We start from the raw sequence: 60,327 nt of genomic DNA on the forward strand, positions 1-60,327 counted from the left end.
TGGCATTGCAGTTTAAACCGTAAAACATCTGATGATAGTGGTCAGCTCCGTTATTGTAAAGTGGTGATACAGACATCGGGCATATATCATTGCGTCGAACGCCAGTGATGTTCCACTCAACGTGATGCTTGCTATACATATTCATCAACAACAAGGTTTGAACGGACTCAGGTTTCATGGCAAAAGCAGACGCTTTGATATAATGGGGGAAAGTGGCATACAACACTTGGGATTTGCCGGTCATTGCAGACTGAATTACAAGTACAAAGAACTGTGAAGCACAAAAAAAACAAAAAAACCTAAACCACACTGACGACATTATGTGCGTAATGGTCTTTGTCAAACAATTTGTGATGGGACTGCTATACTGAAGTATGCTGGGTATCATTCAATGGTACTGATAGACCTGAAATGCGCTCATGATCTGTATTCTCCCTTTTCCCTTTCTCTCAATGTTCATCTCTACTCCAACAGTTGTTCCTTCGGCTACAAAATCTAAGGCACATGTTTTCTGAATAATAACTAGAAGCCATAATATTTCTCCACATGCTGTATATCCCTTTCAGCTCCTTGTAGATTTGCATCCTCATCGCAATTTTCGTCTCTGGATATCCAGAGGATCAACCTAGAATGTCTTCATACCGGGGAACATTCTCCTAGTCCTCATTCCCTCTGCTACATCAGCACCAGCAAGACCAGCCTCCAGACCCTGCTTCTGTGCATCCAAGGCCATCCACCACCACTCCATCACCGTTAGCGCTGTGCCCTCATACTGCTGTCCGAGGATGCCCAACTGCTCGGCCCAGTTGATGATCAACTCAGCCTCGAACGGCATGATCGCGGGCTTGAGCGTCTTGCACAATTCCTCGGGACCCATGGCGCCCTTGGAAGCGATTGTGACAAGTACGACACACAAATAGCGAAGCCAGCGAGTTGCGTCAATCCGGCCAAACACATCGCACCAAATAGGCGTTGCGCCATCCGGCCCCATATTAGGAGGCGGTGCTGACATGACTCGCTTGCGGAAATCTTCCAGCTCCTGATCATCGTCGTAGCGGTAGGTATCAGTAGGGATGACATCGATGCGGAAGTGAAGGTATTTCTTGGTGTACTTTCTTGTCTCGTAGTTGCCAGGCTCGAAACCCATAGACACATATGGCTGGCCGGTGGTCTCAATGCGGACGCGCTGGTGGGCTTGCATGTTGAGCAGAGCCATAATCATTCCGTCGTTAGTGACGTATGTGACACGCTTCTTCTCACCAGCCCGGAAGGCTTTGTCGAGTTCCCGCTTGTAGGCGAGGGCTTGAGCGAGTCTTTCCTCGTGTGAGACCTTGTCAAGCAGGTCGGTGATGCGGTTGGCAATGCGCCAACGCCAGCCATTCTGGAACCGGGAGTTAGATTTGGAGATGATGCCCTCACGTTGGAGCTGATCAACGCCCTTCACCATAAGACCCTCAACCTCTGCCCTAGAGAGGGTGGGGAATAAGCTGTTGCGTTGCTTGCTGATGTGCTCCTTTGAGTAAGTCTCGACTGGCGTCACGCATAGTGAGCGCATAAATGCCATGGCAAGTGCCAGCTCTCTTCTTCTGACGTTGTTTTGTTCTTTGATATCGTCTTCGTCGATTGACAGTGCCATTGCTTCCGAAGTTGCGTCTTGGAACTTGTTAAAGACCGAGCGCTGCGGATGATTGTATGTCTCCCGCCACTCACGGTCCTCAATTCCTATTCCGGTCACGTTGTAGTCTCTCTTGAGAGCATTCCTGGATCCCGGTATGTCGGCATGACGGAACTCGTCAAGGTTAGAAGCCCACTTGATGAGCCACTTCCAGTCGTATTCGAGGATATTGTCGAAGTTGATCTTCGGTACGCCTACTCCATAGGCTTTGAGGAAAGCACGTCTGAACTTATCAGTCAGGTTTACAATGCTTGACATACGGTCCTTCTTCAAAGAACCCCAAGTATGCCTGAGCTGGCTAAGCGTCATATCGGGAAAGAGTCTCATCATCAGACCCCAATCAACCACCCTGTCAACACCACCCAGCAATGTAGTGACGACAACAAACGCGGTAACCTTGACGTTGTCACTGCTCCAATCCAGCTCCTGCGTCCGGTCACCGGAAACCCGCAAGAAGTCATTGTCTGTGGTTGGATAAGCTGTGTGCTCACGCTCCGTCTTGATGGCAGGAAGCTTGATCTTGGGAGGCCGGCCTCCTGCGCCTTTTCGTCCAGGTTTGTTCGGTTCAGTTTTGCGGATCGTGCGAGTGGCCCGAACAGGCCGTATGAAGACTCTGTCGGGGCTACCACCGTCATACGGTAGCGACTCATCGTCTGCTACCTGAACAACGTCATCATACGGCAAGGTATCCAAGTCGAACTGTCGATCCTCTGACCATTTGAGCGTCAAGTTCTTCATACTAGCCTTGGTCGTCGATGAAGAGACGTTGATTAAAATGGGCTTCGACGACACGATGTTGGCTGTGAGCAAGGCGGTACCGGGTGAAGAGCGCTCCCACGCCGCGCACTTGTCGATAAGGGTGGTGACTCTCCCGTATTCTGGATCCTTCCAACTATCGGGGTTGAATGTGATTCCTGGGCCCTTGGCCATCGCTTCAGCACTGCGAGGAAGGTTCTCCTCAGTAAGAGAGTCGAGATCTGGCATCCAACCCTTGACAGCAAAACTGCCATTGTGGTTCTCGAAGAATTGCCACCCCTTTGAAGCCCAAGAACCCCGTGATTCGTCTTGAATCGTAGTACAAGGCGCGAACTGAAAGACCACGGGTTTCTGGGCTCCCTCGGCCTTTTCGTTATTCGATGTGGTATCATCGCCAGCTGTGGAGCCCTCGCCCTTTGATAAGATTGACTTCTCGGCTTGCTTCGGCTGCTCTTGTGCTGTGGAAGCACCGGGCCCGTGGATGTCGAGATTAGGTTCCAAAAATTGGACCTCAACAACGCGTTTATCGATAGTTCGTTGGCGGCTGTCAAAGAACCAAGGCGGCAAGCTGCTTAAGCCTGGATTCCTCATCTTACCAACATGCGGAAGCAGTTTGTGCAACTTTCTGAGCGCCGCTTCCTTCTTCTTACTGCCGTACTTAGCCGGTAATAGACCGTATGCCTTGATCGCCTCGGCGACTGAAGGTGGTTCTATGTTCTCGTCCTGGTCGGTGACATGTTTCGTGTACGTTGGTGCGAAAAGCTTCGCGGGGCGTCCCCTCCTCCTGGGGCCTGTATGGTAGGGGGATGGGTGATCCGGCTCCCACACGGAACCATCTGAATCGTCATGATGCGCGCCGAAACGTTTGCTGGGTGTACCTTGCTCATCTAATCTTGCCCTCTTTTCTGGGTGGCCATCCGGAAGCTCATCCATCGCTGGGCGCTTGTTGTAGGAGCTGACCTTTTCGGATTCCAATACCCAGAGAGGATCCGTAGAGTCGCGGACTTTCTCTTCGTTGTGCTGGGTGTAAAAAGGTGCGTTGAAGACTTCGACTTCATCAATCTTTCTCCTGCTCCTAAACTTTTGGCCATTTGCATTGACCTTCCGCTCTTCCTTGCCATTACCAGCAGGTTTCTCATACAACTCCTCCAAAGTGGTTAATTCTTCCTGTGTCGGGGAAAACGCTGTGGGAATATAGAGGCTTGGATACTTCTCCTTCATCCTTTTCTTCACCTTCATTGGCATGGGATCGTTGGTCTTGACTCCGGTCTTCAAAATCAGGGAAAGTTCGATGAACCTGCCAGCCTCTGTCCTCAGCATGTGGGTGTGAAGAACAGCTAGGTGACGAGTTTCTAGCGCCTTGATCGCGGCCTGATGATTCTTCCAGGTTGGGGGAGATTGGTGTCTGAACGCCCGAAGATACACCTTGGTCAGGGCATAGAATAATGACTTGCCACCAGGAAAAACGCCAAAATTGTTGTCCAGAAGGTAGAGAATGATGTCACGAGCCTGAGCGGTCCTTTTCTTGGCCTCGGTGGAAAACCGATTGTAGTCTTTTGAAGGAATAAACGGCACCACTTGAGCCTGGACTTGGTTGGCAGGCTGTTGATGCTGCTGAATGCTGGCGGGGTACGGTTCCGGGTATGTCTCGCTAGCTGTGTGACTATCCAGTGCATGGCCGTATTCTTGTGAATACGGTGAGGGTTGTGGGGGTGATGAATATAAAGCAACATAAGCATCCTGGTGGCTTTGCACAAAATGACTTCGGTTAGAGTGTAGGCCCGGGGCTGCGTAGGAGGGTTGGATATTGCTAGGATCGGGATACAGCGAGCTCTGAGGAATTCCAGGAAAAGGCGAAGCGATATCAGAGGCATAACCGGCGGTACCAATTTGACGACTCTGTTGGTACGGGATTTCAGTGTATGCCGATGGATGGACTGAGCGAGCCGATGGATGGACTGAGCGAGCCGGTTTTCTTTGCTGAACTGGAGATCCGAGATCAGTATCAACTCCGGCATTGAGGTGGTGTCCATCTCGAGGACTATATGGCTGTACACGCTGGGGTGTTTGTTGTGGGTCGATAACATGCTGAATCTTCATCGGATCATGTTGGCTGTGTGGGTTGCTAGGTGTTGGAAGGGTATCGTCTTCCTTGGAGAAGTTACTGATGATTCCTCCAAATTTGGGCTTAGGTGCAACATGGGTGACATGAGAGGACAGAGGCCCGCCGGCTGCTTGATGGTGCTGATGAATTGATAACTGAGCAGCATCTTCTACGCTCTCGACAACATTGCTGGCATTCAACCCACGGAAAGTCATTTCGGCATTTTGGATCGCTCTAACACCGGCTCTGACAGTGGCGCGTGAGCGAGCTGATGATTTTCGCATTTTGCGCCCGTCCTTCTCCGGTTGATTACCAACTGGTGCGTTTTGGTTATCTCCAGCACCTGAAGCCACAGAAGCAGCATCTGGCTCCGGTGACATAAGCTTTCGCCTCTTTCTTCCGCGTTCTGCGACAGTAGAAGGGTCGAAGTTCGGATTGCAGGGCGTTTGGGCCTTCGTCTGATGATACTTGAGTCCAATGTCGTTCTTCCAAGCACCACCACAAGTTTCACATTTGTAAGGCTTTGGGTCGTTGGCAAGCATCTGCGCCCTACGGCCTCCTCGGATCCGGGTGCTTCCTCCGCGACCACGGCCACCACGGCCACCGCGGCCACCGCGAACAGCCCCACCTCTTGTTGGGGCCAGATCATCTGCAATGCTCTGAGGGGTTGATGGTTCAGCAACCACGAACTGGCTGGTGCTTTGATCTGTTTTGAGTGTTGCAATCTCTTTCTGGATTGCCAGGGCCTTTTGATTGTTCTCCTCCGTGTCGTCAAAAACGAACACGAAGGTCCAGGAAGGATTGCCGTCACTACTTTCCTTGGTCACAATAACCAAACTCTTGCCATCTGCCCCAGGGACGTCCCGTACAGCCGGATCATCCAGCATATCGTCAAGTTTGATAGCAAGAGGCTCTTTGCCAGCTTCTTTGGAGTCCCTGTCAAATGTAACCGCCCGACTTGCAGCAGAAATTGTTAACGTTCCGGCAATACCATTATACCTCGCACTGAGTACGGTGCTCGAATGGTCGGTAACTCCCAAAACTGATGAAGCGGGTGATGGGTCCGCATCGGACACCCGAGGAGTACCCAAGAAGTTGGGGTCCTTCAACTTATCTGATCGGAACACCATGACGATGGACTTTCTGGGTCGTCCAATAAAATGTGGATTTGGATTGAGTGACCCAGGGATACCTCTATAGGCACCCGGTGGCCTCTCTTCCACAAGTTCAGGAGACGCGGCCTTTGTGTGGTTTGCGAGGTCTTCGTGGGTGGCATCATCTCCATTGACACTCTGGTCTATTGGCGTGATAGGCTCAAAATTCGGTTGTCCCGACATGACAACATCGTCTGGAGTTTTGGATGCCTCGGCCTCAGTTTGTGACATGGCTTCAAGTTTGCTCAGATGGCGGCCTTTTCGCTTTGCCATCGAGCGAGGCTTCTTGGCCAACCGGCAGATTTCCGTAAGGGATAGGTCTGATGTTTCGGGGAACGATTTTGCTCGTACTTGACCAAAGCCATACGCACTAGCACCGGTCGCAGCGGCTGGGCTGTCCCTGGCATCATCTTGAGCAGCAGGGTTTGTCACGGAAAACATGTAGGCAGAAGTCTTTCCCTTCCGCTCCAGTCTACTTACGACTTGGAAATGCTTGAGGTGCGATGGTTGCTGCGTTTCAGCGACCTTGGTCAAGTGGCTTGCCATGTACCGACGAAAGGCGTACCCGACCGTGGCAACGCTGACCTGAGGATTCGAGGCTCCTGCTGGGCCTGCGCTTTGAATCACTTCAAACACGTTTTGAGCAAGCGGCTTTTCTGGAGTCCAGCCAGGAAAGATGCGGCGACGCTTGGGCTTGGGCTCATTTTTCGCCGCCTCGTCGGCTTTGGCGGCTTTTCCGAAGAGGGCAAGCGCGTTAGGTTTTGGCTCACGATGGCGCGTAGCGTCCGAGTAGAGTGATGTCTTCTTGCCTGTGGCAAGAAACTTTTCCCATTCCTCGTCCGTTGGGTCTCTTATGAACTTGAGACAGTCCTTGAAGACTTTACGTGCGCCAGGAAAGGTGGCAGCAGTGTACTTCAAAACACCCAAGTCGACGATGCGTTGACAGTTCTTGGCAAGGGTCTTCATCTGCCAGTGCTTCCCCACGACGCCCATCTTGGACCTCAAATCGGCATAGCGAATGACTTGCCATGCCTTGACGACGCCGACGAAGGTCCGAGCGAAAGCCTCCATGTCGATGTTATCCCTAGTCCACCGATCATGCCAGGTAACAGGCTCCAGGTCCTTGGTAAGCGTCTCGACCGACAAATCAAGTCCACCAGTCTCAGTCTCCAGAATGGGAGGCGCGAAGTCGATAAGCCAGAGCTTGCTAGTTTTCATCTTCGACACCACGATTGTCCGCTTTGCGATGTAGCCTTTTCTGGCGAGGGAATCGGTTCGCTTGGGAAGGGAACGCTTGTCCTGGTCCACCAATCTTCGAAGATCGCTCTGCAGAATGCCTTTGTCTCTAACAGAGGCAATACCAAGAAGACACTTCCATTCAAGAACAGGGACTCTCTTGTAGTCCACACCATGGCGAGTGAGAGTCTGCCAAACAAGGTCTTCGGCAGGGTAGATTCGAGGCCGAACAGTAAGTGCGGCCTTCTTGGATTTCGGTTTTGAGGCTTTCTTCTGAGAGGCAGCTGCTTTGATGGGTTTGGACGCCGCCTTTTTCGCTTTTGGTGCGGCTTCTTTCTCTTTGGGAATGTCGGCAGGGCCGTCATCAACTTCTGCTCCATTGCTCTCAGCAGCTTCGGGTAAGGCGAGAACTTCTTGTAGCTCAAGCTTGTTGTAGCGCTTGTTCTTGTTGATCAGAATTTGTGGTCGGGTACGCAGCCAGTCCCAAGCCCAGCGAGCTGAGACCATCTCAGCGGGCGAGAATGAGCTTTCATCGAGCTTCTCTTCATCTTTCTGTGTGATCTGCGCCGCCACAGCAGCGATGTCTTCTCCTGAAGTTGCATCTTGTCGTGCATCGAGAGTGTTGTGATACTGACGGACGATTTTGAGTAGTGCAGAGACAGACACGCCTTTGTAAAATCAAACTAAGTCAGTATCTAAGTTCATTTCAAAGATGCATCACTTTGTGTTTTCTGCAGTCTGCGACAAGGCACCCTGGACTTGACTGCAAACAAGAGTAGCGCAAGCTGAGTAGCAAATCTCATAATGTTTGTTGCCAAGGAGACGATGATGCAGCGAGATGTTGGGTGTAAGAGGATCAAGATTGTTGGCTTGGGGGATTGATGCGCATGATAATAATAAACGCAGAATGAAAAAAAAAAGATGAAAAAAAGAAAAGAAAAAAAAAACTCACCTTTTTCTCCAGAATATGCGATCTCGGGAATGAGACCCTCGAGCAAAACCTCGAGACCAACGCCGCTCATAATGAGTGAGAACCGTGGTACATGACGGTTGGCATGAAACGATAAAAAAGGATGGTGGAAAGTTTGATGCTGGGACTCGAACCGAAGATCTCTCGCGATGCAATTTTTTTTCGTTGGGTAGTAGTGGCAAGCGGTTGTAAGCCGACTGGGCGGACTGGGTTAATTGTTGGAGGTTTTCGCTTGTTGGGGCCCAGGGAAAGGATCTCGGTTCGAGTGCGACCGGAGCAGGAAATTTTTTGTGGTTATCGACCTGGACCGTGCAAAAGAAATGCCGCTGTTTCTGATTTCTCGCTGCCCACTGCAGTCGGTACAAGTGAATGGAGGGGGACGAGCAGCAGATGAAGATAAGATGGCAGGCGCAGACGAGGGGCAATTGTTAAGGTTTGACGGACCGGCACATGCGACGAGGGCAATGGAAAATTTGTTAGAGCAATGAGCACTTTCCGTTTCGCAACTTCCACTTTGGCCAGGTCCAGGTCCGTCCGCTGTGTGGGGGATTGAGGATTTTTTTTATGGGGTGGGGTGCAATTGGAGGAAGCTCCCGTCGTCTCAGAATCGCAATGGAAGTGCTCTTTCCATTTCCTGATTGCGAGTGTCGATGACGAATGACGAGTGCAGTGGTGCTCAGTTCACCTTCTTATCACTGACACCGACAGGTTTGGAAGGTGCCTGCACCGATTGGGATGCCATGGCGCTCGGCAACCATGATGTGCACTATCACCAAAGGATTGACCTCTGTATTCAAAGCCAGCAATGAGCGAGCAGTTGTTTATTATCACTTCAGGTTATAGCATTACCCTGCAAAGAATTCGATTACGCTCCTTGTAAAAACATTATCAGATGCGTGCCAGCCTTTTGATTGCCGCCATACAAAACTCCATTGAAATGCAATCCATCACCCAATCCGCCTAGCTAAACAAGCGTATTGGGTCTCCTCTCCGCCATAAGCTTGCGGTATTGTGCCACCACGTCTTCGCGGACCTTTTGTAGCTCCTCACGCTGCCGCAAACTTCCCGCCGACTTGGGAATCCCATCAACATCGACCATCGCTCCCTTGACAAGCAGCTTCTTGCTGGGAATCTTCAACTCGGGAGGGGCGTCCGCCACTTCGTTGAGACCAATCTTGGCCTCACCTCGCTTCTTCTTGATTTCCTCCCAAGGGTCATCCTCCTTGTCCTTAGACTCGCCAAGGTACCTCGAGCCCTTCTTGCCCTTCTTTTTCTTCCCCGCTTCCTGGTTCAGCTTCCATGTGACGCCCATGGCCTCCTCCTCCATCTCCTTCTCTTCTAGCTCTTCGAGCTCTTCCTCCCTCTTCTCCTTGATCTTGGCGTCCTGTACCCTCCATTCGTCATAGAGTTTGTGCATCTTCATCTCCTTCCTTGTTCGCCAAATCTTGAGGCCAAGCGGGTCCTTGCCATTCTTGGCCTTGTTGTTCACCAAGCCACTGATGGGTAGCGCGGCGTCTACACGCTGGCTGAACTCTGAAAGCTTCTCGCCTGGTCGGATCTTGAGTTCGGGGTTTGATTCGGTTTCTTTCTCTTTCTCGGGAGCGGGCGTCTCGTTGGAAGCGGCGGCAGCGGCGGCGGCAGCAGCCTTTTTCTTGGCCTTCTTGCTGGGTGGCGGTGCGCCATTGTCGAGCCCGGAGCGCGGCTTCCTTCCTTCGGCAAAAGCCATTAGACGCTTGAAGGCGCGCGGCGCATCCTGAGTTTCAGGCGCTCGTTTCCTTTTAGACGAAGTCTTCTGGATACCATCGTTCTTCTTGTTTTGTGCGGGCGCCTTTTTCTTCGAGATAGTCGTGGGCGGGAGCGGCTTCGCTATTTGGGTTGGGGGAAGGTCGAAGCTGTGTCGCAAGTCAGACCTCCATCCAATTGAGCGTGATGATGCGCCTTTGTTTACTTACGTCGACAAATCCTTCTCGCGACGAGTATGTTTGTGAGGCATCGTGAACGTTTCAGGCTTGCTGTTGAACTGTCTCCAGGCTGTGCTTCAGCCGATGTCCAGTCAAGGTCAAATGATGCTGGTCCCTGATGGATTGAGTGTTCGTTGTTGCAAAAAAATTCCCCACAACTCCGATAAGATAAGGCAATTGTACCCACTTAGCTGATGGGGCTCGTGCGTCCAACGGGCTGTTCCATGACAGGATCCACCAGTGGAGGATGCAGCTTGAGACCCACCTCAAGATTGATCCACTGCTGCAACCCCACATACGACACAACCTTAACAATCCCCATTTCTGCCAATTCCACCCAGTGCGCAACATTGAATGTTTTGGTCGTGATCACAGAGCCGCCCCTCACCTGTTACAGTTCACCGTCGCAATCATCCGCCTCTTTCATTTGAGCAAAGATCTCCTTCTGCGATATAATAGCAAGCTGGAACTTGGGACAAAAGACGAGCATATCATTTTTCTGTGGTATCGTTTTGTCTTCATAAACCTGGCCGTGGTTGTCAAGGCAACGCAGCGGTCTCAACCTCCATTGCATTTCGCGAAAGGTTGTGAGGATGCCTAAGTGCTACTGTTGTGCACTACGGTAACTCTGCGCCTTGTTAGGCGGTGTCGGCAGTCGCTTTCTGATCGCCCGCTGTTGACTTGTTCCCCCGATCGATTATTTACATTCTGGTCATCATCGTCTCGGGCCACTTTGGTTTCCTATTTGGATCACGTTCCCGAGTCTCCGGCATTTCTCCGACGGCACTACCTCAACCAGCCAAGGAGAAGAGGAGAGGCGGGGCGCGGGGTATGATCCTCTCGGCGATTGGTACGGCATAGTATTCCCCTCTGCCCCCTCTCGGCTGTGTTATTCATGACCTTCAGTCGATGGTCAGCCAGCGTTCCAGTTGAAGAGGTCTACTGCCTTGATATAAAATAAACAAGAGCCATTCATTGTGTTGTAACTGGGCACTCTGATTACTTCAACTATCTTCTTTACTGACTTCAAGACTGATTTACACGGTTCACCGATATCAAACACCATATGCCTGAACAACAGAGACTCGCTACCCTCGATGTACGATATTCTTTTAATCCCTCCTAGACATGTGACGCTAAATGATGAGGCAAACAGAGTTCTATCGTCAGCCGCCTCCCGGCCTACTCCCAATCCCTCTTTGAGGCCAAGACACAAAAGGGCTTGACCTTCGAGGCCATTGCCCAGCATCTGGGCCGGAGTGAAGTTGCCGTTGCCGGTTTGTTCTACGGCCAAGTCCAGGCCTCAGCTGAGGATGTCGACAAGCTCTCTGAATTGCTCAGTGTTCCCAAGGAAGCCATTGCTGCGCAGATGATGGGATTCCCTGATCGCGGGCGGGCAGGCCCCATGCCTCCAGTTGAGCCCTTGATCTACCGTCTGTACGAAATCGTCCAGAACTATGGCTATGCCTTCAAGGCTGTCATGAATGAGAAGTTCGGCGACGGAATCATGAGCGCGATCTGCTTCAACACTACTGTTGACAAAGAAGTCGACGAGACTGGTGCCGCGTGGGTGGTCATCACCCTCAAGGGAAAGTGGTATGTCAAATTGTGTTCCTGTCGCCGCCGCACGTTAGCTGACAAGAGCAGGCTTCCCTTTACTCGGTTTTAAATGGATGGAAACGGACTCGAACTGCTTGCCGCCGGATTCCTTGGTCTCCCTTCGTTAAAAGAATCATGGCCAGCCTCGCATCACCAACCTCAGCGGTTCACCGCGAGTCTGCGATAGACGGCGATTTCCGAGGAGGACTATGCACACGCAACACCGTATCACAATTTCTTCATCGGCATACATAAAGGTTTCGGGGCCGAAGAAAGAAGGGTCCACATGCATTGTTGGGATGATTGACGTTGTCGGTGTCGAGTTGACGTCGAGTCCTTTTTTGGTGGGGCGGAGGAACAATAGGAAGGAGGAACAATACTAAGCGCCACACATCACCAGCCAAACAAACCCCTGAGTAGCTGCCACAAATCTACGCAAAGCGGTATGCGTAAACAACAATAGCAAGAAGCAAAAATAATATTAACTTCGATCATGCACAAGGACGTTGCATTCTAGAACCTTATCGGGCTTGTGTACACGCGAGTGCCACGTGCAAGTGTTGCCTTACATCTCTTGACATCCTCCAGTGGCATGTCTCCATTTTAAGCGAAGGGATGAAAGATGGCAAAGATAGTCCCTTGTTCGTCGAGAACAATCTCAAGATGCGCACAATACTAAGCGCTCAGCTCATGATGGAATAGGACAGCCCGTCGAAGCCGTCGTTTGTTTGCCATTGAAGTCACCTTCATTCTGTCAAACAAGTCTGCGTGATGGCAAGTCTGGTGGTGCAGTGTCATTCTTCATCCCCTGGTCCAAGATCGATAATAGCAAGGCAAGATTGGAGGAGATAGCTTCAGACTGACAGTTCGTTAGGAGATTCAGCGCAGTGGAAAATCTATAAGAACGTCAGTCTCCTCCTGCCCAACTCTGGATTTCCTTTTCCTCCTCATCCCACAACAGCCTTTGAATCCATTTATCAAACAACCCTAAAACCATCAACATGCCTTCCACCGCTGCTTCCACCAAGGTCCCCCAGACCACCATGAACTTCAACGGCTACTGCGTTGTTATGTAAATAACCTCACAGTTGTCTTGAAGGGCAACGAGAGCATTGAGAGGTGGATTCCAACCAGCTTTCCTCCAGCAATCTTCCGACAAACCACCAATATCACTCACCGAGATCCACGGGAGAATCGGTATCTCGCCTCTCAACGTCAGACCAGCAACCTTCTTTTCCCCTCTCTCTCGGGAAAGCCCAACTCTTGTTTCGCCACAACAGCAACCTCGCCTAGGAAGTTTCTTGTTCTGCTTTCATGGTGGCGCTCTGCACAATGGGAGCACAACCACTCGACAACACCAGAGCGGTGAGGATCTTTCCTTGATGGGAATGGAAAAGAAACTTTCGTCAACCGGGGATATACATCCGACACATGTCACACACCATCCTTCATACACGATCTTCGCTTCTTTTTGTTGGGGATAACTTCACACGGGACCATTTTCGTCCACACGGAGCCTTCACCTTCTTCACCTTTTGACACTCGGGCAACAACTTCATCACCCTTTTCTTTCTTTTCGTCGTTGATTCAATCATCAAACACTCTTCGCAAACTGAGGAAATCGCCGGCGGGAAAACGATACAGCAACTTCTTTTCGGTACTCAACTTTCGGCAAACTACACTCCTGTGAGTCGGCGGACTCGGACCTCCAGTCTCGACTTGTTTTCATCAGCTGGAAGGGAGCTATTTCGCGACATGCTTCTCTCTTTTCTCGGTGGAGCTGGAAGGGGTTGGTTTCGGCGCTTGGTTCACCACTCTCTTCTCTTTGCGCTTTTCTTGAGAATTTTCTTTGGATAGGATTGTGAAGTGGGAAAATCTTCCTCCCTCACTCGGGATGGTGGAAGGACTCGCGGGATGGAGCTTCTGGAGGTGGAGGACCATTATGGGGGGACTTTGTTGTATCTTTCTACTCTCGGTTTGCGAAGGGGATGGATTGCGGGGGTGAGGGGACTCGAGTGGAGGATTTGAAGAGTGTTAGTTCTTTTGATAAAAAACCGCCCGGTTGACACCATGTCTTTGCATCTATCCTTGACTGTGATTGTGATTGTGGCTTTTCTGCTATCAAATGCTTTATGTTCTACATGGTACTCTTCTGAACAATTCCTTTCAGCGATAGAGCTGTGAAGGAATCTGCAAGAAAGCAAGTTACTTTGACGACTGCCATTTGCGCCAGAATGCCAGACTGAACGCCATGGCAAAGACTCCAATCACGCTTCAAACATGCCTAATCACTTCTTGTTTAGCTTGGGCTTTGTTTTGTGATGTTTGCAGGACAAGACCGTTTTCCAGTTAATATTTCCGAAGTCTGTCATGAAACCACATCAACAGATATCGACAAAGCAAAAATAAATAGGCGAAGGACTATCTTATGGTAGTTGGTCTTTTCATCTATGCAAATCACCCAGAGAAAACGCAGAGTATCATGAACATCGCCGTCAATACCGGCCCAGCAGAGGATATAAGGGTTAGGGTTTGAAGTCCCAGGTTCGCAGAGAATGTGAAGGGGACTTCCAGGGGCTAGACTGTGGGTACACTGGGCGCCAAGAAAGCCGCCGACCCACCAAGCTTATCTTATCGGGCAATGGCAGCCATGTCAAAAAAAAGTTTCCAGAACTGCAGGCGCTGCCGCTTCTCGAGCTCATCATCCAAATCAATTGTACAGCAACCCCACATTATTCACAATGCCGCGACAGTCCACCCGCACAAAAAAGCCGGCCACCAAGGCTGCCGAGCCTGAAAAGGTCGAGAAGGTCGTTGAGGAGAAGCCCCAGAAGGAGCAGAAGAAGCGTGGCAGAAAGCCCAAGCAGGTCGTCGAGGAGACCCCCGTAGAGGACAAGATGGAGGTCGAGGAGGAGCAGAATGAGGAGGAAACTACCACTCAGACCAAGGCCGACAAGCAGCAACCAGAGCAACAAGAGGAGACCGGTTCAGATTCCGAGGACGGTAGCGACGACGAGGAGGAGAACGATCTCGATCTTAATGCACTTGACGAATCCGATTCCGACTCAGAATTCGAGCGCGACCTGAACGAGAAGCAATCTGCCGCCGGCATCCAGGCGAACAAGTACCAGAACGCCGCCGAGGAGGAGTCTAGCGACGAGGAGGATGAGGATGAGATCGACATTGACGACCTCGATGCCGAGGGAGAGGAGGGAGAGGAGATCAAGGCCATCTCGCAGGCGCGCCAAACAATAAACAACAAGCAAGGTCTCCTGACGGCGCTCAAGCGCTTCGCCCTCGGCACAAGCGACAAGGTCCCCTTCGCCTTCCACCAGTCCGTCGTCTCCAAGAAGGTGACGGAAGAGTCCATCCCCGCGATCGATGACGACCTGGCCCGCGAGCTGGCCTTCATGAACCAGGCGCTCGAGGCCGCCCGCGTCGGCCGCGCCCTTCTCCGCAAGGAGGGTGTCCCCTTCACCCGCCCTACCGACTACTTCGCCGAGACGCTGCGCAGCGACGAGACCATGGAGAAGGTCAAGGCCAAGCTTATCGAGGAGGCCACGGCCAAGAAGGCCTCGGCCGAGGCGCGCAAGCAGCGTGACCTCAAGAAGTTCGGCAAGCAGGTGCAGGTGGCCAAGCAGCAGGAGCGTGCCAAGCAGAAGCGTGATACCCTCGAGAAGATCGAGCTTCTCAAGAAGAGTACGTGTTTTCCTCCCATTCATCCCCTTCCTTTCGCTTCCATATCCTCCATTTCACCCAAGACAATCATCCCACTAACCTCCCCTTTTCCCCCTCAACAGAGAGAAAGGACGGCAGTGGCCCCTCCGGCGCCACCGAAGCCGAGGACCTCTTCGACGTCGCCGTCGACAACGAGCTCAAGGGCAAGCCCGGCAGCAAGGACAACAGCAAGAAGCGCGGCCGCGACGGCAAGGAGTCTGGTGGGCCCAACGCCAAGAGGCAACGGAAGAACGACAAGTTCGGCTTCGGCGGCAAGAAGAAGTACACCAAATCCAACGACGCGCTCTCGTCGGGCGACGTGAGCGGGTTCAGCGCAAGGAAGATGAAATCGGGCGGCGGAGAGGGTGGTCGCGCCGGCGGTCCAGGAGGCGGCAGCAAGCCCAAGAAGTTCAAGCCTGCGCCTAGGCCTGGCAAGGCCAGGAGGGCGGCGTCGGCTGGAAGGAGGTGAAGTGCTTGTTGAATGGGTGAAGTAGCAAGGAGAAGCAGCAGCAGCAGCAGGAGAAGAAGTGAGATAGCGGTGTCGGTGTCATGATGGGTAATCTGTTTCAAGCCTAGTCCAAACATTAAGCAAGTTCAGCACGGCAGGCTGATTAGTGGAAGGTGGTAGTAGCGTGTGTATGAGTATACATCATCATGGGACCGGTCCTACACAACAAACATTGAAGGATCAGATTAAGCAAGTAGTCACTTACCTTTACCTAGATACCTAAAGAGTTCTTTTTCATGCCTTAAGATCATCTGCTCATCCGTTATGTCTTTCAAGGACATACGTGTCATACTGAGCCAGGTCAACCGAAGTGATGATTATCTCAAAGATCCACGATGTTCAAAAACAGTTGTACGTTTTACCATCACGTTTACTGATGCTTTGAACCCTCAAAATACTTCCTTTATTTCGATGTTATTGATAGCTTCGTCGGACAATTGATGCCTTCGCCTTCATTGTGGAAAACTAGTTGGACCTCATGTCATCGAACAGGCAACTCTCGATCACTGAAACTTTGACAACGACAAATTATCATGGAGGAGCCTAGTAAAGGCCCTCGCTGCAAGATTACTACAATGTAGCTAGTACATGAGACATCCCTCTTTCACTCCCCAAACCCTTATGATAAGGGGCGTAATGCGCAACACCATCGTAACGCCCGCTTGCTGCTGCTGACCGCGAGGCCTAGACTCGACCCTGACTGACCTGATAGACCTATTCTAAACCACCAACGCCGAACATGAACCGTTACCCTGAATCCACAAGCAAAGAGAAAACCATCAAAAGCCCACAGGCCACAAAAGAACCTCCTGTTTAGCCTTTCAGTGGTATGGCGTAAGCTCCGGGAAGAACTGAGCGATCTTATTCGGATTTCCAAACTCAGACCGGCCCGGCTCCGGAGTCAGGGGACTCGTTGCTGTGTCTGTGCTAATCATGCTACTGGTCGTGCTATTGTTCGTCAAGGTGGAGGTGAGGCTGTAGCCTATGCTGGCTGCCGAGTAAGGCTCTCCCAAAGCGGCGCTCAACGAGGCACGCTTCTTCTTGATGTTTCCTTGGGTGGGCGGTTGCTGGGATCCTGCCCGCAGTAGCTGCGGAGGCGCCGTGATGTTACGGACATCAGGTACGTTAGACGAGCTGCTAGCTGTCTCGACGTTTGCTAGCGGGGTCCGGCCTCGGACTCCAGCGGGATCTGTAGTTGTTCGGCCCCGGTTGGGGGTGAATGATGGTATTATCGGACCCAAAAACTTCTTCTGGGCGTGTTGTTGGGGACTTTCAATCTCGATGGATGGCATGAGAGTTGCGGCAGCGCCGCGTGATGACGTCTTCTCGTTCGCGGCCAAGCCCTTCGAACTGACGAAAGCCGTAGAACGACGTTGTTGCGGATCCTGCTCATAGTACTGGTCCTTGATAGGATGTACTAGAACAGTTTGGTTGTGAATGGTCAAGATCGAGTTGGTAGGCACGTTTACCCAGTTTTCTATACGGCTTGTTAGCTCCGTCCCATGAAGTTGATTTCCCATTAGTTGGTTAAACATACCCCTTTCAAAGGACAACGGCTCACTCGCGACCAGCACGACGTCAGCCCCCTTGTCGCTCCGCTCCATCTGGTAGTCCCGGTTCGCAGGATCCGCCTCCCTCGTCTCCCACAACGTTCCGGAGGAGTAGTATAGGCTAGCAGCCTCGTCTGTCGAACTACCGACGTATCTGGTGCAAATGATCGAGTGCCCGTCTGTAAGGGCGAAGTTCAAAAGACTGCGGGTGTCGATATTTTCCGAGTGGACCAGACTCTCCGGGATACCGTCGATCAGCTCATTGATGATGTCAATTGTCCTGAGCATAGCCTTTCGCAAAACGATCGGTCCAAAACCACCCTCCGGCTGCGAGCTTGGGTCAAAGCCCATGCGCTCCAGTGTATCGAGGAACAGAGCAAAGGCCCATTCGCTGTCGGTTCCGCCCGCCACACCTAGGTACCACTTATCGGCAAGGCGCTCGCCAAGTCTTCTCTTGATGTACTTCCATCCCCCCAATCCACCGTTGTGCATCCACATAAGACTTCCATGGCAGAAAGGGTGGCAGTTGTCCTCGCTCAAAGTGCCCTCGGTGGTGGCTCGGACATGGGCGAACACGAGATGTGAGGCGGTCTTGGAGGCAAGGCGTTGTAGGTTCTGGCAGTTCCAGGCGGGAGTTGTCGAAGTAAACAAGCAAGGGGCGGAACCGAGCTTGGGGTCTGTGTAGAATCCTATGCCGAAGCCATCTGCATTGTTTTGGCCGCGACGGGTGTCCTATTCGATGGGATAATGGTGAGTCACTATCGCTCGAGGAGGAAAGGGCCACAAAGAGCGAACACAGGGGAATCGCATACCAGTCGCAATCGAGAATCGAAGGATTGCTTGAGAATCGAGTGGGCGGGGTCGAGGACCAGCTTGGAGAGCAAGATCTCGTCGCTTCCCTTGTATACCTGTTGAAGCACCGGTTAGTCAACATTCATGACGCGATAACGGGATCGAGGGTGGTTGTCGTCTTACCAAGAACCGACACATGGCCGAACGGTGTAGACTGAGGATGAAGCTAAGGTGTGACGATGCCGGCAATTGCTCGTCTGCAGCAGCGTGGGAGCGTCGTACTAATTGCTACCGTGTCGTTGAATTGAGGCGTACTGTTTGCTGCTGAATGCGCTAGGCTGACGTCGCCAGGTCGGGCTGGCTTCCAGGATCGGAGAGGATCGTATTGTTTGTTGTCTTCTAGAAGCGCAATGACGAAGGGGACAAGCAGCGAGGATGTCGACGGGACTTTAAAGGGCCAAGCGAGTCTATGACCAACAAGGACTGGGCCGATACAAAGGGTTCAAATATGAGTCCTATCCTGGAGAAGAAAGGTGGAATGCGGGATTGGGTAATTGGGCCCTTTTGGGCAAAGACCGAGACGCGGAGCTGAATGGAAAGACGGTAAGATGGGATTAAATCTAGGGTCTAGTGCAAGGTTGCCGCAGCGCGTCCAGTCATGCCAGTCCCGCCCATTCAGGGCTGACGGCATCGCCTGCGAGAATGGCGGAATGCAAGGCGCAACAGCCGGGACCCACCCATTTCTTGGGGCATTTTGCAGTCTTTCCCAGGATCTCCAGGCTTGCCACACTGCGACAGGCGCGACTGGCACATTCTCAGCACTGCAGGCGCACGATTCAGATTGATGTCGGGTCGATGTCGACGGGAAGCACTGGCCGGGGAACGGCGGACGGGGCGGCATCGACGGAAGCGCGGCCGTTTCTTTTTTTGTCTGACGTTTTCTACATGTTTCATCCAACAACCTCAACACTCTGATGCCCTATTCATGTCTCGCGCTCTTCCAGTCGGACAAAAAAGTCCCTGGCGCGAACAAAGACCCTCGCAACTGACCAGTAGAACTACTGTAACAAACAGTTCAACTGCCCAGGGTTCCATGTATCTTGATTGTAGCCGAGCCTGTATTGCCATCACACTGGGAGATATGTGTGGGTTTCTTTTGCTGCTGTCTAAGCATAGAATATACAAATTCCCCGGGGATATCGGGCAAAATATCAGCCTCTTTATACGAGATGGTCCAAGGTTTTCCAATGTGAATTACCCGAGTCACAAACATGGCGACACCCTCCGGAGCAAATGGGTGCTTAAACTCCGCGGCTGTTTCGCTTGTTTGCAACGGGACGGACCATCATTGTGCACTTGCTGTGTACACAATCACACCAACTCATTGTTCCTAGCCTTGGCAACAATGGAAGATCTGGTTTCATGTCAGCTACCCACACTCTCATATCAGGGGCAATGCCTATGTACAGACTACAGAAAATCCCAAAATCCCAAGATCCCTTCCCATCGTGGGCGAAGCGACTGAGGGATCTCAGGGTCTTGGCTTACAGTTAGTGACTTCAATAGGATTTGGCAACCTAGATATGATTTGGCAGTAACCAACCCTAGAGCACTAACAGCTAAAGCCCCACTTCATGGCAGTCGTAACCTGAACCAGGTCCCGTCGTCTGTTCGATCCAATCCCGCCCACGGTCCCAGTTTTTGTGAGTGGGGTGAGTTTGGCGGGCTGGCGCGGCTCCAAGAATCCCGTTCGGCTCCCTGAGCATCAATGAACAACTGACGACAACACTACCCGATCTCGACTCCGCGATCACGCCCGGACTTCTTTTTATCCGACTCAAAGGGTCCTGCGCCCTCTGAGACCGACATACGACACCGACGACGACGTTGACGCCGACAACTACGACCACGACCCTCGCTCTTTGATCGACGCCTAGATGCCTTGCCTGATTGCATGATCCGAGACAGGCACCGCTCCGTCGTTTCTCCATCATGAGCGCACAGCTTCGCGCTGCCGGGGCTCTGGGCCCCGTCGCCCGGCGTGTTACTCTCCGAGCTATTCGCCCATACCATAGCCAGCTCCCTACCGGCGGCCTTCAACGAACCGAGCATGCCTCGCGAGCATTGAGGCGCTCGATGCGCTTCCCCGCCAACTCCTACCATAACGCCGTCATCGTTCGGAATGCCTCCTTTATCCGCCTTCTCCCCAAGTTAGCCCTCAAGTTTGCGCGCATCCCTGCATTGTTCGGCACCGTGATGATTGGAGGTGTCGCATGGATCCAGTACCAGGCCATCCGTAAGCAACTTGCTGCCCGAGTCTGCTGGTAGCCGAGGACCCACGCTAACAGACACACAGAGGTGAGCAACTCGGCCCAAGAAGTCTTTGGCAACGTCAAAAATACCGTCACCACAACCGCCTCCGGTCTATGGGGCAGCGCCGTCGATATTGCCGAACAGACCAAGCGAGGTTGGGACAACACAAAGGAAGAACTCGAGCTGCCTGAATGGCTAGGGAACCTTTTCAAATCAGAAGGCGGACAGGAAGGTGGCAACAACAATGGTTCTGGGCCTGGAGGACCCGAGCCCCCTAAGAAAGCAAGGATGGGCGCCGCCGTTGGTGCTTCAGCAGCTGCTTATGGTTACGATGATGCGGCCGAGGAGGACGACCGGACTCCTGAGGAGATCTCCAAAGACGATCAGATGATGTACATGACCAAGATGATGATCGAGATTCGAAACCTACTCCAGAAGGTTGGCCAGTCGAGCACCGTCACCCTGCCCTCCATCGTTGTCATCGGTTCTCAATCGTCAGGAAAGAGCTCCGTTCTCGAAGCTATTGTCGGTCATGAGTTCCTGCCCAAGGGCAACAACATGATCACTCGCCGACCGATCGAGTTAACGCTGGTGAACGACCCCAAGGTCAGCGCCGATTACGCTGAATTTCCGGACCTCGGCCTTCACAGAATTACCGACTTCTCCCTGGTCCAAAAGAACCTTACCGAGCTTAACCAGTCCGTCCCCGAACACCAGTGTGTCTCGGACGACCCAATCCGTCTTACCATCCACTCGCCCCGAGTTCCGGACCTGTCTTTGATCGATCTGCCCGGGTACATCCAGGTTGCTGGAGAGAACCAACCCCGGGAGCTCAAGCGCAAGATTTCGGAACTTTGCGACAAGTATATCCGAGGACCCAACATCATTCTCGCCATTTCTGCTGCCGATGTCGATCTGGCCAACTCGACCGCCTTGCAGGCAAGCCGTAGGGTTGACCCAAGGGGAGAGCGGACGATTGGTGTCATTACCAAGATGGATTTGGTTGATCCGGAAAAGGGTGCTGCAATTCTGAGCGACAAGCAATATCCTCTACGCCTGGGTTACGTTGGTGTGATTTCCAGAGCTCCTCAGCAAACAGGACTGTTCAAACGGGATACCGGTGCTCTCCTGAGACAGATCAGTAAAAACGAAAAGTCTTACTTCAGCACTCATCCCGAATTCGGCCCAGACTCTGGTGTCAACCTCGGCACCGTAACACTACGCAAGAAGCTCATGCATGTCTTAGAACAGCAGATGTCATCGAAGCTACAGGATACAACAGCGGCCATTCAACGCGAACTCGAAGAGACTTCCTACCAGTTTAAGGTTCAGTACAATGAGGAGCCCATGACCGCAGAGGCCTATCTCGCCGCGAGTCTAGACGATTTCAAGCACGCCTTCAAGAGGTTTGCTTCCAGCTTTGGCCGTCCCCAGATGCAGCAATTGCTGAAGGAAGCCCTCGATCAGCGGGTTCTCGATCAGTTGGCAGCCAAGTATTGGAACAAGCCTATCGAGGATCTCTCCCCTGCTCCGTTTGAGCCGGAGAACATTGCCGACCTTCCCAAGGCCGACCCTAACTCGCAGTTTTGGCATATGCAGCTCGATACCGCCACTTCGGCATTGACCAGGCTGGGTGTCGGTCGTTTGGCCGCTACCGTTGTCGCCAACGCCATCCAGGCCAACGTGGACAAGCTCGTCAACAAGTCGACCTTCGCCAAGCACCCCTCTGCGCGCCAGGTCATCAACGAAGCTGCGGCCACCGTCCTCGCCGATCGCTCATACACCACCAGCGACGGTATCGAGTTCTCTCTCAAGCCTTACAAGTACGAAGTCGATATCCAGCCACAGGAATGGTCGCAAGGACGGGATCACGTTGCCGGTGTCCTGAAGATGGAACTGGACCAGTGCCAGAGAGCCATGGGTAACCTGGAGAACTCCGTCGGAGGCAAGAGGAAGCTGAAGGAGGTCATGAACTTTGTCGATAAGGCCCGCAAGTGTGAGATTGTCGTCGAGGGAGAGACCAGGAACGGCGCCGGTGGATTCAGCGCTGCTTTGCTCCAGAAGGGTATGTTTCTTTCCCTTCCTTCATCCCCTTTCCAAAACATATAAACTAACAACAAAAAAGGCCGCGAAGCCGTCTTCCTCCGCGACCGCGCCGACATCATCAACATGCGCATCATGGCCGTCAAGTCGCGCCAGTGCAAGTCGCTCGAGAACAAATACTACTGCCCCGAGGTCTTCCTCGACGCCGTCGCCACCAAGCTCACCCAGACGTCGGTGCTATTCCTCAACGTCGAGATGCTCAACGACTTTTACGCCCGCTTCCCGCGCGAGGTCGAGTCCAAGCTGGGCGAGCAGATGCTCGGCGGTGGGCTCGAGCGCTTCGCTTCCGAGGACCCCCGCATCCGGAGACACCTGGATCTGATCCGCCGCAAGGAGCTCCTCGAGCTCGTGCTGTCCAAGATTGAGGGGCTCAGGAGGTTTAACAGGAGCGATGATGATGTTGATTCTCATAACTATCATGGGCATGGGCATAGGGCTTATAACGGGAACTTGGGTAAGAAGAACTCGTCGAGAGAGGGGTCGGGGTCTTCGAGGGGGAGGTTTGGGTTTTAAGCAAGCAAGCAGAGAGAGTGTGATGGATAGGAAAGGGAAGGGAGGGTAAGGGCGTGAAATTGACTCTAGAAGAGAGAAGAAGAAGAAGAAGGAGGAGGAGGAGGAGGAGGAAGAAACAACAGATTTTCTTGTTGCAAAGGATTGGGAGGATTCTGTCTATTTATAGGCCAGTCAGTCAGTAAGGAAGGGATCGGAGGTAGAAGGGCGTTCGTGTGCTTGCTTGAGAATTCTCATTTTTGATTAGGTTCCTTGGTTGGGGGTTTTTGTCAGTTATTCGCATGGAGGAAGCGAGTTGGTCTTATTACTACTACTGGTGTTTGATACCGCAAAGGCAGGCAGGCAAATCAGGGAATTGATTAGCGTCGTCATATCAAAAAAGGGTGCTTCATATACTAGTTTTACTGTGTTCAGTTTCATCCGTTTTGTTCACATTACGTGTTCTTGCCTCTACTGGTGGACGAAAGAATGAGAGATTAACATGATCACTGTGAACTGACATGGGACTTGGATTACGACAAGTACGTTGTAGGAAGGAACGCTTCTTGTTCTGATATCAACAAGACTTTCTTTCCATTGCCTCTTCTCGCTTGCTAAATAAACACGCGGTGGTAAAATACCTAACAAAACTACCACCATCGTTACGAAAAACACCATACCCCTTTTCCAATTGTCTTATCACAAAAAAACATCCCGTCCATTATCAACATATGTAAAATCCCTTCTTTACGGCGTAAATTACGTAGAATCAGTACTCATCTGCACTGTAACCTCCCATCTCAAATTCGACCCCCTTCCATACCCCTCACCCAGCCGATTCTGCACCAACCTCGTCAACCTGCTCCTCAGTTGCGCCAGGGCGCCATCGTCCAAGCTCTTGGTAGCCAGACAAACCTTCAGGTTGGCCATGGCCAGGCCGTAGTGCACTTGCCAGAACTGAGCCTCCTCGACGCGCTTGATTTGAGGTTCGGATTCGATCTCACGGACGACAGCCGAGACTTGGCTGTTGTTACTGCTTTCTGTCCCTGAATTATCCGTTTTCTTATCCATGGCAGACGAGGAAGAGGATGATGGTGCAGATGGCATGTCTCTTGGCCCAGAGTAACTCATCAACAACATCAGCCCCTGCGCAATCGCCAACCGGGTGCCCAACACAAACATGCTGACGGCTATCGACGCGCAGATGAGCCGGTCGAGCCAGACAAAGTACGAGACGCTAAGTAGCGGGAGGAGCAGCATGACGCAGGCGAAGAACGTGGTCAGCAGGTGGAAGGGGTTGGACAGGATGCCTGCGTGCGGCAGGAGCTTGCGCAGGTACGGCAGGGGCACGCGCATAACGCGGCCGATGCGGCTGTGGTTGCGCAGGCCATAGGCGCTGATCAGCGTGCTGAGAATGGCGGCTAAGCTGGCGAAATCGACGGCGCCGGCCGAAACCCGCGGAGTAGTGACGTCGTGGGCATGGATGTGCGCTATCGGTGTCGAAGGGGCCATGCTCGCGCTCATGTCGTCCAAGGTATCGGGTAGAGGGTGGTGAGGCGCATGTTCGCCTACGTTTTCCAAAGCATGCTTGATGTTGTGCGAGAGCAGGTCGAAGCCGCCAAACACGAGGAAGACGGACATGGCAAAGCCGGCCAGGACCTCGGCGCGCTGGAGACCAAAGGGGTGTCGGATGCTGGAGCGACGCCAGACTTCGAAGTTGCCGAGGACGTCGACGGCGACGCAAACGGCAGCGGAACCGACGTCAAAGGCGACCAGATGCGAGAGGGCAGTCATGGCGAGCGAGCCCTCGGCGCTAAGGAAGACATAACCGGCAATGGCGGCGTGGCAGCAGCACCACCAGAAGCGCATGCGCTGGAGCTTCTGCATGCTATGCCATGCTTCCCTGAGGTTCGGAATAGGGAGGGATGCGGGGAGAACGGGCGGTGGGCGCGGTGGGGGTTCCTGGAAGAAGGAATGCTGGGCGCTAATGGAGGAGTGTTTGTATCGATGGCCGCGGCGTTGACCGATATTCTGGGGAGAATCACTATTAACAAAAAGGAGACATAGGCGGAACAGCAACGCAACATACAGATTTCACGGGCCCCGACGAGATGACCTGGGTCTGGAAGTTGAAGGGGTTCTTTGGCGGCGCATTGAACTCGCCCGTGGTGGGAGACGCAGACCCGTCCTGGGTCGCCATTGCAAAGGGACTGGGGTCAGGCGATGGGGACCGCAGAAGGCTCAGGTTCGCGTGGTCGGGATGAAGGAAGGTATCGGACGAGAAGGTTGTTGACCGCGGGGAGATGGGGGGATTGTAGGTTGACGAGAGAAAGAGGCCCTGGCTATTGCGTTTGCTGTGTTTGTCCTGTGACGGAGACTGTGACGGAGATGAGGGCGATGGAGCGGCTAGACTGTGGGAGCCAGTATCATCCTGGTCGCGATCGTCGAGGGCCAAGGAGATGATGGTGGTCTTGATAGCGTCGCCGCCGCTATGGTTGTTATCGTGACGCCAGTTGTTCCTCGGGGCGCCTCTAGCCTCGTCTCCGTGATGATCGTCGTCGTCCACAGCAGGGTAGACAATTGCCGGCACAATGACGGTCGGACCAGTCGCCATGTGCCTGTTCGGTGGATTGTGCTGGATGGCGGTTGACAGAGCTGTGGATGTGGCCGTCGCCGTGGCCGTAGCCGTGTCTACCGCGGTGGCGCTACCGCAGTCATTGACCAGCAGCGCCAGGGGCAGAGGTGGAGGGCCAGACGGAGTGGAGGCGGGCTTGGTGAGAGTGGACCTCCGTGTCAGGGGTGAGCGGCCGTAGTCGGCATTGGGCTTAGCGCCAGTGTGGGGCTCCATTGATCTTTTGTTTGTCTTCCGTTGATGTTTTTCACCTGTCCGGACGTGCAAGGTGTGAAATTTGTACTAACGATAACCATCGTGGGAAGAAGTTGTTGAATGTTCGCCCTTCAGTCACTATCATGAAGTGTTTCCGAACCCGACAAGATGTCGTTCCATGTCACACCCGTTCATCCCTTGCATAGTACATTACTTCCTTGTGTTTCTCAAACAGACTGAGCTCGGCAGTCGTTACCGTACAGTACCACATCACAAAGGGGTTGGTCGGGACTGCCATTGATCAGCCCAGCAGGGTCCAGGGACCGACTGCCTGCCGTGACGAAGGCAATCCGGCAGGATCGCAGGAAACCTCAATTCCAACGACTGTGGGGACAAGTGGGAGAAGTGGAATCGACTTGATGGAACCCCGATCCTCCCCAAACCTAAAAACGCCGTCCCCCTGTCGATGGTAGCGGGCGGTGGCCGCGGTGGTGATGCGACTGATGGTTTGATTGGTAGCTTCGAGCGCCTTGGACGCGAACGATACTGGACGACACAAAGTAGCTGACGTCCGATCTTCGCGACTTCCACTTGATGACCGAGGGATTGACTTTTTCCCTTTGCAGTTCTCTTATTTTAACGGAAAGGGCAGCCGAGTCCGGCCGGCGCATCCCTATTCGACATCGGCGCTTGTGTTTTTGGAACAGAGGCCCGTTCCATTATTCACAGGGACGACACGATTTGCGACAGACCAGGTGTTCAAACTCGCATCGATCTTTCTCGTCGGTTTCGAGCCATCGCGCATCCACGAAGCCACGTTCGATATACGATATCCCCATCCTCAAACCCCCAGTAGATCTGAGGAAAGATCAGGAAATAAGGCCGTCGAGTAACCTCCGCGACTTTCGACCGATTCGATTGCGCCCAGTCCTTCCATTCAATTCGATAGTCAAACTCTTTCCGACCACCCACGTTCGCAAGACCAATTCATCACCAGGGTATAACAATTGTCGAGCCCACCCTCAACCCAGACAGACGGTTTCACGGTCAACACAGGGCGAGGAGTGTGTGCGCCCTTGTCCGAACCCATAAGAGACGGCGCAAAGACATTGTCTGGGCGAACCTTATCCCCGACCCATCTTCCCCACGTCCGAGCAACCGGGTTCTCGGTCAAAACCCGATAAATAGACAAGCCACATCACCCTGGTTATGGACCAGCCGATATCCGAACCTGCGGGCCCTGCTGCGGCGCCCGACGTCAACCTGAATCGTCCACCTGCAGTCGTACGCAAGCGCAGCAATTCCGGCACAGGCGGGCTGCTGTCTCGGTTTCCCTTCATGCGCGCATCGAGCGATCAGCATAGGCCTCGTGCGCGCCGTGGGACCAACGAGAACGATTCGAAGCCGTCCGCTTCCCCAACCTCGTCACCGACAACTTCGCCTCCAATACCATCTTTTCGTACGATCCCGTCCACATCGAATACCTATACCGGAAACAGCGGCGCTGGCAGTAGTTTATATGGTTCCGCACCTCCGCTCTCACATGCGGCCCTTCATCAACAAACGATATTGCAACAGAAAACGAGGCGACGTAGGGGTTCGCTGAGGAAGGTTGCTCTGTTGGGACGAGGCGCTCAGCGAGAAAGGCGGGAGAGCTACCCGCTCAGCATCAACACACAGTTCGAGCTAGATCGTTCCAATGAAAACATTGCACGCGCTTCCGGGTCGGGAAGCAACATCATCACATCAAGTCCAGGCTCCATTATCAAGGAAAATAGCAGGAACGGCGGCTTTGGGCTGGGCATCTCGGGCATTTCGTCCCAGCCCAGTGCCAGCATGGAAGAGTCGGACTCTGAAGGGACATATACGGCCAAGGGCACGAGCAGCAGCAACATCACATCACCCAGTATGATGAGCAATGGCACCGATGACCCGGCAATGACGAGCCCCACCATCAGCTACACCACCACGGACGACGAAGACGCCCTCCACATGGCCAGCTCCAGAGGGCCAGGTATCATGCATTCTCTCTCCCGCTCCTCGACCAACTCCTCCATCAGCAGCCTCAACCTCCTCCACCCGGCGCGTGCATCCGTCTCCTCTTCAACTTCCGACTCCTACTTCCAGACCATGCCTACCAGTCGTCCTACACGTGGGACCCAGAACACACCCGGTAGCAACGGCACCAGTTCAGCCACCGCCACCTCGAACTCAATCCAAGGCCGCCGCCGCAGCTCGGTTCAACAACAACGAGCCAAGTCGCCGCTAAGCCTGACGACACCGATGCCGCCCCAGGAAGCGGTTGACTACTACGACGACTACAGCGACACCGAGTTCTGGGGCTGGATCATCTTGCTCTGCACGTGGATCACGTTCGTGATTGGGATGGGCTCATGCTTCGGCGTGTGGAGCTGGGCATGGGACGTGGGGACGACGCCCTACGCGCCGCCCGAGTTCGAGGATGACCCGACACTGCCGATTGTTGGGTACTATCCTGCGCTATTCGTGTTGACGTGGATGATGGTGTGGGTGTGGGTGTCGGTGAGCTGGGTGGGGATGAAGTATTTTAGACATGCGAGGGTTGGGGGAGACTGATAAGGGGCTGTTTCAGACCCGTTGTGGGAGGTGGTTGAGGTGAAAGAAAGGATATTTTGGGTAGAAAGTCAGGAGAGAAAGGTTAAAATGTGTCATGGTAATGGAAAAGCCGAGAGATAGAATACTAATGTCTATTGTTTACTTTTGCATGTTTTTGAAAAGGGGGTAGTCGCTTGGCACTGCTCACGCCCCTTTACCACATTCTACACTGGTGAGTACACAGTAGTAAGAACTTCAGTCAACACAACCCCCAAACTTTCCCCGCGGTGTTTTCATCCTGATTTTTGGGGGGGGTTTCGTTCTAGACTCCATCCCTCAAAAGCCAAAAGCCACGTGGCGCCGGAAACGTGGCCATCCACCTCACTCATTTCATCTCGACCTTGCGGTACGGTTGGGTTCCGAACAATGAGTGAGTGAGTACGACAGAGGGAGGACAGACACGGTTTCGCCATCCATGTGGCGCACACGCCTCTTTTGCGTGCAAACTTCGCCCGTTCAAGTTTGGAGGAGGGACAGTGAGGTGTGGTGTGAACAAAGAAAATATCATGGAAAGGGATTAGAACAATAAAAGAACATTACTCCCGTCTGAGAACATGGCTTGGGAGATAAATCTCGGTCGGTATGTTCCGTTCCGTTGGGTGGCTGTTATTTGTTAGTGTACCGGTTACGGCTGAGTTGATGAGGCCGGGAAGTGTACACAATGACAGAGTACATACAGTACATAAGTACATGACAGACCGATTGAAAGGCAAGGCAAGGAATGACAGATATATAAGGCAACCATATTTGAGGTTCGGACGGACAAAGTATCGTTCATAACTATTGATCGGGGGTTTTGTGTTAATCGGTTATCTTGGATTATTTATTTTATCTTCATGGGAACAATACGACAAACATCATCATGCCGCGCTGAAATATCCAACAACAGCGCTGGTCAACCGGGAAGGTAAAATAGCATGAGAGATACAGACAGAGAGCATGGCGAAGGGCTTAAGAGAAAGAGAAAAAAATACACGCAGTGAACAAAAAGAGGACACTAGGTAACTTTGGCATCTCGACTCGAATGCGTTCTTACGGACTTTCTGTTCCTTGTCATTCATTGTGTGTCACAGCATACCTACAGCTCATATCCCGAGACCGACACTATGGTTTGTCGGCGTATTCCATATTGCCGGTGTTGTCACTCTTCCCACGATCATCGATTGCTCGTAGAGATGATGATCTTGTAATCAAAAGCCCAAATGTATCGTTCCGATCGTGTGATTGATCATCGGGGCCTTTTGGCAAGGCAGGCAGGATTTCCGGGTGCCCCAATATCTTACTGTATCCCGGGTAAGTAGTGTGTGGGATTTGTCCTTCGGGGCACCTCGATGGGCAGTCAGGTCGGGTCAGGTGTCTTGCATCCGGGGCGAGGTTGATGTCGAGGTGTCGAACTGAACTGAACTCATTGTGGCCATCAAGGTGTCTCGTTACATACCTCGTGTGGTTCAGTTGGCAAAACGTAGCCGAGCCGGATGAGCACATCATGCAAATTTCTAGAAGGGTCGGGGAATTTGTTGTACTTTCGGAAGCACAACTCAGAAGAAGCGATCGACATGAGCTTGGTTAGACATGTCAATCTTCAGGGAAGTCCCCAAAAGCCACCCCAAGCCAAGCATATCTTGCCAAGCCTTCGGGTCGTAACGAAGGGTTTGTGACTGAAATATTCGTGTAACTTCAGCAGTTCACGTTTTATGCATCCAAACTGAACCGTCGTTGTCCATATCCTCAAAAGAATTGTTTCAGGTTCAGACGGAAGACAAAATAAGCGCGCTTGACGAGGAGCCTTCAATCAACCGAAATCCCACTTGCCCGTATTACCTTTTTGTCTGCTCTTCCATTGTCGTTCTCAACTGCAAGGGCAACTAAAATCGAAGGCGGTTGCATTCGAAAGACGTGCCGAGTTGACCAATGACATCCGTCATCAACTTTATGAAAAAGTTAAGCGCTCGCGCTTGCCTCCTTCCCCTCCGCCATGTGGAAAAGGTATGTGAAATGCTTCGGCTTTTTTCTTGGCCTTTTCTTTCTTCTGGCGGCAATCTCAGCCCTGGCGGGGACCCCAGTGCGGCTTTCTTTTGTTGTTGGGAGTTGGGCATTGGAGATTTAAGCCAGGCAAGCGCTGGAGGCGTACCCGTTGGGTTCGAACACACAAACCCGTCGTTAGTTCAGTCCTGATCCTTGATGGCTACTGCCGCGTGGTCCGATGAGGTTATGTATGGGATGCCCGGTGAGGTGGCGGGGACCGGGGGAGGTGATGGTCCTGTCGAAAATGACGGATCGAAGGAGTTTCTTTCGGTGCGAATGCGTTCAGAGATTTGTAACATGAAACCTCGACTTGCCAAGTCCCAATTCAAAAGATATCTTTCCTTGCCAAAACATGCCCAAGGCTTGTGAATGTAGGACAATTCCGAGCTGCTGGTGCTCGTCCTCACACGGTTTTTGAAGCAGAAGTTCTTCATCTTGTCGGGGTTCTTTTTTCGAATGCTTCTTGTGTGAATGGTGGGAAAAATGCCAAGATCACCTGAGTGTGCAGCTCCGATGCTGATGCAGACTGTCACATCGGCACCGGCTCTCTTTGCTGTGAGTAGGGGATATGTTTCATGAAGAGGGGAAAGTCAATGTAATGGTCCCTCACACCCATACAACCGAAAATGACGAGAGCCGCTTCTTCGAGTCGATGAGCCTTGATGCATAACGAACAAATCCTGGAGAGGTGGCGGGGGGCCAAGAGCCATGCGTCGTGGTGGGTTACGGCGTGTGGTGATACAAGAGAAGGATACAACGGGGTTGATATCCTGCCATTGGATGGGAATGGGATACGGTTGGGAACAAAGCAACAGAACGGGTGTCCAAACCAGTTGATGGGCACCACAGACAACCGGACGTCTGGTACTAGACCGGTATGGAACTGTTTGACAAAGGCCAACATAAACAGAAGCTAGAGCGCTCGATTGTAGGGTGTATTGAGGCAAAAGTTCCCGTCATCTGGCTGGACCGTTCTGTGGAAGTTGTCGAAGGTTGTGTTTGGAAATATTGGCGTCAATCATTGTTGGTAATAGCTGAACAGCCCGCCCAACTTGTCCTCTGATGGATATGATGCGCAAATCCATTTCTGCGCTGTAGACAGATGCCCGGCTTCGATGGCTGGATAGCAAACGTCCATCCCCAGAATCTCGTCCACCCCCCGCACAATTCCATGTTTTGATTCCGGGTTGAACTCGACAGCTCGTTGGGTGAATTTGCCTCTTCCAGCTTCCCTTGTCCATGGACATCGTCATGTCAGCTCTGTCAGCTCATGATGCCGCATCCTCCGCCCCGGTCCGCCGTAGAAAGAGCGGGACTGTTGTGGAGTGCTCCGTGACAGCAGCTCATGTAGGCCGGTATTGTCTGGGTAATTACGGGGCACTTCGCGTCCGCCTGTCGTCTGGGCAAGCTGGAAATGAACGTAATTAATGCTAATGCAATCGGCCTTTCAGCTCCAACGGCCACCATGCCGGGTTGGTGCGAATGTAGAGATAGGAGAAGAGGGGAAGATAAACAGGATGGGAAGCTGTTTGAGAGTTGACGGAATCACAACTGATATAGATAGGATGAAAGAGTGAAGCAATTTCAAGCGGCAATGGGTTGACTCGTACTTGAAGCGGCTACCTTACCTGATGTCGCCTTGCATGTTTCCTTCCGTCTGAAAATTACGCGGAGGGAACCAGTCCATGGGCGGTAAAGCAGACGCTAGCGCACGTACCTTGAACTCCCGCTCTCAGTTATAAATTACCTGTAGCGGGTCGTCTTTAGCGTGCACTTTACCAACTGCATCTGTGCGGTGCCCTGACACTAACGAAGCAGCGTCTACAGAAAAAGAAGCCTTTGATACCTAGTCACAGCGGGCTGATCTGCTTGGACAATTTGAGCTTCAGTTGACCTGAACGTTACCTCCGTTACGCATCTTGGCGCTTGGCATTTCCGCCTGTCAGTCGGAAGCAGTGTCTTTGCTGTGTCGTCCAGCCTCCCGTCCAACACGCAGTCACCAGTCTGCAGTCTCCAGTCACCACCAAGAGAGGTCCCGTCTTTACCAATTCCACTTCCCCTCCTGGCCTCTGGCCTCTCCTTGAACTCAGAACAACCTGGAAGCGCAACAGTCCAGGCATGAGCAGGCAAGGGTCAGCGACTACGCTATAATCTCCATCAGATTTGACCCGAGGGCGGTCTCCTTGCTTCCTTTTGGTTTTCCACTTTCGTCAGCACGCTCAAAGCTTTTTTCTTCTTCCACATTTTCTTTCTTTCCCAGCTCCCACAGAGTTGAGGCATCATCTTAGGTTTCTGATTCCCCTACCTCTACCATACTATCTCGCATCACATCGCATCTTTGCAGTGGTTTCTGCACCAGATATTCTCAGCTATTTCCTCGCCAATACCCTGGATCAACTGGAAGCCTCCACCTGGCCAAGCCAATCGCCAATCTTCGGTCCCGGCCGTCCTTCCTCGCGCCCTCGTTCCGACCGCCCAGGCGCCCAATTGCCCAGACTCCCAGGGTGCACTGCAACCAAAAGGGAACCAACAAAAGGGCATTGCTAGGTTGTTTGGCAATTGCTTGGGCCCAAACCCCAACGACCGCACCGCAACGCACCGCATCGCACCGACCGGCGGACATACTCCTGTACTCCTCACGCACTCGTCTCCGTTTTCTCAGCTCCTTCCTCCGATCCCGATTTCTCGTCCGCGGCTGAGGCATTTGACCATCACCCTCGCCCATCCCATCAATCATCCTCAGACGGGGTCCTCATCCTCGCGGTGCAACTCTCAGTCGATACAGCCCGCCGAATTTGCAATCTTGGTTTCGCCCCCAGCAACCCACCCCATCCAGAATCCACTCGCATCATTTCCCCGTCTCGCCAATATCACGCTCTCACTACGACCTGCCATCTATCGCCCTCAAACCATCAACTATACATCCAAACTGTTCAATACTATATCTCGACAACATTGTGCGCGCGCTATCTCGTTCGATACCGATCCCTATCGCATACCCTTCAACCGCTTGACCACGGACTATTAGCCTCCGCGTGTCACGGTACGACCACATACAGTCTTAGACGTCCGACCGACCGTCGTCCGCAACAGACGTATCCCATCTCCATCTCCCCGTCTGGTGCCTACCTCGACACTCGTGGTGGCAAGCCAAGATGAGGGAAGTCAACTTCAGCATACCCAACGTCAACAAGGCGTCCGTGGGCATCACCACGGCTTTGTATGACCGCCGAGCGCTCGACTGCACCTCGACCCTCCCGTTGATCAACTCTCTAAACCATCTCGCCTATCTGACCACGTCATCGGCACGTATCCGAGACATTCTCACTGTCGATGGCGGTATCGAAAGACTAGTCTGCATCCTGAAGGAGGGTCGCAGCAAGGATATGATGGACATGTGGAAGTGGAACTTGGCTTTCCAGTGCGTGGTCAACATTGGTGTAAGAGGCACGGAGAATGTCCGAACCCGCGTTGTCGAGGCCGACATGGTCCCCGTCATTGCTACCATCCTCGACAATTACATCAAAGTCATCGAAAGGGTTCGTGAAAAGGCTGAAGAAGCAAAGCACAAGTCGGATCCCCATCACCGGCACAGGGTTGGTGGCAGCAGCCGGGTGCACAAATCCGCGAGCTTTTCCTCTAGGCCCACCAACGTAGACGTGGACCAACGCGCTTTCCGTCGTCAGGCTGCCCCTCAGCCTATTGATGTTTCAGCTACCTTGGCTGGTCCTTCGACGGAAGTCGCTGCGCCGGACACTGAGACAACCCCGACCGCATCCCGCTTCTCTGGCCAAACCCTTGGTGAAAGGACTCTTTTCTCCGCACACCGCTCACATCACCATCACCATGGTGGTAGAACACAGGAATCGCAGTCGGCTGTACCCTCGCCTACTCGTCATGAAATCCAGCCGCCTACATCGGCCGGGCCATCATCTGTTGAGAACATCGATGGCTTTTCCAGGGCTGTGCGGGAAGCCGATCGCCTACGGAACATGGCGCCATTTGCTCACGCGAACCTTACATCCCAGCCTGCCTCGCCAACAACTCCTTTGCCGACTAACGTCCGGCCCCCTTCGATCTTGGCCCCCAATGGCCGCTCTCGCCGTCGACCATCAATTCGTCATCAACATTCCACTGCGGCCGAGACAGACGACATGAACACCGATAGCGTAGCATCTGATGAAAATCAGGATGCCGAGATGTCGGGAACCGGAGACGTACAAAATGACGTTGAAATCCAGCAGGTGTCGGTCGAAGATGGTGACGGTATAATGACTGGTGCTGCTCTTGACCTAGCCACCCCAACGGCTTCGGAGGCTCAGGAAGCTGGAACCTTCAACATCACCCACCAAGGTGCCGTGGACGCCAGCATGGAAAATAACACAACACCCACTCAAGTCACCAACCTTCATCTGTCACCAAACAGGCCGACCATTGCGAACACCGCTCAACCGACTATGCCCAATTCGAGTGTCCCACGTTACCTGCTGGATCGCCATGTGACTCCGAACCCGCAGATGCTTGCCGCCATGCCCAGGGAGGAGGACGTGTTGATGTCATTGCAGCTGTTGGCATACGTATCAAAGTATTGCAATCTTCGCAAGTACTTCCAAAAATGCCACCTTGTCCCCAAGCTCAAAATTGGCAAGGAGATCAAACTTCTCGACGGCATTGATCCCGCCGAGTTGGAGGCCGAATTGGAGGCGGAAGACGAAGAGTGCGAAGAGGAATACCTCCTCCCCAATGATCAAAACATCTTCCCCCTCGTGGAGAAGTTTACAGTCCGGTACCACAGCACAGACATGCAATACTGGGCCGGGGTGGTTATGAGGAACCTGTGCCGCAAGGACGATACCCGGGGAGGCATCCGACAGTGTGCTTACTACCAGTGCGGCAAATGGGAAGAGTACACGAGGCAATTTGCAAAGTGCCGCCGTTGCCGGCGTACCAAATACTGCAGTAAGGAATGCCAGAAAAGTGCATGGGCTTTCCACCGCCACTGGTGCATTGCCGCCACGCCATGATTTGGACGTTTACGGAACGATATCCGTTATTGATACCCCCCGGTACACACATCCCGGGATACTTGCTGCTTGCATGGCGTTTTGCGTCTAATGTCTACTGGGAAGAGGAGTTGGGAGCTTAAAGTGGTTGGAGCGGCATTACGAAAGCAAAGCATATTCTCCTGTTGCATGGCGTTGCGCGATACATATATCCAAGGCGGTTCAACGAACATGCATCATCACACACTCATGCATTGATTTTCTTTTTACAACATCAGACACAGTCCATACGATTCCCCCTCGGTTTCAATTCCCTTTGTCTTTGCTTTACATTGATGCTTTTCCCGGCTGGGTGCACTGTCTCTGAAAGTCCATACTTTACGACTACCTCTCTTCGCTAGATCAATTCCAATTGGTTTCTTCAATTCAAAGGAATTTCGAGTTATTTCAACACTGGCAACCCTGCTTCGTACATTGAGATCCGACACGGACACTGTCGTGAAGCCAACTCGCAATGAGTGATACGAGCGGAAACGGAAAACAACGCATTGGCTTGAAAGAGAATTCGCATCGCACATCTTTCCCCTCCCCAGCAGATCTGGATCGGGATTGGGACTTTGCGTTGGCCTTGGAAGGTGGGGTGGACGGTTGGATGGTGGGAAGGCATCATCGGGTTGGCGTTCTTTCTGGTTTCCTTTATTTGCAAACATGTTGATTAGGTTGTTGCTCTTTCTTACGGTTACCTAGGCATTGATGAAAACAGAGTTAAGCGCGGGTACACACGCAATGCACACAAACACATACGTTCGCAGGGTCTTTTATTTGCGTTTCATTAAGTAACATGGTGGTCATGTGCACGCGAACAGGCAAATACGTTGTCGGCAAAAGGGACTTGAGCTAAGCATACGAATTATGGACAATAGTTATGACCTCGGTTTAGAAATATGGGATGAAAGAGGGCGAACAGTTGCCGGTGAGGAGTTACGGCTGAAGAGAGAGAACCAATGTTGGAGGACCACAAGAGAGCTCAACCAAGGGAGCTTCTCAATACTTAGCTCCAAGGGTAATTCACGCAACTGGTTGGTGCAGACCAATTCAACTCAACCATCGACACGAACAGGAGAAAACATAGGATGACCCAGGCTATATACCACAGCGAAGATACGAAACAATGCCGTGGAGTCTCGAGGGCCGAAAGACATCATTCTCGAGGTCATACAACTCCAATTCATGGTGGCCTCGCAGAATGCCATCAGACTTTCATCAAAGACATTGTGACATTGGATTTTGGTTATTCCATTTACACTTGAAGACCGCTTGAGTATCCAACGGTCGTTTGATTCTCCAGTTCCTAATCTCCAAACCGTCCAACCATCCCCTTGACTTTCACTCCTCCAATATCAGTTCAGACTTCAACTAGATATCTCCCGGCCTTTCTCTTTGACCAAGTGGTGGTGCCGAAGCAGTGATCTGGGGCAGCAATCTAGGTAGGTATGCAAAATGAATTAGTCAAACATCTCGGTATCTCCTTCCTTTTTTTTTCCTCGACTCTTTTTCCGTTCTTTCCTCATCTCATGTCTCCTCGTTCCCTCTCTCTACCTTCAGAATGTGAAGATCAACTTACATACCTAGCACGTTCCCTTCCTTCTTCGACTCGACTTGGCTCTAGCAAGTCCCATCAACCCACTGATTGCAAGTAGGTCCATAGCAATACTGGCAATAGCACTTGCCCTTGCTGCAACTGCAGAACTGAGGGCACTTTCCGGCCCGCTCTTCAAGAAGAAGGGCGGCGACATCACCGGCGGCGGCGGCGGGTTCGGCGGCAGGAGCGGCCATGGCTCCGAGGTTGGCGAGGGAGGTGAGGAGGAGGGTGAGGGTTGTGGTGAACTTCATGTTGGATTCGGTTTGGTTGGTGAGACTGAGCTGGAAGTTAAAAGAGATGGGAGTGGATGTGAATATGGATTGCTTGTGCTTGTGCTTGTTGGTGAGGGAGATGAGAGCTTGAGAATGGAGATGACGGGGTGTTTTGGGAGGGCTTTATACATACCCGTTGACAACCAACCCCAAGAGCTGTCCATGAACTCTTCTCTTTGATATTCATTGTTTCGGGTGTTCTTGTTGCCCTTCCACTACTCAATGACAATTATCCGTTCCCTCTCCCCTCTCCTTCTCCGCATCATCATCATGAGGCAAATCCTAGCCATTGAGAATTCAGCCTGAGTTCGTTCATCTTTCCCGACGGAGGTTGAGGTCGTCGTTGTGGGAGGATATATTTTCAAAGACACTCGACGTGTTGGAGGCTCCTTTCTTTCTCTCTGGTTCCTCACTGGGTTCGAGATAGTTGTGTGTGGAGATAGTAACTGCTTGATGGATATCGACACTCAGGACTCCATGTCCCCGTCGGGGAATATATCGGATGGGAAACCCCTGGTGTGGGGAGGAAGTGGGCTTCCAATTTTTTCGGCAGACCATTCCGCAGAGATTTCTTTGACGCTAATCAGCCATCAAAATCGTGGAATATGACCTTTTAAGTAATGGTCAGAATTGAAGATCTGGCAGTCATTGCTCTTCAAATTATCTCCAGGCCTCATGTTTGGCCGCAGTGACCAACCCACGCCTGAATGGAATTTTCTTACCAGACAGTCCACAGCCAGAAGTTAGAACATCAGACATCACCTCAAACAAATCTACAACCTGGAGGCATCTACTGTATCATAACGCCCCCCTGCCTTACTCGACGGACACTCGGTCCGTGGTCACGAAGTTAGTGTGACACTCGACCCAAACCACCTCTAACCCATCCCTCTTAAAGATCTGACAGCATGACTTGGCATTCATCAGCTCATGCACACTGTCACGATCGTGATTATCTCCTCGCCAGATCTCGGTTAGCTGGCTAAATTCGTAGGGCTGATGATGATGGATCGACTTGACTGTGTGAGGCTGAGGCACGACGTGCAAAAGTCAAAAGCAGAATCAGATGGCCTCGAAGACCTACAGTCCAATACTGGTTTGTTTGTTAGCTCGAGAGCTCTGGTCAGCCTTTTGGCGTTTACATTTCTAAATTGATCCCTTTTGTTTTGAATCTCGTTATTGCTTTTCTAATTCGTACTTGGTCATTTCATTTTGTCTTGTTAAGACAGTTTGGGATAGATCTTTCCCAGTATGCTAGGAGTATCGAGTTAAGTCACAAACCAGCATTGAGGTATATGGATACCTTGATCTATTTTCCTGCTAGTCACTGGACAATAATTAGGATTTACTGGCGAGCCAAAATGCCGTTGGAGATGATGATGATGAGCACCGGAGACGAGTGTGAGGTGAGCCTCCGGGAAAATATGTACAGGTAGGGTAAAGGGTTAAGTGACAGTCGGTTAAAGACCAAGAAGGGGGTTGATATTTCCTTCGGGATCTTCAGGTTTTGTTTTCTCTGTCAGTGGTTCTTGCTTCCTTGCCTAACGGATGAGGGGAATGTGATTGGGATATGACCTCAGACGTTGTGGTAACAAGAAACATTGATATGAAGTTAAGACCTAGGTGATTGAGATTATCTCATTATGTATATGCCCTGGTTTGTGACCACCAGAGAAAAAAAAAAAGACGGGCACGAGGACGTCCGCATCGCAATCGCCGTTCATCGTGACTTCGGTTCATTGCTAAAAGTTGGAATGGTACCTTTCTTCCACTTTCAGTCAGGCCAGGTGCACATCCCGCTCTATCTGGTAACCAAAAACAATGACACAAACGGAAAGGGGTTGCCAAATGATGGTAATGATTAGAATCAATCAGCCAGCTTTGAAGACCCGAGCTTAATGGATGGGTTTTAAACATAATCTGGGAAGCAAAAAGACCAAAAAAGCAAAAAGCTCAGCGGCCCACGAGCAGGGTCGAACCCGTCCACTCGAGACACGCCTACGAAAACTGTACCACCGTTACCAACGCAACGAGCAATGTTTATCTGGCCCCGCCACAAACCGCTAGACCACGACGGAACCTTTACTGAGAGGGAACTTGGGACTTGTTGGTGAGTGCTGAAGGGGAACCTTATAAGGCCCAGTGGAAGGACCAGCGCCTGGCAGGTTGCTTCGTAACTGGGACAGTACGATCAATCATTCCTCCCTTCGTTCCTTCCAGTGCCGCATGGAATATCTGTCTGATTAGGAAGCCGCGCAAGATATCTTGGATTCTGCAGGCTGCTGTCACAGCGGAAGGAGGCGGTTGCCAGAGCCGATGTTGGAAACTTACAGGGTCACTCGACTTTGATGCGTCAGAGTTATCAACTTGAATTTTCTGGCCGTTGCCTTCCCCAACTGTCTGGGATAAAGGTCAAAGGAAATCTCTCCGAACTGCGTTCGAACTTTCTGGAACATGCAAAGAAAATGTATGACACTCCATCAAAACCAACAGATCCCGGGTCCTGCCCTGCGTTGCCGGACGAACCTGTAAACCGACTTTGACGAAATGATACCGTAGTTCGTCATCAAATTCTATAACTGTGCCTTTGCGACACCCGCCGTTCCAAACCTTCTTCGAACGCCACGACTCCATCCCGCGACACTCTCAATGGACATACCAGAGAAACCGCTACAGCTCCCAGCCCTCACTGAATCCGCCTTTCCTCATCCCCCTCCCTTGCACTCTCTCCTAGCAAGGGATCCGAATCAGAATAACCATCACTATCTCCATCTCCATCTACCTTCGGCCCTACTGCGTGACGATAAAGCACATAATGCTGCACGATAAACACCAGATCGTAGATCATCGACACGTTCCCCAGCGCGAACTTGACCGGATTGCCCGTGATACCCGACCAGTCACCTTGCTGATAACTGTCGATGGCCTGCTGCGAGATGCTCAAGATTCCGCCGCCAAAATCCAGCAAAATCTGCAAGATGGACCACCCCACGGTCGACTTGTTGCGGTAGTTGATGTACATCTGCGGCGTGTACTTGATCAGGGTCACGACGAGCTTGACGTACGAGACGGCATAGATGGCGTCTAGCCAGACCCAGCCGGTTACGGCGGCAGTGCTCTCATTGCGAACGGGGGAAGCCCATACTCGGAGAATGACGATGAGAGCGCCGGCTACGCAGCCGAAGAAGGTGCCCAGGATGAAACGGCTGGGACGGCTGCCGAGGCTTGGTGCAAAGCCCCATGCGCGCGGGAAGAGGTACTGGCTGACGGTGACGAAGCAGAGGAGGAGGCCGTGAAAGGCGAAGGTGATATCGTTGAATTGGACCGTGGGGGTCAAGCCTTTGTAGCGGGCTGCGTACTGGGCGCGAATCAAGGGAGAATAGACAAAGGCGATGTTGGAGACGGTGTAGGCGAAGAAGCCTATCATGGTGTCAGAAAAAGATGGATTTGCACTGTAACTAGGTAGATGGGTGAAAACTGACCTAGACAGTTGATGAGAGGAAAGTCTATAGTGGTTCCGGATGTTGACTTGCGCGAGAAGTTGAGAATCGATTGGGGATAAAACGAGAGAGACCAGCAAGTGAAGTACGTCCAGCCAAAGACGTACGACAGGCCGGTCAAGAACGTGAAATCAGCCATTGTGTAGCACAGCAGGCCAGCATGAAATGCCTAGCACCAAGGAAGTCCGAGAAGGCTGATGTGTTGTGCTACATAGATGGATGTGATGAAGTTGGTAAAGAAGGGACGTGCATGGGAATGGTAACCTGCGAGGTTTACACTAGAGCCAAAACGTCATCACGTGTGTAGCAACCGCTTACATAAACTATATGTGCCGTACAGGGACGACGAGATGTGTGATCTTGTTAGTCGTAAATGGAGAAATATTCTTGAAATCATATCCGCTTTATATCATGTACAACTACCTTCCTTGTTCTACGCCCTTCCCTTCTCACCATGTCTTCAAAGTCATGTTGCAAGTCAGTGAGTGGTATGAGAAAATTGGGACCGCAATAACCCTAACCCCCCTAGTTTATAGCAGGGAAACGGCATGAGCCACCTATGGTAGCGGACAGGAACAAGAAACGGTTGAGAAGCATGTTATTTTGCTGTGCGAATAGCTAGCTATGTTGACTAGATACTCGCTAAAGTTGGTGTCGTTGAGCCCACTTGGTCGTGACTACATAGCCAACTGCCCCGACAAACCAACTGTGACCTCGACTCTCTGGCCATGCACTAGCAATGGCCACTCGAGGCTGTAGATTCTTCCCACCCCCTGGACCGCCCTTTTGCATCAGCCCCAAGGCTCCCTATCTCCTTGGCTTGATCACTACGCGTCCGAACATCGCTATAGGGTTGGAGCTTTCAAGCTACCATTCAGACCCTTTTATCTACTCTCCCATCATCATAAAACGCATCATCGCGTCCTCATCAGGTTAGAGCGTTCGCATCAAGGGACCATTCGGCTTCCCTGTGCGTCAACTCATCCTCGCCTTTCTCTTTCAAACATAACTTCGATAACGCCAATTCATGGGGTATGGTGTGGTGAATAAGCGTGGGGGGGCACTATGAGAATGAAGCAATATAGTTCTGCCGTGATGTGTCTTGTGTGTAGGGCGAATGAACTCGTATGGGGAACCGAAAGGCTGATAGGCTAAGACGTTCATGGTAGGAATTCCCAGATAGTGCCGTGATAAGCATCGCACCTGATCCATTCATCCCAGTCTTTGACCCAACTCATCCCTTTCGAAACAAAACTAGACGGATTGTACAGCACTTTACATGTCCATCGACTCGGTGCCGTTAGCACCAAAGTTGAAGCCACCCTGCTGGGCACCACCGGAAGCACCGAATCCAAACTGCTGCTGAGCGCTCATGGCCTCATCGCCGGCCTCGTCCTCGTCAGAGAAGTACTTCTCGATAATGTTGTACGCCTTCATGTAAATCTCCTCGTTGGCGTTGGTCTGGCAGTCGTGGATCTTCTCCATTCCTCCGCACTCCTCGATGAACAGAGCATAGCGGTTGATCGACTCGGGGCCCTCGCCAGCAGCGTTCTTGTCAAGCTCGCCAACCTTGAGGATGTTCTCAAGACCATCCAGGGCAACCTGGATAATCTTGTTGTCAGGGCAAGCAAGGAGGTCGCAGAGAGGCTTGATGCAACCCTGAGCAACCAAGTACCTGATCTGATCGGGCTTCTGGAGACCACCCGAAGTCGCGTTGCTGATGGCCCAGCAAGCCTCCTTACGAGTCTTAAGGTCAGCATGAGAGAGGAGATGGATCAAAGGAGGAATGATGTTGGCGTCAATGACAGATTGGATCTGGGCCGAGTTTCCAGCAGTGATGTTGCTGATGGTCCAGCAAGCCTCCTTGCGGATGCCATCCTTGTTGGAGCTCAGGAGAGACAGGAGGCAGGTAAGGGCACCGCAGTTAATGATAACCTGGGTCTGAACGTCATCTCCAGTAACAATGTTGCCAACGGACCGAAGCGCGGGCGTCTGAACAGAGGTGGAGGCGTGCATCAGGAGCTCAACAAGACGCCTGGGAATGCCAGCCTCGATAACTGCCTGGATCTTGTCGTTGGACCCGTCCGAGAGGTAGGAGATGGCCCAGCAGGCGTCAATAAGGACCTCATCGTCTAGCGAGTAGACGAGCTTGGCGAGAACTGGCAATGCAGGGGCAATCTATGATGGATCAGTAAACATACTCGATTGTGCATGTGGAGGGAAACTAACCGTGCTCCAGTCGGGCTGGGGAGTCTTGCCGCGGCAAAAGTTACTGAGAGTCCAGGTAGCGTTCCTGAGCATGCTCAGCTTGCGGCTATCACCAAGGAGGGTCAACAGAGGACGCAGAGCACCGCAGCTCAGAACGTAATCGCGGCACTGAGGGCTGTCGCCAGCAATATTGCCGAGAGCCCAGACAGCCTGCTCGCGGACATCGGGCTCGGGGCTTCCAAGAAGCTCGACGAAGATGGGAACAGCACCAGCCTCGATGACGACCTGGGTCTGGGTGGCAGAGCCCGAAGCAATGTTGGTAAGGGCCCATGCGGCCTCGAACTGAACCAGAGTGTGGGGGGAGCGGAGGAACTCGACGAAGCGACCAACGACACCGGTCTTGATAACCTCTTCGATGGGAGGATTGCGCTCCTTGCTAAGCAGCTTTCTAAACTTAGTGGTCGCCTGAATCTGCTTGTCGATCTCACTGGAGAAGACACCCTCGACCATCTTGGGGAGGTCCTCGCTCAACTATACCAGTTGGTTAGCATGTTGACATAAACCATGACAAATCGGGACGTGGGGCAGGTTATGATGATTTGATGCCGCGATGAACGTCGACATAATGTTGTAGTTTGCGCGTGCAGCTTGAATGCAGCTTCGGCACTGCTTGGAGGTTTGTGGCTCAAGCATCGCCATCATCGGCGGGGTACAAGCGGGGGAGAAAAGGGAGAAGCGACAGACGGAGGCAGTAGCGACATCACAGCCGATCATGTAAGGGGGGTTGGGATATGTAGGTTTGCATACCTGAGACTCGGTGGGAGGGTTCTCATCATCACTGTCGGGAGCAGCACCAAGGGAAGCTCCAGGTCGCGAGTCGCCAGCACCGATACCGCGCCTCTTGGCCAAGTTCTCCTCGCGCTTTGCCTTGCGAATCTCGACCTGCTGTTCCTCACGACGGCGACGAAGCTCATCGGGCTTGAAGGCGCTCTTGGCCTTGAACTGGGTGCGACGATGCTCGGGGATATAGCGGTCAGCCATGGTTGCGATGTGATGTCGGGACGACGGCGTCCAGATGGGTGGGTGATGGTGGTGATGTTGGAGGCGGCAAACGAGGGGCGATGCAATCGAGAAAGCCCCAGCGATGAAGTTGTTACGAGTCGTTCAAAGGGAGGTATAAGGGATCAAAGAAGTCGGAGAACAGGATGAGTCCAGTCGATGCGGTCCTGCCAAAGCAATCCTGGATGCGGGACGAAGGAGAGGATGGGTGCGTTGTCGGCGAGACGGAAAACGTCAGAGAAAGGATTGGTTTGGGGGACGGGGCAGGTGGGTTGTGTGTTTTTTGAGGAGCGACGATGAAAGAATTTGGGAGTTCGCCCGCGCCTCACAAGCAGAAAGCGGAAACGAGAAGGCGGCCTGTCTCCCCTCCACTTTCCACGGGCGGGTGGGCTTTCGCTTTGCAAGTGCGGGCACGGCAGTCACAGCTGCCACCCAGGCCTGAAGGTGGTCCAGTCGACTGCACGCAGCGCCCAGTGCCACCCACTGGCCAGTGAAAATGTGCCACTGCCCGCCCGCAGTACAGTACAGTACCTCTAGCAAAAAGAGTTTGGCATCTGAATGTGGGGATGGAAGAGTCAAGCTCGAGCACAGGCCACCTAAGCGATTTTGTACCTTGTCCGCTGTTTCTCCGCGTACGTGTACTTGTCCACCACAGCCCCACCTCAGCGCGGCTGGACCCTCCAAGCATTCTTCTCATTCCTTCCATATTGCTTCTGTGTCTGCTGTGAACGTCATGGATTTGTTTTCAGATTACCGCCCGCAACAATGGAACTTCATCTACCTCAGGCCGCGTCCGTCAATCCCCAATCTGTACCATTGAAATCAGGATACTTTGCTACATGGGGAAGAATGATGTCAAGGCCACTCCCATGCTCCTTTTCGGGTAGGTTTCTTCTTTACTTCCATACGGATCGATCCCTTGAGGTTGTGGTAGGAGACTGGCCTGCGACGCCCTGCTCGGGAGTCCCCGACCCCTCATGACTAAGATACTGAAGCACAGGCCACACCTCTCATCGTAACCGTAGCCCTGCAAGGCTTGCTAGAAACACAGTGCTTGAAGGGAAGGTCTGGTCCAGTGGGGGGCCAAGACCCTGCACATGCGGTCGCGCAAGCTTGGCGATTGGCAGATGGCATTTCCGCCTTTGAGACGCGTAAAGTGAATGCGTGATGTACGTATAACACTTGACCCAAAGATACCTTACGCTTGGTAACTATCACCACCAGTCGCTGTGGTGTTTCATTCGCAGAACCATCCGTCGCCATGTAATCGCAGCGGAGAGACGGGATTTCCAGATGATGCGCCCTCTCAGAAACAGGAAGACGGCGGCCAAGGCAAAGCCACCATCTTTTCCGTCAACATTCACACCCCTCCGAGCCATTCTTGACGATGACGGAGATGCCCAGCCTGGATCTATGGTCAACGTGATTGGCGTCCTCAAAGACTGCCGAGCCCCGGTTTCGACACACGGATCGGACTGGAAGTGCACCTTGACCATATCTGACCTATCCATTGAAGATGAACCAGCCGGAGTCGAGCTCGTCATCTTTCGCCCCGAGGCGCGGATGCCCGAAGTCGGCGCCGGAGACGTCATTGTTGTTCTAAGCGCAAAGGTTCAGAGGTTCAAGTCCAACCCGAAGTCTCTCATTACCAGCAAGGTCACCTCCATTTGCGTCTACGAGGCTGCGAAAATACCCGTCTATCCCGCTTCAGCACTGGTAGCACTCTTGCCCCCAAAACAAGGTGAAAGCCACAAGCTGCTGAAGGAGGAACACCATCAGTATGTGTCATACCTCTACAATGTCATCGACAAGTACGACGTTCCCGATGAGGCCGAATACCAACAGAGAGTTACTGTCTCTCTGAACGTCAAAGACAAGTTCAGCCTCCTGAAGGATGTCACAGACGGCAAATTCTACGACCTAATCGGCCAAGTTGCCAAGGACCCCTACACCGACGAGGTGGGCCGAGTCACGCTTTACCTCAGCGACTACACCGAAAATGATCTCTTCTTTCACTACACCTGGGAAGGTGTCCGAGAGCTTGCCTCCCGGTCATTCGATGCCTACCCCGAAGACGACAACAACCCCTCGGAAGCCGCTGGCTCCCAACAACACCCATGGGTTGGCCCGTACGGCAAACGGACCATCCAAATAAGCTGCTACGACTCCCACGCCGACTTCATCCGCGAAGCCGGCGTCGGCGCCGGCACCTGGCTCTCGCTGCGCAACGTGCAAGTCAAGTTCGGCCGCAACGGCGCGCACCTGGAGGGTTTTCTCAGGGAGGAGCGCAACGCGTCCTCCCGAAAAATCAACGTCGAGATCCTAGATATCGTCGCCCCGCACCCCAGCATCACCAAAGAGACAGTCGACCCGCGGTTGAAGGAGGCCGTCCGCCGCTGGTGCGATTACTCACAGGAGAAGAAGACGCAGATCAAAGCCGTGAAAGCCGCGCAGGAGGCCGGTGCTAAGCGGAAAGCAGCCAGCATTAGTAGCATTGGTGCAAGCGATGATATGCCCCTCGATGGTCAGCCATCACCACCCGAAAAGAAGTTGACGGCCAAGGAACGACGCAAGCTGAGACGCGCCGCGTTGGAGAAGGCGGCGGAGGAACAAGAGAAAGCTGCCCTGGGGTTGAACGAGCTGGTCACTTGCGAAGTGCACCCGAAGCCCGTGTTGACGCTCGCGACCATCTTGGAGCCGGTCATGTACGAGACTCTGGTCGATAACCAGCCTGTCAAGATCCCGCTGCCGTTTACCAACGCCAAGTACAATGCCTGTGTCCGCGTCGTGGACTTTTACCCTCGCAAGCTGGAGGATTTTGCTTGCGGTAGGAAGAGGACCGAGTTCGATATTTTGTCGGACAACGATGACGATGACGATGACGATGACGATGACGACAACGACGATGATGCCGAAAGTGATGAGGACAATCTTAACTCCACCATGGATACAACGGACGGTGAAGACCATAATAATAGACAAAGCCGTAGGACATGGGAATGGCGCTTCGCTCTCCTTCTGGAAGACGCTAGCACCCCGTCATCCCCATCGCCATCCGACACCACAGCCACGGCTGCGACGGACATGAACAAAAAACGGAAACGTGACGATCCCAAAACAGCAAGAGTGAGACTCTGGGCAACGGTAGACAACACCGAAGCACAATGTCTCACCGGTCTGGACGCCGTCAACCTCCGTCGAGACCCCCGTACGTTGGCTACCCTGCGGGAGAGAATGTTTACCCTCTGGGGAACCCTGGAGGAGCTCAAGGCTGCTAAAGCCCGTGCGGCCAAAGAGAAGGAGAAGGCCGAGGATGGAAATGGCAGAAAAACGAAAAGGCACAAGGGAAAGACGACGGTGGTACAACTGGAGAGGTTGAAGCCACCGCTTGAGGACTCGGATGGCGAGCAGCAGCAGCAGCAGGATCAAGAGGAGGAAGAGATTTCCAACAAGCCGTTTAGTTGCTGTCTGAAGCAGTATGGTGTTCGTCTGTCTGAGGACGATGATGGGCTGCCTAAGACGGATGATAGACCTACCGGAGGGTGGGTGAGGGTGTTTGGAATGTTTGGTACCAAGATATGTGTATGAACTGAACTGAATGATACCTATTTGCTGTGTCTGATCGATATTGACGAGAAAACTATTGCGCTATCTCTACCCTTCATTCGCAATAAGCTGTGCTGCACGACTCGGGGAATTTGGCAAAGTCACGCCTTACTATGTCTGAAAGTTTGACTGGACCACCGTAACCTCTTTTGCGAATCATTATAATACCGACTTCAAGATCGAATGTAGAGAGCATGATAAATGAACGAAACAATTGAAACCCTTGGAGTCCTTAAAACAGAAAAGCCTGCCTGCATGCCTGCCGCCCAACCATTTACATAAAATAAACACAAGTGTCTGAGTCGCATCTTGTCTCTTCTCTTCCCGTCCATGGAAACCTGTTCACCCTGTCCATGGTGTGATTACATAACACTCTGCCCCAAGCAGACATTTACTTACTCATCGTCCATGTCTTCGTCACCATCGTCGTCCTTCTTGCTCTTGCCGTCTTCCTTTCCGCCTTCTCCTTTCTCATCGTTATCCTCAATAGGATCATCGGCCAGCTCGGTTGTCTCTGCAGGTTCGGGAGCTGCGGCCGCGGGATCCTCGTCCTCGATTTCAATATCCGATAGCTCCGAGTCGTCATCATCAGCAGTGATGATCTCCGCACTGAGCGCCTGCTTCTTCCCAGCTGCTGCACCAGAAGAGTTCCCGGCAGCCGCTGGTCTGCTATTCCGACCCCTTGAGCCAGGCGCAGCAGGAGCCGGCCTCTTCTTCTTGCCAGCCGCTTTAGCAGCCGCGTCCCTCACCCTGGCAGCCCGGCCTTCGTCAACAAGATACGCCAGCGTCTCCTTGAAGTTGTGACCCAGCTTGCTCTGATTCCTCAGCATCCTCTTCTTGATCTTGCCATCCGCACGCTGGTCGAACACCTTGGCCACGATGGCGAGCACCATCTTGCCTGTGAGCTCGCAGAGAACCCGTTCCGCCTTGAGCTCCTTCCTCTTCTTCTGCACGGGCGTGAGGTTGCTGTCATCTTCATCTTCGTCGTCCTCCTCATCCGACGAGAAATGCTCGATGGGCCCCTCGTCTTCGCCCGGGTTGTTCAGTTGCCTATTGATGCAACGGGCGTAAGCGCGTTCGGCAGCTGTGAAGATTTCAATCATCTCGCGCGTGAGGCCAGGGTCGACGGTTTCGAGGAGTGGGTCGATGAGCGAGTAGTCGACGTCGGATCCCTCTGCGGCATGGCGCTCGATGACACGTCGGACCGAGGCAAAGGCGACGTGCAAGTCGCACAGAGCACCGGTGGAGAAGAGGCGCAAGTCATCGTTGGTTCCGCGCGAGGAAAGTGTCCACACGAGGTTCCTTACGAAGGACTGGCGCAGGGCGTTGAGACGCTCGATCTGAAGGGCGGGAATAGCCCTTTGTTCGTTGACCGCTTCGCGCAAGGCGCGAGCCTTCCACATGAAGTAGAAGAGGCAGGTCTTAACGGCGTAAGAAACTGTCTCGTCCTCAGGGTCATCCAGATTCTCATCAACCTGGTCCAGCTTGCCACGCATAACAATGCGAATCAGAACCTCAATGGCCGAAGACTCGGAGCCCTCCACCTGGCCTTCTGCCTCCAGCACTTCGGTACAGTCCCTAAGCGTGACGAGTTTACTGGTCTTGGAGAGGACGTTGCCAAGTTCGATGATGGCAGGCTCCTCAAGGTTACGACGGATGCCCAGCTCGCTGGACTTGTCAAATTGCCGTAGCTTGTTAATGGTCTTGTCCCATAGCTCTGACACCTTCTCGTCTATTGTTTCTTCCAATGCGGGGTATTTCCTTCCATGCAACAATGCCGTGGTCGTCTCTGCCAAAACACCTCTATCGATGTGCCTGTCGAACTGGGTGCAAATTCCAGTTAATAACCTGTCGTAGGTAGTTGAGTCTTGCCCCAGTTGCTGGTATACGTTGAGATCCAGCGAGTGTTCTAGCCGTAGCACGGTAACGGCCGTGCTTGCTTCCCCCCCATACTTGCTCAGAAGCTGAGGAATGATAGAAGCCAGTTTACGAGCAGCCTCTTCTGGTCCGATAAGGTGGATGCCCTCAGCTCGCGGGTGCTTCTTGCTCTTCTCGAGTTCAGCAGGAGCAGCAAGACTCGACCGCACGGCAGAAGCGAGGACTTCCAACAATATAGCCTCCTCTCTGCCCTCAGGCGCAACTGCTCTCCGCAGGGCGGCCTCAACGGAACCTCCCTTGGACGCCGATTTTGAGCTTGCGCTAGAAGAGTGATCGTAAAGTAGATACCCAGATAGAAGCTCCCAGTTCTTTAGCTGGTCGATCTTCTCATACAAGACGTGGCCAGCCAGAGAGATTCTGGTCTCGGGGGCGACAGCCGGAATCGCATCCACAGCAATATCCAAACTGCGCGGAGGCTCGACGGGGTTCTCCTCCTCGAGTTGGGTATCATATGCTGCGAGGAGCTCTGCGAGGCACTTGATACTAACCCAGTCGCTCCGCGGCGAGCTGAAATCGTCCTCGTCCTGGTCCTGGAACAGCTCATCAATGGCGTCCTCGCCTCCAATTTCTTCAACCTTGCCCTCGATGGAATCATTGACGCACCCAGCAAAAAAGTCAAGGACAGCTTTGCGGATACGCAGTTCTGGGTCGAAAATCAAACGCCCGATAGAGTCGATCTCGTCCGGTTCCAGATTGCCAGAATCCTTCAAGATCTGAATGTTGCTGATGGCTACCACGCGGACGTTGACATCAGAATCCTTGGTGGCCATCTCGACCAGTCGTGGCCGGAACCGATCAATAAAATGACCGAGCTTTTCGGCGTGGTTCTTGAATATCCTGCCGAGCTGCTTGAGAACCTCGTGTCTTGTTTGCGGCATTACGTCGGAAAGCATCCAGCCGAGGTAACGGAGGTACTCAGGCTCCATGAACACTGTAGGAAGCATCCAAATCCAGTTGCCGAGCGCCTCCACACACTCCGTCCGTATTTTGGCGTCGATGTCGCGGTACCGGTGAACGAAGACAGTGTCGAAAATGTCCTGGATTTGATCCTTGCAAACATCACGGTAGTGCTCGGCGTCTGTAAGGTTTTGTTGTATAGATTCGACAAGGCCGGCATTCTTGGATCCTTTCCCTTTCGTCTTCTCAAGTTGCTGCATGTAATTGCTGATACGCCCATCCAAAATACCCGCCGCCTTGACAAGTGCCGTTTGAATGGCAAGCGCAATGGTAGTGGCTGTATGCCTGAATGGGCGAAGTGTCGAAGAGGACATGGATGCCACCCATCGGGAAATGTTCTCCAGTATTTGAACATCCTTGTACAAGGCATCGGTCTCATGCAAAACGTCCACCAGGGATTTGAAGAAGCCAACTAGAAGATCGCGGAATGACCTAGTTGTTCTGGCCCGTGAGATCAATGGGTAATCCGTAATGCCCTCCTGTTACATTACAATACCTGTATTAGTACAAGACACGCTTGCCGTTGAGTGTGAGCTTGGTGTGACTGGGAGTGACATACCTCGGCATAAACGTTTTGTAGATCCGCCAAACGGTTCTGGCAGTTATCGGGGTCTCTAATATCATCCTCCGTCACTCGCTGGTCACATCCGGCGGACAAGAGGATGCAGTTGACGAGGTCGGTAAGGGCTTCGGCGTGGTCAGCCTGGTATTTGTGATACCATCGGGTCGCAACTTCGTTGGGTCGGTCGTCGGACCTAAAAATATCGGCTGTTGGACCTTGTCAGCAATGGAAGAAACAAAATGCACCAGCGCGCTGACTGGGATCTGAACCGGAATGGTGACTGACTGTAGAGGCCCTCACCCTCAGGCTGGGCGATTGCAACTCGAGCAGACTTCTTCGGCCTGCTAGGAAGGCTGGCAAGGTTGTTCAGTGCCAGCGCGTGCGCAACCGCAGGCACTTCTGCTGGTGTTTGCGGACGCGATGGCGGATTAGTGGTGGATGGCGCATCTCCGTTGATCTTTGGCTTTTTCAAAGCCGGTTTCTTGGCCTTTGCCGACTGGGATGACGGCTTCCTCTTTCTGGAACGCTGGCGCTCCTGCTCAACTTCGCTGGCGTCGGGGTCGTCATCTTCATTGAGGTCCTCTTCGTCTTCGGGCGATTCATTTTCGCCGTCCTCGCCGTTGTCATTTTCCGATGTGCGCTTACGCTTACTGAGCGTAGTCGGTTCGGGGGTGAACTTGGCGGGGGCTTTCGTGACGCGTCCACTACGGCGCGCAGTCGAGGTAGGAGTGGGCGAGCTCGTCGCAGTATTATCGGTGGTCTCCATGAGGGGCTGTCGGGTCGTCGTCGTCGTCATTACATTTGTGAACTATGATGGCGGAGCGGCGTGGCGAAGAGAGCGACCCGGCGACTCTGTTCGGTGGTGGGTTTAGGTAGGGTATTGACGCGTCGGGTGGGAGGTTGCAGTTGCTGCATGGAGTCCTCGCCCATCACCAGATATTATTTTGGCGGTTCCCAACGGAGCCCCACTTTATTCCAGCTTGTCAACACTTGCTACAGTGTGCGATGAGCCTCCCGTCCCTCAGCTCTTGAATAACCCGTTTATTACATTACTAGGGAGCATTGTCCATATGTGCAGGCTTTAATATCAAATAACCCTTTCTCAACTCTTAGCCGCGATATTACAATCATGGTATGAGTCCCTGGGGACTTTCTTTTGCGGTCAACATGGAATCTGGTGCTTTGTCAAGAATGAACAGGTGGCCACCGGTTGCGGATGTTTCACTTGAGAGCGCTACACTAATATGTATCAAGCACCCTCACATTATTCTTATAACAGAGGCGCCGCAGTCTTCAGGGGCGATTCAGTAACTGGCCAGTGTTCCCAACCGTTGCAACCAACAATGTCCTTGCGAGCGCTTCTTGGACCTGCAGGTACCATCGACCGTGCAGAAATGCCATTGGGTCCTTCCAATGTTGAGGTGAAATCATCGTGAGGAAGTCGTCATAACAATGTGGTTCGGGTAGGCAGTCATTGCTTCAGTCGTCCAGCTGAACATCAAGACGCAAAAATGCATCCCGTCTTCAAAAAGGATGAAGGCCATTTCAAAGACAGTTTCCCCCATTCTCAAACTTCGTCCTCCTTATCCAGCCACGACAGCGTCAGGCAACTCCGGTCAGAACACAGTCTTTAACGGGACGCCGTAAGGATTCAAGGATTATACTTGCTTCCCCTTGCCTTTTGGTTTCCAGGACAACCTATACTGAACTGAGGCTGTTGCCAACGATTATGACAGTTTTGACCTATAAAATACGGATCTAGAGCCATAAGATATATTTCCTTGTATTCATTTGACACATAATAGTGCATGGTTTCCGAAGATTTCATCGATGCTCCCCTCCTGCACAAGCATCGATCCTATCCATGCTCTCCCAGCTTCCACCTCCGGAGCACCAAACTTGACCACCACACAACCCCTGACAAGGGCCGCGGACCACAACAGCCCACTTTCCTTCTCCATCTTGAGTCTGTCACGCCGCCATGTTTCCGCCGCCGACAGTCCTTCATTGACCTCTGCCTTCTTCGCATCCTCACTCCGCCAGTCCCGCGCTCCGATTCGCGGTAAAGCAGCGAATTCGTCCAAGAAGAATTCGCCCAGAGACTTCATCAATGGCCCTCGCAGGATAAGCGTACCCATAATGCCTATCGCGTGCATGGACTCACGCAGCGTCTTCATCTGTGGATGAGCCTGGGCACTGTCCAGGATAAGGGAGTCTTGTACAAGAAGTCGACCTCCGTTATCACCGTCTCCCGGCCGCGTCCACACCTCGTTGCGGCCAAGCCATCGAACAAAGCTCCAATCCTCTCCACGAGCCGACCGCCCCTGGGTGACCCAGTCCAAGAGACAGAGGGAGGCATCCTTGGCCAGTTTGAAAATCTGCGTCTGTTCGTAAACGCTGCCCGCGAATGGCTGGACGGGGTCCGGTAAGAGGCAGAGGGCACCGCCTGCTGCTACTTCTGCGCGCAGTGTTTGGCGCGTCACGATATCGGGTTTCGTAGAGGTGAAGACCTTGGTGTGGCCCTGGGTGACAATAGTCAACTTTGCTTGTGGATGAACGTGGATTGAGAGATCGACCTGGTCACCACCGACTAGACCACCGCCATAGGAAAGTAAGAAGACCAGGACGCTCTTGTCCTCTGCCGGCTTTGAGGGGGAGATGAGCTTGAGTGGATACTGGTAGGTGATGGTCTCCAAGCCAGAGACTCCATCGGGTTGAAGCCGGGCAATAATCTTGCCCTCGCCGGCCGCAGACGAGGATTTGGGAAATGGCGAGTTCATGGCGATGAGGGAAGTACGGAATCAGTGTCACCTCATTATGGGTATTTGAAGGAGACAACGATGCATGTCAATGTTGTTGAAGTTTACAACTGCTTGTCCGCTCTCGGAAGCTCTACCTTAATAACCAGCGTGTTATTGATAGCGGATGACTATTGCCGTTACACTTACTGGTGCTATTTGGACCATGCAGCCGAGTTGCTGCGTGTAAGCTTCACGTGTGACGCAATTGCCAATGGTGGGTTAACACGCTAGTTTGGGCTGTTCCGATAGCAGTGAGAGTACTCTTATCGGCTCCGGGCCGCAACGCTTATCAATTAAATTTATCTTTTTTTTCTGGTCCAACTGCCCCGCAACGTCTCAAGCACTGGACTTCCCAATGTTCGTCGCCAACCATCCAGTCCGTGAACTCACGAATCGCACTTTCCACTTTCAATTACTCGACCGACTATTTGACTCACCACCGAGCACTACACATCACACTGAAGCGAATAATATCATCCCTTGCTTCCGTCTTCATTCGCCACGCAATCAGTATCGGCAATTGCCGCGTTTATCAAGCATTTCTCTAAAAGCTAGAAGCTGATCTCAGCAGCATCACTACGAGACAGCCCCAACTCAGATCACAGTCACCCAGACCATGTCACAACCCCCGAGTAGAGGACGATTGGCGCCACGGGGCGGCCGTCGCCCTGCCGCCGCCGCCTCCGTCGAGACACCCGCATCCGGGTCGTCAGCCACCCCAGCAGCAGCCTCGACGTCAACATCGTCAGCGGCAACTCCAGCATCTTCATCGGCCGCTAAGCCCGGCCCAAAGTTCAAACCAAAAGCAGTTAGAAGAGGCGAGGCCGAGAGACAGCGTATTGCAGAGGAACAACAGAGGTTGCAGGACATCCGAAATGAGCAAGAGAGCAGGCGATTAGCCCGGGCGAACCGTGGCCGCGGAAGAGGTGGTGGTCGTGGTCGTGGGCGGGGTAACTTCCTTATGAGGGGAGGCCGCACCGCGAGTGCTGCTGGCCCCTTGTCTGGAGGCATGGGTTGTAAGTCATCGAAGCTACCTGCCCTTTGTGCGGTCCGTTACTAATAGTCTGTGGTAGATGGTGGTGGCTCCTCTGGTGGTTCCGGTGGCGATGGCTTCGGAACCTCCAACGGTTTCGACGCGAACAGAATCAACGCCGACATGCTGTACACCCTTAGCTTGGAGGATGAAGAGGAGAAGCTCGAGAACGGCTTGGTCCGGACGAAGAAAAAGAAGGCCCCAATGCCGATGGGTATCAGGAGATTTGAGCATGAGGAAGAGGAGGTTGTTATGGCGACTGCTGCGGAAATCGAAGCCCAGGACGCCGGCGTCGATGTGGCCGCTGGCGATGAAGATGACGACGACAGCTCAGATCTCTTTGTTGACAACGGAGAAGGTTCAGTACAGATCAAGGACGAGGGCGTGGTGGACAACACTGGACCGAAGGCCGTCATTAAAAAGGAGGGCGGTGAGATGGAGGACGTGAATATGGAGAACATCCCAGAAGGAGTCATCAAAGCTCCCGAGTCGCCAGAGCTTAAGAAGAAGGTTATGGCTACTACAAAGGATGCAGAGAAGCTGAAGGAGAAGAAGCCTAAGAAGCCCAAAGAAACAGAGGCAGATTTTGCCCAGCAAGATCGGGAGCGTTTGGTCGAGCTCTTCAACCACGGCACTGAGCTCGAAGGGCACATGTTCCTCTTCCAGCTTCCCGTCGTACTCCCGCCCCTCAAAAGTGCAGCGCCAGCTCCCAAGGTCAAGCCAGAACCGGAGGGTGATGATGTTGTTATGCTGGACCAGCCGGCTGCGCCAAAGTCGTCCTCTCGTATTGACTTGACTTCGGAGGAGGCGAGCAAGGTCAAGAAGGAGAACGGAGAAGAAGCAGATGCGGAGGCTGAGCAAGATATGACTCGGGAAGGCGGCTACGTTGGTCAGCTGGTTGTGCGAAAGTCAGGCAAGGTCGAAGTCAGCTGGGGCGGCGTCCCTCTACAGATGGGCTTGGGCATTCAAGCCAACTTTTTGTCGACGGCGGTTATCACCAAGGAGGACGACGTGAAGCCCGCGCAAGATCAGTACACGGGAGCTGCCCACGGCATGGGCAGGATCCAGGGCTCCTTTGTTTTGGCGCACACATTCGGAGATGAAGAAGAATGGGTTGTTGATCCAAGCGATCTCGTCATTGCCGATGAGGAGCAGTAAACAAGACTAGCAGAGGCTTCCCGAGGACTTTCCATTAGCGGAGCTCATGGTAGATGCAGCTCATCATAATGTGTTGCCTCCGCAAGGGGGCCAGCGAAAACAGATACGAATTTGATACCCATTAAGAACAACACTACAGACTTTGCAAATGAGGGTGCGAAATTCCTATTAGATCACTTGCATGTCTGACGGCATGTCCCACACAGCTCCTTTGTCATTTCGGGCATCTGCTCGAAGGGTGGGCAAGCAGCCCGGCAGCAACACAAGCCGTTTATCGTTTCACCCGTCACCGGCATCTTCACGATATGGATCTTGTGATTGCTAACCTACACGGCTACACACTCGTCGGCTACGCAGACCTGCTACAGCCCGGACTGGAAAGCGTATTAGGTGGTTAAAGTCCCTCGGCAGGAATGTAAACTAATAACGGTCCGCGATATCGGGACGGGCTGACGGCATGGGTCAGTGTAGTCTATGACGATAGGACAAAGCCCGATACAGTCAGGCCGTTCTGACTATTCCGACAATTATATCTGCTCGGAAGCTGTACGAGCCTGGCTACTTAGTCAGGTTCGACAGAGCGTGCAATCGATACGTAGATGGATATGATAGGAAATGGGTATAATAAGTCCACTGTCTGTTGAGCGACGATAGCGGGAAGAGAGGGCCACGAGACGATTACCATCATCGACACGGCAGTTCATAAGAATTTGCCGAAAGGAAAACGCCGGTCAAAGATGCATATGAACACGCACTATCGCCTCCGTCAAGCCATCCATGCATTAAATGCAGCGAGTGATCCCTTTCCTCTTGATTTAAGTTTCCTCACCCCTCCTCTCAATCTCTCCTTTGCCCCATTTCATTCCCTCTTTCCCATCTTCACCCGTTCCCTCCTCGCGGCCTTCCCACTTCTTCACGCGGTAAGAACTATAAACAGAACTGATTAACCGAAAGCAGGGAACGCAAAAAGAGTCGTACTTGGTTATTCCTGCCTTTTTACCACAACTATAGAACATGTGGTCGAGAACGGTGAAGTCCTCTCTGGAGGAGAACAAGCCATCCGAGAACACCACCGACCAGGAACTACAACATCCTTACTTTCACTTCTCGCCATCAATCAATCATAGTATCATCTCTAGCAAAGAATGGTGCTCATTATCTTCCTCGACATCAGCCATTTCTTTCTCCGTTTCGAGTAATACCGAGGTCATAGAAGACCAACCTGACTTCCCCGACGGTGGCCCCTGGGCCTGGGCGCAAGTCCTCGTCGCGTTCCTCGTCCACATGGTCGCTTGGGGCTACCCGGCCACCTTTGGCGTTTACCAGCTCCATTACGTCGACACACTGGGGCTACCCTCGTCTCCAGTTTCGTGGATCGGTTCGACTCAGACGTTTCTCACCCTCGCCACCTGCACGCTCTCCGGCGGGCTGGCTGACGCAGGGAAAATCAGGACGGCGATGTTCTCCGGGTTCGTAATGGTGGTTCTCGGCACCTTCATAACGAGCCTGTGTGTCGAAGACGGGATCAGCGACAACGTCAGGCACTGGATGATCTTCTTGGCCCAAGGGATCCTTACAGGATTTGGGTTAGGCATGTGCTTCATGCCGCCGCTGGCGGTGGTGAACTCGTACTTTAGCAAGGAGAAGCGGTCGATTACCTTGGCGCTGTCGGCGGCAGGGACTGGAGTCGGAAGCATATTGTTCCCGGCTATCATACGGAAACTGACTCCCCAGATCGGCTTCGCGTGGGCGGTCCGCTGCCAGGCCTTTGTGGCGCTGGCGATCTCTGTAATTGCGCTGGCCCTTGTCAGGCCAAGGCTAGACCCCAGACAAGGCGGACATTTCGTTGACTGGAAAGCATTCAAGGAGACTCCTTATAGGCTCTTCGTCGTAGGCGCTGGGTTATTCTTTTTCGCCATCTTTTTTGTATTCTTTTATGTGAGTGTCCTCCATCCACCGGTCCATCCATCAATCTGTTTTTGGTCTTTCCTCCCCTAGCTTCCTCGTCGCCTGATCACCTTGGGACACTGGCTGATGGTTTCAAACAAACGCACAGATCAGCACCTACGCCCACAACATCGTCCACTTCCCAACTACTTCATCCATCGACCTGCTTCTTATAGTCAACGGCGTGTCGGTTATCGCCCGTTCGTTAGTCGTCTACATAGCCGATCGCCATATCGGCCCCATCAACACCATCTGCATCAGCACTTGTGTCTTGTCCTGCACGCTCTTCTCCTGGATGGCCGTCCAGTCGCGCGCAGGCATGTACGTCTTCTCCGCCTTCCTTGGGCTGTCCACCGGCGCGGCTCAGGGCATCTACAACGGTGCGATGTCCAGCTTGATCAAGGACCCACATAGGTTCGGGACGAGGTTGGGCATGGTCAACACAATTGCAGCGTTTGCCGCGTTGGGGGGGCCGCCGGCGGCCGGGGCAATTATTGGTCATGAGGGCGGAAAGTTTAAAGGGGCGCAGGTGTGGGCAGGCTCGATGGTGTTAGGGGCTTGCGTAATGTTCGTGGCTGTTAGGTTTTCTGTTGTTGGGCGGAAACTTAAGGTGAAGGTGTGAGGCATTTGTCTGAGAAACTTGCGACCGTAATGTCGCTAGCGCATATCTACCAAGCAGCTTTCTTTTTAGCAGTACTTCTTCTCACCAGGTTGGAGTATTAGGATAGCAGCGATTTCATTCCCAGATTGTATTCAAAGTGATATCCGGGGACGTCCCGCTTCAACTAGTACTGTGAGATAACTCGGTCCTGAGCATAACTTGTGTGGTCTCTTGGTGCTCTGAATTCTCCACGGCTGCTTCATCGCAATCCGAAGATGATGAAATTGCTTCAATTTGCGGGCGGTGATGTTGGTTCCGGCGTAGAGCAAACAAGTTGGCGGGTGTCTCCAAATCGGGAAAGCTACCGCCGATGGTGGAGTGAGGTGTCTTTGGATAGTGATAATGTTATCGATTCGGTGTGCCGTGACCTATGCCTGTCTGTCTTCTAAAATACGGTACTAATTGATGTCGCGTATTTGTCCCCGGATGCTGTATTTTAAATGAGAATTGCTGGTGTGTGAGTGTCTTTCACGAAATGTTGATGGCTTCGTCGGAAACAGGAGTGGGATGTCGTTGCGCCGAGACCGGGGGATAGGCGGGAGCTTTACTTAAGAGGCTTGGCATCGGATCGACTTGAGCTTGAGTGGTTAACCTGTGAACATCGACTGAATTGTTGTCAAACCTCTTGTCGATCCTTTCCTTTTGTATTTTTCCCAACGTAGGTTTATTGTTGTTACTTTTGAGCATGTGCCGGAGCCGGTATTCGACATCATGAATAAAAACCAATCGCTTACAGCCCGATATTGGTTTGATTGTTAGCTCGAGATCGCTCTTCAGCTTTCCCAGGCGTTTATATACATACCGTAATTGAACCGTTTGCTCTATATCCAGGGCGTAATCTCACCTTGCTCCAGTTGTTTTAGAGTCTTTATGTGCTATATTGAATCTTCTTAATGCCTTTTCAATCCGAACCTAGCCATTGCATCTTGATTTTGTGAAGCTTGGGACAGTTCGGGATAGATCTCGTCCAATATGCTACTTGGCTAGTACCATAGTACTATAACAGTAGGTACTAAGCTAACGAACAAACCAGCATTTTAGGTTGTACAATCGTACAATACCCGCCGCCCAACTGTCTTATCCATCCAAATATCCAACTTCCAAGCGAATGCCAAACATGGGCAACACCAACGCTACACTACATGAACAAACCCGAAACGAAACCTGTCAAGCGAACATTTGTCCATCGTTACACAAAGCATCATAATCGAATCCTCGAGAATGCCTCAGTTTTGTCATGTCGTACACATGCACACATGGATCCCGACCTTGCTTTTCTCAGTCTGAAAGCAATACCACTGCATAAGGTAGTTGGACGGGCACTTGCGCTCCGTGGGGGTTCTCGGTGGGTGTCGCAAAACCAACCCAGCATCGAAGAAAGAACGAATCAACGCCCGACCTTACCTACGTGGGATAAAAATTTGACAACCTGAACAGTCAAAGCTTTCCCCACGTTTTCCTCTCCTCTCCCGTCTTTAGCACTCTGCCCGAATCACATTCTGGTTCGTCGCTCATTGTTCAGTCCGTCGTGGATGGAAACACTGCGTTGAGCCTCTAGTATCCTTGC

The 60,327-nt window shown here is 52.6% G+C and overlaps 17 protein-coding genes across 17 annotated transcripts, besides 1 other annotated feature; 8 read left to right on the plus strand and 9 right to left on the minus strand.

The window, feature by feature from the left end:
- Window positions 1–436: 436 nt before the first annotated feature.
- On the minus strand, window positions 437–7,947 carry SMAC4_03960 (uncharacterized protein). Its single transcript, XM_003348066.2, has 4 exons — window positions 7,878–7,947; window positions 5,350–7,593; window positions 4,487–5,241; window positions 437–4,052 (listed from the first exon to the last, which is right to left on the minus strand). The coding sequence occupies exons 3-4, from the start codon at window positions 4,516–4,518 to the stop codon at window positions 626–628; spliced, it is 3,459 nt and encodes a 1,152-aa protein (XP_003348114.2). The 5' UTR covers window positions 4,519–5,241; window positions 5,350–7,593; window positions 7,878–7,947; the 3' UTR covers window positions 437–625.
- An 839-nt stretch (window positions 7,948–8,786) lies between these two features.
- On the minus strand, window positions 8,787–9,970 carry SMAC4_03959 (uncharacterized protein). Its single transcript, XM_003348065.2, has 2 exons — window positions 9,848–9,970; window positions 8,787–9,787 (listed from the first exon to the last, which is right to left on the minus strand). The coding sequence occupies exons 1-2, from the start codon at window positions 9,886–9,888 to the stop codon at window positions 8,860–8,862; spliced, it is 969 nt and encodes a 322-aa protein (XP_003348113.2). The 5' UTR covers window positions 9,889–9,970; the 3' UTR covers window positions 8,787–8,859.
- Window positions 9,971–10,772: 802 nt separating this feature from the next.
- SMAC4_03958 (uncharacterized protein) lies at window positions 10,773–11,952 on the plus strand. Its single transcript, XM_003348064.2, has 3 exons — window positions 10,773–10,955; window positions 11,013–11,452; window positions 11,504–11,952. Exons 1-3 carry the CDS (start codon window positions 10,923–10,925, stop codon window positions 11,523–11,525), a joined length of 495 nt encoding a protein of 164 aa, XP_003348112.2. The 5' UTR covers window positions 10,773–10,922; the 3' UTR covers window positions 11,526–11,952.
- A 504-nt stretch (window positions 11,953–12,456) lies between these two features.
- Window positions 12,457–12,531: a sequence feature (Short protein (SMAC4_13247, WPJ60305.1) was converted to a misc_feature.).
- A 1,627-nt stretch (window positions 12,532–14,158) lies between these two features.
- On the plus strand, window positions 14,159–15,911 carry SMAC4_03957 (uncharacterized protein). Its single transcript, XM_003348063.2, has 2 exons — window positions 14,159–15,154; window positions 15,256–15,911. Exons 1-2 carry the CDS (start codon window positions 14,197–14,199, stop codon window positions 15,639–15,641), a joined length of 1,344 nt encoding a protein of 447 aa, XP_003348111.1. The 5' UTR covers window positions 14,159–14,196; the 3' UTR covers window positions 15,642–15,911.
- Window positions 15,912–16,111: 200 nt separating this feature from the next.
- Window positions 16,112–18,653, minus strand: SMAC4_03956 (uncharacterized protein). The gene is made up of 4 exons (XM_003348062.2): window positions 18,206–18,653; window positions 18,043–18,138; window positions 17,218–17,962; window positions 16,112–17,157 (listed from the first exon to the last, which is right to left on the minus strand). The coding sequence occupies exons 1-4, from the start codon at window positions 18,218–18,220 to the stop codon at window positions 16,502–16,504; spliced, it is 1,512 nt and encodes a 503-aa protein (XP_003348110.1). The 5' UTR covers window positions 18,221–18,653; the 3' UTR covers window positions 16,112–16,501.
- Window positions 18,654–19,732: 1,079 nt separating this feature from the next.
- Window positions 19,733–23,434, plus strand: SMAC4_03955 (uncharacterized protein). The gene is made up of 3 exons (XM_003348061.2): window positions 19,733–20,318; window positions 20,379–22,400; window positions 22,461–23,434. The coding sequence occupies exons 1-3, from the start codon at window positions 20,015–20,017 to the stop codon at window positions 22,949–22,951; spliced, it is 2,817 nt and encodes a 938-aa protein (XP_003348109.1). The 5' UTR covers window positions 19,733–20,014; the 3' UTR covers window positions 22,952–23,434.
- Window positions 23,435–23,490: 56 nt separating this feature from the next.
- On the minus strand, window positions 23,491–25,914 carry SMAC4_03954 (uncharacterized protein). The gene is made up of 2 exons (XM_003348060.2): window positions 25,017–25,914; window positions 23,491–24,958 (listed from the first exon to the last, which is right to left on the minus strand). The coding sequence occupies exons 1-2, from the start codon at window positions 25,773–25,775 to the stop codon at window positions 23,687–23,689; spliced, it is 2,031 nt and encodes a 676-aa protein (XP_003348108.1). The 5' UTR covers window positions 25,776–25,914; the 3' UTR covers window positions 23,491–23,686.
- A 1,049-nt stretch (window positions 25,915–26,963) lies between these two features.
- SMAC4_03953 (uncharacterized protein) lies at window positions 26,964–28,488 on the plus strand (the record flags this gene model as incomplete). Its single annotated transcript, XM_003348059.2, has 1 exon — window positions 26,964–28,488. The coding sequence occupies one exon, from the start codon at window positions 26,964–26,966 to the stop codon at window positions 28,347–28,349; it is 1,386 nt and encodes a 461-aa protein (XP_003348107.1). The 3' UTR covers window positions 28,350–28,488.
- Window positions 28,489–32,548: 4,060 nt separating this feature from the next.
- On the plus strand, window positions 32,549–36,596 carry SMAC4_03952 (uncharacterized protein). Its single transcript, XM_003348058.2, has one exon. The coding sequence runs from the start codon at window positions 33,569–33,571 to the stop codon at window positions 35,435–35,437; it is 1,869 nt and encodes a 622-aa protein (XP_003348106.1). The 5' UTR covers window positions 32,549–33,568; the 3' UTR covers window positions 35,438–36,596.
- Window positions 36,597–37,081: 485 nt separating this feature from the next.
- Window positions 37,082–37,309, minus strand: SMAC4_03951 (uncharacterized protein; the record flags this gene model as incomplete). Its single annotated transcript, XM_003348057.1, has 1 exon — window positions 37,082–37,309. One exon carries the CDS (start codon window positions 37,307–37,309, stop codon window positions 37,082–37,084), a length of 228 nt encoding a protein of 75 aa, XP_003348105.1.
- Window positions 37,310–39,694: 2,385 nt separating this feature from the next.
- Window positions 39,695–41,057, minus strand: SMAC4_03950 (uncharacterized protein). Its single transcript, XM_003348056.3, has 2 exons — window positions 40,813–41,057; window positions 39,695–40,750 (listed from the first exon to the last, which is right to left on the minus strand). Exons 1-2 carry the CDS (start codon window positions 40,967–40,969, stop codon window positions 40,017–40,019), a joined length of 891 nt encoding a protein of 296 aa, XP_003348104.2. The 5' UTR covers window positions 40,970–41,057; the 3' UTR covers window positions 39,695–40,016.
- Window positions 41,058–41,335: 278 nt separating this feature from the next.
- SMAC4_03949 (uncharacterized protein) lies at window positions 41,336–44,404 on the minus strand. Its single transcript, XM_066090027.1, has 3 exons — window positions 43,846–44,404; window positions 43,060–43,569; window positions 41,336–43,008 (listed from the first exon to the last, which is right to left on the minus strand). The coding sequence occupies exons 1-3, from the start codon at window positions 44,077–44,079 to the stop codon at window positions 42,106–42,108; spliced, it is 1,647 nt and encodes a 548-aa protein (XP_065946114.1). The 5' UTR covers window positions 44,080–44,404; the 3' UTR covers window positions 41,336–42,105.
- A 986-nt stretch (window positions 44,405–45,390) lies between these two features.
- Window positions 45,391–47,685, plus strand: SMAC4_03948 (uncharacterized protein; the record flags this gene model as incomplete). The annotated part of the gene is made up of 1 exon (XM_003348054.2): window positions 45,391–47,685. One exon carries the CDS (start codon window positions 45,391–45,393, stop codon window positions 47,683–47,685), a length of 2,295 nt encoding a protein of 764 aa, XP_003348102.2.
- Window positions 47,686–47,918: 233 nt separating this feature from the next.
- SMAC4_03947 (uncharacterized protein) lies at window positions 47,919–52,190 on the minus strand. The gene is made up of 3 exons (XM_003348053.2): window positions 51,446–52,190; window positions 51,158–51,366; window positions 47,919–51,077 (listed from the first exon to the last, which is right to left on the minus strand). The coding sequence occupies exons 1-3, from the start codon at window positions 51,954–51,956 to the stop codon at window positions 48,099–48,101; spliced, it is 3,699 nt and encodes a 1,232-aa protein (XP_003348101.2). The 5' UTR covers window positions 51,957–52,190; the 3' UTR covers window positions 47,919–48,098.
- Window positions 52,191–52,881: 691 nt separating this feature from the next.
- SMAC4_03946 (uncharacterized protein) lies at window positions 52,882–53,940 on the minus strand (the record flags this gene model as incomplete). The annotated part of the gene is made up of 1 exon (XM_003348052.2): window positions 52,882–53,940. The coding sequence occupies one exon, from the start codon at window positions 53,938–53,940 to the stop codon at window positions 52,948–52,950; it is 993 nt and encodes a 330-aa protein (XP_003348100.1). The 3' UTR covers window positions 52,882–52,947.
- A 345-nt stretch (window positions 53,941–54,285) lies between these two features.
- On the plus strand, window positions 54,286–56,297 carry SMAC4_03945 (uncharacterized protein). Its single transcript, XM_066090026.1, has 2 exons — window positions 54,286–54,977; window positions 55,035–56,297. The coding sequence occupies exons 1-2, from the start codon at window positions 54,578–54,580 to the stop codon at window positions 56,150–56,152; spliced, it is 1,518 nt and encodes a 505-aa protein (XP_065946115.1). The 5' UTR covers window positions 54,286–54,577; the 3' UTR covers window positions 56,153–56,297.
- An 869-nt stretch (window positions 56,298–57,166) lies between these two features.
- SMAC4_03944 (uncharacterized protein) lies at window positions 57,167–58,721 on the plus strand (the record flags this gene model as incomplete). Its single annotated transcript, XM_003348050.2, has 2 exons — window positions 57,167–58,090; window positions 58,209–58,721. 2 exons carry the CDS (start codon window positions 57,167–57,169, stop codon window positions 58,719–58,721), a joined length of 1,437 nt encoding a protein of 478 aa, XP_003348098.2.
- Window positions 58,722–60,327: the final 1,606 nt, after the last annotated feature.

The sequence above is a fragment of the Sordaria macrospora genome, chromosome 2, assembly GCF_033870435.1.
Source record: "Sordaria macrospora chromosome 2, complete sequence".
Classification (NCBI taxonomy): domain Eukaryota; kingdom Fungi; phylum Ascomycota; class Sordariomycetes; order Sordariales; family Sordariaceae; genus Sordaria; species Sordaria macrospora.

What these genes read in the sequence shown, in the direction of transcription:
- SMAC4_03960 (XM_003348066.2), bottom strand. Translation starts at nt 4,518, where the DNA reads ATGTTATCGACCCACAACAAACACCCCAGCGT. An exon ending in CACAACAAACACCCCAGCGT is followed by an intron (nt 4,053 to 4,486) that starts GTACAGCCATAT and finishes GTACCCCGCCAG; the next exon opens with CATTCAGCAGCATCAACAGC.
- SMAC4_03959 (XM_003348065.2), bottom strand. Translation starts at nt 9,888, where the DNA reads ATGCCTCACAAACATACTCGTCGCGAGAAGGATTTGTCGAC. An exon ending in CGCGAGAAGGATTTGTCGAC is followed by an intron (nt 9,788 to 9,847) that starts GTAAGTAAACAA and finishes CTTGCGACACAG; the next exon opens with CTTCGACCTTCCCCCAACCC.
- SMAC4_03958 (XM_003348064.2), top strand. Translation starts at nt 10,923, where the DNA reads ATGCCTGAACAACAGAGACTCGCTACCCTCGAT. An exon ending in AGAGACTCGCTACCCTCGAT is followed by an intron (nt 10,956 to 11,012) that starts GTACGATATTCT and finishes TGAGGCAAACAG; the next exon opens with AGTTCTATCGTCAGCCGCCT. An exon ending in ATCACCCTCAAGGGAAAGTG is followed by an intron (nt 11,453 to 11,503) that starts GTATGTCAAATT and finishes TGACAAGAGCAG; the next exon opens with GCTTCCCTTTACTCGGTTTT.
- SMAC4_03957 (XM_003348063.2), top strand. Translation starts at nt 14,197, where the DNA reads ATGCCGCGACAGTCCACCCGCACAAAAAAGCCGGCCACCAAGGCTGCC. An exon ending in GATCGAGCTTCTCAAGAAGA is followed by an intron (nt 15,155 to 15,255) that starts GTACGTGTTTTC and finishes CCCCCTCAACAG; the next exon opens with AGAGAAAGGACGGCAGTGGC.
- SMAC4_03956 (XM_003348062.2), bottom strand. An exon ending in TCGATTCTCGATTGCGACTG is followed by an intron (nt 17,963 to 18,042) that starts GTATGCGATTCC and finishes CCCATCGAATAG; the next exon opens with GACACCCGTCGCGGCCAAAA. An exon ending in GCCGTTGTCCTTTGAAAGGG is followed by an intron (nt 17,158 to 17,217) that starts GTATGTTTAACC and finishes CAAGCCGTATAG; the next exon opens with AAAACTGGGTAAACGTGCCT.
- SMAC4_03955 (XM_003348061.2), top strand. Translation starts at nt 20,015, where the DNA reads ATGAGCGCACAGCTTCGCGCTGCCGGGGCTCTGGGCCCCGTCGCCCGG. An exon ending in GATCCAGTACCAGGCCATCC is followed by an intron (nt 20,319 to 20,378) that starts GTAAGCAACTTG and finishes ACAGACACACAG; the next exon opens with AGGTGAGCAACTCGGCCCAA. An exon ending in CGCTGCTTTGCTCCAGAAGG is followed by an intron (nt 22,401 to 22,460) that starts GTATGTTTCTTT and finishes ACAACAAAAAAG; the next exon opens with GCCGCGAAGCCGTCTTCCTC.
- SMAC4_03954 (XM_003348060.2), bottom strand. Translation starts at nt 25,775, where the DNA reads ATGGAGCCCCACACTGGCGCTAAGCCCAATGCCGACTACGGCCGCTCA. An exon ending in CGTCGGGGCCCGTGAAATCT is followed by an intron (nt 24,959 to 25,016) that starts GTATGTTGCGTT and finishes GATTCTCCCCAG; the next exon opens with AATATCGGTCAACGCCGCGG.
- SMAC4_03952 (XM_003348058.2), top strand. Translation starts at nt 33,569, where the DNA reads ATGAGGGAAGTCAACTTCAGCATACCCAACGTCAACAAGGCGTCCGTG.
- SMAC4_03950 (XM_003348056.3), bottom strand. Translation starts at nt 40,969, where the DNA reads ATGGCTGATTTCACGTTCTTGACCGGCCTGTCGTACGTCTTTGGCTGG. An exon ending in TCCTCTCATCAACTGTCTAG is followed by an intron (nt 40,751 to 40,812) that starts GTCAGTTTTCAC and finishes ACACCATGATAG; the next exon opens with GCTTCTTCGCCTACACCGTC.
- SMAC4_03949 (XM_066090027.1), bottom strand. Translation starts at nt 44,079, where the DNA reads ATGGCTGACCGCTATATCCCCGAGCATCGTCGCACCCAGTTCAAGGCC. An exon ending in ACCCTCCCACCGAGTCTCAG is followed by an intron (nt 43,570 to 43,845) that starts GTATGCAAACCT and finishes CAACTGGTATAG; the next exon opens with TTGAGCGAGGACCTCCCCAA. An exon ending in CCCAGCCCGACTGGAGCACG is followed by an intron (nt 43,009 to 43,059) that starts GTTAGTTTCCCT and finishes GATCCATCATAG; the next exon opens with ATTGCCCCTGCATTGCCAGT.
- SMAC4_03947 (XM_003348053.2), bottom strand. Translation starts at nt 51,956, where the DNA reads ATGACGACGACGACGACCCGACAGCCCCTCATGGAGACCACCGATAAT. An exon ending in TGAGGGTGAGGGCCTCTACA is followed by an intron (nt 51,367 to 51,445) that starts GTCAGTCACCAT and finishes AAGGTCCAACAG; the next exon opens with CCGATATTTTTAGGTCCGAC. An exon ending in TACAAAACGTTTATGCCGAG is followed by an intron (nt 51,078 to 51,157) that starts GTATGTCACTCC and finishes GTAATGTAACAG; the next exon opens with GAGGGCATTACGGATTACCC.
- SMAC4_03945 (XM_066090026.1), top strand. Translation starts at nt 54,578, where the DNA reads ATGTCACAACCCCCGAGTAGAGGACGATTGGCGCCACGGGGCGGCCGT. An exon ending in CTTGTCTGGAGGCATGGGTT is followed by an intron (nt 54,978 to 55,034) that starts GTAAGTCATCGA and finishes AGTCTGTGGTAG; the next exon opens with ATGGTGGTGGCTCCTCTGGT.